Below are 72,089 nucleotides of genomic sequence, written 5' to 3'. Positions count from 1 at the left end.
CTAGCCAGTTTGGAGTTCCGCTTGCGCCTGCAAAAACCGAGGGCCCCAGGTCAGTGATGGTGTTCCTGGGAATTACCATTGACTCGGAACGCATGGAATGTCCCACGGAAAAATTTTAAGATTTGAAGTTGCTAGTTGGCAGAACGCGGCACATGCGGAAAATCACGTTGCGGGATTTGCAATTTCTCCTGGGGAAGCATAATTTTGCATGCCGAATTATGCCGATGGGTCGGATTTTTTGTAGACGGTTGGCGGTTGGCCCCTTATCATTTTGTCAGTTTGGTTCGAGAACATCATGATGACTTAGAGATGTGGTTAGAATTCCTGAACCAGTACAATGGCGATCAATTATCATGGCGCCGGTCATTATTCGTTTTGACTGGAACCTATTCACCTATGTATCTGGTAGTGTGGGTTTTGGGGCCTACTGCGGAGGGCAGTGGTGTGTGGGTCAGTGGCCCGACACCTGGGTCGAGGAGGGTTGTGTTCGTAACCTGGCTTTCCTGGAATTGTTTCCTGGCTTTCCTAAAGTTGTTTCCCATTGTCGTAGCGGTTACAATATGGGGTGAGCGTTTTTAAAACATGAAGGTGCGGTTTTACTGTGACAACATGGGGGTGGTGATGGCAATTTACAACGTTTCGGCGTCTTCACCCCCTGTTGTCTGTTTGTTGCGACATTTAGTCCTGTTGTGTTTGTCTTTAAATGCATGTGTTACTGCAGTGCATGTCCTGGGGGTCAACAACTCAATTGCTGATTCTCTCTCTCGCTTACAGCGGGATCGGTTCCGTCTTTTGGCCCTGGAGGCGGAGGGTCTTGTTTGTCCTCCGCCCTTGTGGGATATGGTCTGCATGGAGCAAGTCAGCTGGTCCATTTATCGCTGGTTCCATGGACGTGGTTAGCTTATGAGGCAGCTTGAAGAGATTGGGAGGAGTGGTTGAGTGAAATGGATGGGGTTGTAACGGATGACGATTCAATGGTTGCGTTGCTTGCTTTCTTGGGCTATGTGTCGGCTGCGGGTTAGGTGGTCGCTAAGATGAATCGCTTTGTGGCGGCCTTGGCTTTCGGTTGCAAATGGCGGGGACGGCGTGATGTCACCAAGGATTTTCTGGTCAGCAAGGCCCTGAGGGGGTTTAGACGTGGGCGGGTGGTGTCGGATAGACGTCGCCCGGTGTCGTTTGCATTGCTGGAATGATTGGGGTCTGCAGTGGATGGGGTGTGCACCTCCATGTATGAAGCAGATTTGTTTAGACTGGCTTTTTCGTGGGCATTTTTCGGGGCGCTGTGCGTGGGGGAACTGGTGTCTCATAGTGGCTCACGACCGGGGGGTTTGTTATTAGAGGATGTTACACAGTTAGAAGGGCGGGTGGAGTTCTGCATTCGCCACTCCAAAACGGATAAGTCAGGAAGTTGCAAACGGGTGTTGTTTGGTACAGAGCCGGGTGCGATCATGTGTCCTGTTCGCTCCTTGAGGGTTTACTTACGGGGTCCTGATGTAGTATCCCGTCCATTGCTGCGTCATGCGGGCGGGGGTTTTTTGTCTTGGTTTCAGTTCACGGCTGTTTTCCGTAAGAGCTTGATGTCCATTGGCCTGGAGGCTAGATCTTTTGTGCCAAATTCTTTTTGGATTGGAGCGGCTACGGAGATGTCCAGCTGGGGGTTTGAACCTGATGTGGTGCGCCGTATCGGGAGGTGGGAATCTCGGCGCCTTCAGTGATACGTTCGCCCCCACTTGCTTGCATACGGGCAGGGGGTTGGGGTAAATATTACGATGGTTCGCGCTGCTGGTTTAACAGTTTCTTGATTTTCTTTCAGATCATTCCCCGTGCCTGGTGTGGATCTTTGGGCAACCATATGTCCATTGGGGGACGGTTCGGGCGGAGGTTCGGCCGGACGGGCGCCAGCCTGGTTTTGCGAGATTGTTGGCCACGTTGCGGTGGCTTAGATTCCGGGGCATGTCATGGGCAAGGGTGTTACCGGAGTTCCATCATTCGGCAGGGCTGGATAGGGTGCCGGATGTCCTGGTGCTTCACGTTGGGGGGAATGACCTGGGTGTCCCTCCGTTTCGGGAACTGATTTGTGACATACGCTTTGATCTGCTGCGACTATGGGCCTTTTTCCCCCGAGTTGTTGTGGTATGGTTGGAGATCGTACCTCATAGATCGTGGAGGGCCGTCAGGTCAGGGTCGGCAATTAATAAGGCACAGGTGAAGGTGAATCGCGCTGTGTCTGCATTTGTGGTGATAAATGGCGGGGTGTTTGTGCGTCACTATGATTTTGAGGATGGTGTGCGCAATTTCTGGTTGGCGGATGGTGTGCATTTGAATGTGGTGGGTGTGGATCTGTGGGCGTTGAAGATTCAGGAAGGAATCGAACGGGCTATGTTATTGTGGGGGAACTCGAATATTTGAGGGGTTCAAGATATGCTCACTGTGGCGGGGTTCAGGGTCCTTGGAGTTGGTCAAAATTTGGTGGGGGAGGGATTTATAGTAGGGATGGTCCCTCCCAAATTATGTTATGGGAGAAATGGTGTATTTGGGCTCCTGCTGCGTGGGGTCCCGAGGAATAAAAACATGTTACGTTTTATCCGTCTGCAGTTGGTCACGGTGACCCTGAGCCGGTGTTCTGGATGGCTGGGGGTAAAATTGCAGTTTTATGGGCAGAGTGGCGCCAGATCCTTCTCTGAGCTTCAAGGACCTCCTTCCGCAACCTTATGTCAATTGTGGTGATTTATTTCTTGTATATTTATTTGTTGAATTGTTTTGTTGTTTGTTAATTAAATGGCTGCTGTGGCCAATTCATTTCAAGCTAATTCTCTGTGTTTTATTGGTTTAGTTAGAGTTATTGTAAGTGGGAAGTATAAAGGATAAGGGGCTGTGAATTGGTACATGTCACGTAGGGTTCGTGCACCCACTGGACCGTACTGCCTTGGCGGTATGGCAGCTGGCCAACAGGGCGCAGGTCACAGTCTATAGTTCGTATAGGGTACCTGTGGCAGCTCGGACAGTAGCAAGGCAGGCTCAGCTGGGACTAGGCAGCAGGTAGACGTCAGGCGTGGAGTAGCAGGAAAGGCGTGGAATACAGCACAGCACGACTACAGCACAGCACGGTCCTTGACCAGGATAGCACGGGATACAGGATACAGGGAACACTGGGAACTGGAAAACACTAGGAGACCATTTGCTTAGACAAACTAGGCAACATAAACCTATTGGTACATGCAGGAAGAAGGTCTAGTTGATATACATATGTGAATATATACTATATTAATGCCTATGTCTAAGGCTAGACCTCAGTAGAGCCAAGTAAACCTTGGTGTGTTGCCCTAAACAGCTAATATAGAGCCTATAGAATGTAGGGCACAATTAACACAAAATAGTTTAGAGAAAATTTTTATTGAATATCACAACATTAAAAACTAAGTCATACTGAGCATGAAAAGAGACGTTTAACAATTACAGAGGACATACAGAAAATGGTAAATGACGGTGCCAATGGTAATATATCAGTATACTTCTAGGTTGATATGCCTGATCAAAAGGATGATGATTATAGCCTCTGTATATCTATTAACATATAAAATGCAGAGTGCAAATGTATACAGAGAAACAGAGAAACTGCATAGAAAACGACTGCACAGTGCAGATATAGCAACAAGCACAAAGCCTGATGCTGAGAACCACTGTGTGGTAAATACAATACAGTCGGTAAAAGCAGTTTAAATGGAGTGGCACCTAGAAGATAAGATATATGACATACCCATAGTAGCCCTCTGCAAGGAGAGAACGTCAGTCCCGTGTTAGACAAACTAGGATACGACAAACAATGCTCAGGCATCGAAGTAAGGGCCTGGGCCCCTCTTATAGTCCAGGGAACTCATGGGCTAATTACACATTAAAGTCCGGTGCGCGTTATGGGACCCGGCCAAGGTGAGTAGAAGTGAGCGCTGGCGTCTCCTGAGAAGGAGACTGGGGCCAGCGCTCGCAGACCCATGGCTGCGGCCGTCAGGAGGAGAGTGAACCTGATGGCCCGCAGCCACGGACATGACAGTACAATAGCAAGGTGTAAGGTAAGACGGTCCTATCTCTCTATTATCCCTTGTCATGACATTCAGACCCCAGGCTCAGACAGTAGACAGACATCCATCCCTTACAGTACTTGGTGTTACAAGAGGACATGGCCATGAGACGGTAGGGTCGTCTTTAGTCTGTGCTCGGCCCAGGTGTGCGGCTTAGCAGCTCTCAAGTGGGAGGCAGGGAGACGTTGTTGGTCGTGGGTGCACAGAGACTGAGAAACATACTGAGATGAGAGGAGACAGGGAGAAGTAACGTTGGACTGGGAAACATTGGGTCCACCACAGAAAATCATTTTGAGGCCCATCCTATATCTATACAGATTCACGTAAGACGCATTGTTATCACACAGGACGTATCATCAATAAGGTCTAAGGTTATTTGTGGATCATCCCATAAGAAATAAACCCCATTCGCAAGTGATTGGTTCGAAAGTCACCTCCAAATGAGGTTGTCTTCAGCTGGACCTTTAAGGTCAGAGCCTGGGCCTATCGTAGGACCCACTACCGTCTTGCTCTGAGGAATGGTTCAATATCTTCCTGGAGAAACACAATATTCAAGGTTACTGGTCTTAGCAGCGCAGTGTAGTTGATTCAGGGATTTGCCCGTAGGTGATCAGTAAGGGATTTTCCACTCGATCGGTTGTTTCACGTGACATTTTTGCTGCTGGTTTCATTTACCACAATGACCACATGTTCTAATGTAGTAAATACAATTTATAAAAATCCTATTCATATATTGTGGGTACAACGTACGTGATTTTCAGGACTGGCTGCGTTTTTTTCCCTCTATCTGTTGCGGTTTGGTAACACATTTGCTGATGTCATGCGTTATTGGCTTCAGTGGGAGCGGCAGCAGCAAAAGTGAAGCAAAGTGTAGATGACCTTTGGTAAATTGGCTTTTTGTTTTCCTCTGGATCATCTGGGACTTTTAAGTATAAAAAGTTGAAGTCCATGGACTTCTTTCTCTTTCCAATCCACTCTATATAACTACATGTATTACAATACAAGGTATATACATTATTATTATTATTATTATTATTATTATTATTATTATAATAATATATTACTAAATGTGTTTCTGGACTGTAGTCGGGTCATTGTCAGCAACAGGCAAACCTAGACAAAGGCCAGTGCCCACTTTTTACAGCTTTTTACACAGGAGGTCCACTGTGAATCTGTTGCCAAAGGGCCTCTTCCTACTCAGTCCGGTGTGTATCGCCTGTCCATAATGACATGACAATTGGCGCTTCCCAATAAAGCCACTCTAATGGGGGGGGGGGGGTGGGCTTAAACCATACAGTTTCAGACACCCGCTGCCTGAGTGTCTTTGTGCCAGTTTCTGACATTTCCGGTTGTTTCTAGCTTCGACCATCACTCTATCCCCGGTTCCTGTTCCAGCGCTTCTCCCTGGTTGCGAAGCCTTCGTTTCTGATTTCAACATTTGGCTATGTTTATGTTTATGACACTGGTCACTTTTCTGCTCCGTGGTACCTCTGCCAATCTGACCTTCGGCTCTGTCCTCAGGCTTCGCATCCACCGCGCCTATGCCTGCTTGTACCTGTAGTGCAGTTACCACCAATCGGAGACTGTGCTGTGGGCCACAACCTGGGGAATACCCTGCAGCAAAGACCATACCTACTTATTAGAAAGGTTCCCTAATGATAAGACGATGACAAAGTGACTGTGGGGAAATCTGTGTGGAAACCTGGCAGTAAGGCCCCATGCATACGACTGTGCCAGTAATCACGGTCCTTGGTTATGGGCACGGCCCGCCGCGGACAGTCACCCACATTTGCGGGTCATGCTCCCATTATAAGTATGGGAGCACGGTCCGCAAAATATTTTTTACACATGATTTCTACGACCCAGACACCTTCCCATAAATATACAGGAAGGTGTCCGTGGGCAATAGAAATGAATGGGTCTGTACTTTGATCCGCAATTACGGTCCGGAATTGCGGACCAAAACTACGGTCGTGTGCATGGGTCTCTAGTGCGCAATTTCCCTGCAGTGCCACCACAAGAAAAATAAAACGTTACACAGTGACAGTGTCCATTTATATCAATGTATTGTTCATGTAATACAGGACAGGACAGGACAGGTCCTCCAGAGGGAGAGACGCTCTATATAACTGCTCTCCACTCTGCCCAAGAGATGAGGACCCTGAACAGAGGACCTCCTATGTTAACTAAGAACTCACTAAAAGGGTGTATGGAAATAAGAATTGTAAACTGGACAATCCCTTTAACCCCTTAAGGACACAGACAATTTTTTAAAATCTGACAAGTGTCACTTCATGTGCTAATAACTTCGGATTGCTTTTATGTATCCAAGCGATTCTGAGATTGTTTCTCGTGACACATTGGAGTTTATGTTACTGGCAAAATTTGCTCGATACATTCAGTATTTAATTGTGAAAAACACCAAAATATAGCAAAAAATAAAAAAAAATAGCATTTTTCTAAATTTAAATGTATCTGCTTGTAAGACAGATAGTAATATCACAAAAAATTGTTGTAAATTAACATCCCCCATATGTCTACTTTCGATTGACATCATTTTTTGAATATCCTTTTTTTTTCTAGGACGTTACAAGGCTTAGAACTTTAGCAGCAATTTCTCACATTTTCAAGAAAATTTCAAAAGGCGATTTTTACAGGGGCCAGTTCAGTTGTGAAGTGACTTTTAGAGCCTTATATATTAGAAACCCCCAAAAAGTCACCCCATTTTAAAAACTTCATCCCTCAAAGTATTCAAAACAGCATTTAGAAAGTTTCTTAACCCTTCAGACGTTTCACAGGAATTAAAGCAATGTAGAGGTGAAATTTACAAATTTCATATTTTTTTGCAGAAATTCATTTTTTATCTATTTTTATTGTAACACAGAAGATTTTACCAGAGAAATGCAACTCAATATCTATTGCCCAGATTCTGCAGTTTTTAGAAATATCTCTATATGTGGCCCTAGCGTGCTTATTGACTGAAGCACCGGCCTCAGAAGCAAAGGAGCACCTAGAGGATTTTGGGGCTTCCTTTTTATTAGAAAATATTTTAGGCACCATGTCAGGTTTGAAGGGCTCTTGAGGTGCCAAAACAGTGGAAATCCCCCAAAAGTGACCCCATTTTGGAAACTACACCCCTTGATGAAATTATATAGGGGTATAGTGAACATTTTGACCCAGCAGGTTTTTTGAAGAAATGGTTGGAAGTAGGCCGTGAAAATGAAAATCTAAATTCTTTCAAAGAAAATCTAGGTTTAGCTAATTTTTCGAATTTCCACAATGACTAAAGGAGAAAAAGCCGCAACATTTGTAAAGCAATTTCTCCCGAGTAAAACAATACCCCACATGTGGTCATAAACGGCTGTTTGGACACACGGCAGGGCTCAGAAGGGAAAGAGCTCCAGTTGGCTTTTGGAGCTCAAATTTCAAAGGAATGTTTTGCTGAGGCCATGTCGCATTTGCAAAGCCCCTGAGGGACCAAAACAGTGAAAACACCAAAAAAGTGACTCCATTTAGGAAACTACACCCCTTGAAGAATCCATTTAGGGGTGTAGTGAGCATTTTGACCCCACAGGTGTTTCATAGATTTTATTGGAATTGGGCAATGAAGATTAAAAAAAAAATTAAAAAAAATTCCAATAAGACGTAGCTTTAGCTCAAAATTTTGCATTTTCTCAACAAATAAAGGAATTAAAGAACCCCAACATTTGTAAAGCAACTTCTCTGTAGTACGGCAATACCCCATATGTGGTCATAAACTGATGTTTGGGCACACGGCAAGGATCAGAAGGGAAGGATCGCCATTTGGCTTTTGGAGCACAGATTTTGCTGGATTGGTTTCTTGACACCATGTCACTTTTGCAAAGCCCCTAAGGAACCAGTACAGTGGAAACTCCTCAAAAGTGACTCCATTCACAAAACTACACCGCTTGATGAATTCTAGGGGTGTAGTGAGCATTTTGACCCCACAGGTGTTTCATAGATTTTATTAGAATTGGGCAGTTAAAATAAAAAAAATCCTTTTTCTTCAATAAAAGAACCCCAACATTTGTAAAGCAATTTCTCCCGAGTACAGCAATACCCCATATGTGGTCATTAACTGCTGTTTGGGCACAGAGTAGGGCTCAGAAGGGAAGGAGCGCCATTTGCTTTTGGAGTACAGATTTTGCTGGATTGGTTTCTGGGCGCTATGTCACATTTGCAAAATCCCTGTGGGACCAAAACAGTGGATCCCCCCCAGAAGTGACACCATTTTAGAAACAACACCCCTCAAGGTATTCACCTAGGGGAGTAGTGAGCATGTTAACCCCGCAGGTGATTGGCAGAAATTGGTGTGAACTCGATGTTGCAGAGTGAAAATTGGATTTTTTTCCATAGATGTGCCAATATGTGGTGCCCAATATGTTGTGCCACCATAACAAGACAGCTTTCTTATTATTATGCTGTGTTTCCCAGTTTTAGAAACACCCTATGTGTGGCCCTAATCTTTTTCCTGGACATTCGACCAGGCTCAGGAGTGAAAGAGTACCATGCGAAATTGAGGCCTAATTTGGCAATTTACAAAGTATTGGTTCACAATTGCAGAGGCTCTGATGTGAAGTAATAAAAGAAACCCCTGAGAAGTGACCCCATTTTGGAAACTGCACCCCTCAAGGCATTTATTAAGAGGTGTAGTGAGCATCTTCACCCCACAGGTCTTTTCCATGAATGATTGCGCTTGTAGGTGCAAAGTAAAAATATATTTTTTTCCCTAGATATGCTATTTCAGTGGCAAATATGTCGTGCCCAGCTTATGCCACTGGAGACACACACCCCAAAAATTGTTAAAAGGGTTCTCCCGGGTATGGCGACGCCATGTATGTGGAAGTAAACTGCTGTTTGGGCACACTGTAGGGCTCAAAAGGGAGGGAGCGCCATTTTGCTTGGTAGTAGTTTTGTTTGAGTATTGCTGGTGTTTCCGTTTATAATGTGGGGGTACATGTAAGCCGGGCAGAGTACATCAGGGGCATAGTCAGGTGGTATAATAATAGGGTAAAAAATATAATAAAATCATCCATAGATGTGTGTTACGCTGAGGAGCAATCCTTTCTGAAAAGGCCGGAGTCGCGCTGATAAATGTCCTTCCTTATCCACCTTTTGGTCCACGCTCCGCACCTTTGCAGTTTGGGGAATTTTGCTGGGAAAGTGTTGTCCTGGAATTATATGGGCACCCTCGCTTCGAGCAGATATGTTTGGGCCCTCCCCTTCCTGGTTCCCTAATTTTAGGGGCCTTGATAGTTCACCACTTGAAACAGAAGAAATGTTCCCCTTGGTCCTGCACAGTTGCATATTTTTTCTTTCCTGAGTTATTGGAGCCTTAGGCTGGGTTCACACGTGGCGGAATTTCACTTAAATTCCGCTGCGGACACTCCGCAGCGTTAATCCGCAGCGGGGCCGTTTCTCCATTGCCTTCCACTTCTATTTAGAAGTGTTCGTTTAGACGAGGCGTAAAATTCCGCTGCGGAGCATAGGCTGCGGAGCGGAATTTGGTGTCCGCAGCATGCTCTGTCTGTTGCGGAGCAGTGGCGGACTGGTTGCGGACTCATTGCGGAAGTTCTCCATTGACTTCAATGGAGATTCTAATTTCCGCAATGAAGTCCGCAGCTGTTATGCACATGTTATGTGTGCTGCGGATGCGTTTTGCTTTTTTAACTTGACATTTCTTCATTCTGGCTGGACCTATGTATTTCTAGGTCTACAGCCAGACTGAGGAAGTCAATGGGGCTCCCGTAATGACGAGAGCGTTGCTACGAGACGTCAGTAAATAGTCACTGTCCAGGGTGCTGAAAGAGTTAAGCGATCGGCAGTAACTGTTTCTGCACCCGGGACAGTGACTACCGATCCCAATATACAGCAACCTGTCAAAAAATAGAAGTTCATACTTACCGAGAACTCCCTGCTTCTGTCTCCAGTCCGGCTTCTCAGGATGACGTTTCAGTGTAAGTGACGGCTGCAGCCAATCACAGGCTGCAGCGGTCACATGGACTGCCGCGTCATCCAGGGAGGTCGGGCTGGATGCCGAAGGAGGGACGCGTCACCAAGACAACGGCCGGTAAGTATGAAAGTCGTTTACTTTCACTAGGGAAAGTGCTGTCCCTTCTCTCTATCCTGCACTGATAGAGAGAAGGGAAGCACTTTTCCCGCAGTCCGCAGCAGCTAGTCCGCATCAATTTACTGCACATTTGGGCAGATCCGCAGCCGTAATCCGCAACCCGGATTAGGTGCGGCATTGATGCGGACAGTTGCGGAGGAATTCCGCCACGTGGGGCCATGCCCTTAACTAAATTTTTTTTTTCATAGACTCAGTGGTATGAGGGCGGACGTAAAAAACACTGCGAAAAACGCAACGAAAATAGCGAGTAGCTTAAAAAAAGTCTGAAAATCAGGAGCGTTTCCCTTGAATACAGCTCCGTATATTCAGACGTTTTTGACTCAGCGTGTGAACATACCCTTATAGAGGAGTAGGATATTGTGACCCTCACATTCATTATTACCTGTCCTGATAATGTCCTGCTCACACAGGTGCACGTCACATTCATCCCTCTTTTAACAAACTCTGCAGATGTGTAAGAACTGCACGGTCAGGAGAAGTTTCCTTCTACTGAATGTAAAAGATGTAAGCGGTCATTCGCTAAGCAAAGATATTAAAAATGGACATTAATTGATACACAATGTATAAGTAAATTAGAAAGTTGCATAAATTATCATTATATAATGAATAATAAAGTGTAAGGGCTTATTCACACGACTATAAGAAAAAAATGTCTGTATTGCATTCAGAAATAGCGAACATATGGAGTTCCGTAATTATGTCTGTATTACGGTTGTTTGATCGGATTAGATCCGTGTTGTATCTGTTTTTTATGTCCATGCATATTCTTAGAAATCATTAAAAATTCAATCCTATATTGTCCCCATCGTATTACGGATCTAAATTAGACTTTTTTTCAGATCCGCATAATGGATGCGATTATTAGGGTCTCTATTGACTCCTGTGGGGAATTCCCGGCCACAAATCAGCAGCCGATGATGCATGCTGCCCTTTTATTTCTATGGCAGCCGACTCTGCACGTGTCTGTGCACAAAATGTTCTTGTAAATTGAACCTTATTTACAAGTAAATTTAAACCCCATAGAGGTGACCCCATGGTTCCCTGCAGCGTCGATCTGTGGTCCCTTGGGTCCAACAGAGGGAATGATTCTGGCGGGCCACCCACCATCTCTACAGAATATGTCACATCCACTTGTTGTTATCATTGTACGCACAGGTCGTCAATAATGTCTAATAGGTTATTTGTGAATCACCCAGCGTACACGTTTCTCCATTGCTTTTCACAGCTTTTTAGTGAGATTCGTTTACACATTGCGGAAAACTCAGCTGCGGACCATAGGCTGCGGTGCGGAATTTGGTGTCCGCAGCATACACTGGTGTGTTGCGTAGCGGATTTGTTTTACGAACATGACATTTCTTCATTCTGGCTGGACCTATGTATTTCTAGGCCCCATGCACACTAACGTAAAAACGCCCATAATCACGGGCCGTTATTACGGCACGGGCAGGCCCATAGAAGTCAATGGGGCTCCCGTAATTACGGGAGCGTTGCTAGGCGACATCAGTAAATAGTCACTGTCCAGGGTGCTGAAAGAGTTAAGCGATCGGCAGTAACTGTTTCAGCACCCTGGACAGTGACTACCGATCCCAATATACAGCAACCTGTAAAAAAATAGAAGTTCATACTTACCGAGAACTCCCTGCTTCTTCCTCCAGTCCGGCCTCCTGGGATGACGTTTCAGTCCAAGTGACGGCTGCAGCCAATCACAGGCCAATCACAGGCTGCAGCCAATCACAGGCCAATCACAGGCTGCAGCGGTCACATGGACTGACACGTCATCCAGGGAGGTCGGGCTGGATGTCAAGAGAGGGACGCGTCACCAAGACAACGGCCAGGTAAGTATGAATTTCTTTTACTCTTACTAGGGAAAGGGCTGTCCCTTATCTCTATCCTGCACTGATAGAGAGAAGGGAAGTACTTTCACCTCAATACGTAGCGGCGAGTGCGCATCAATTTAATGCCCATTTTAGGCAGAGCCGCAACAGAATCTGCAACGCAGATTATGTGCGGCATTGATGCGGACAGTGGCGGAAGAAATACGCCACATCTGGTCATGCCCTAAGAAATAGACCCTAGTGACAAGTGCCGGGCTCCCAAGTCATCTCCAAATGGGGTTATTTTCTGCTGGACCTTTTAGGATCCATTATTGACTCAGTCTGGGCCAACCGGAGGATCCCCTGGGACAGTCCGACCCTTCCACCATATGAAATTGGAGGTATACAGAGATACAGTAGAGGCCTCATGCTCCTCCGCAGCATCTACCTACAAATAGGAGTCATAATACAGTCGTGTATGAGCCCTCTTCTGGCCGACCCCTTCAAAATGGAGCGGGAGGACGTACGTTAGTGAGTAACGTCACCAACCGTGCCCACTGCTCCATTCACTAGAGGAGCCATCAACCTGCTACACTACAGCTGATGTGAAACTACAATTCCCAACATGCTATGACAGCCTTTGGCTGGAATAATAAAGCCTTTGGCTGTGAGGGCATGCTGGGTGTTGTAGTTTCACTACAGCTGAAGTGCCGGTGGTCGCTGACCCCAGCGCTGACGTCTAATTACAGACGTCAGTACAGTCTCAGTCTTTGGCTTCCCCACATTTTGCCACCAGGGAGAAACAGTAGTCTGAGTCAAGACAACATCGTCGCCATGACTACTGTTGGGATCGCTTACAAGAGAAATGCTGTCAGTGCCTAATATAGCTATTCTGCCTTGACTTCTCATCCAACGGGGCTGCCCGACTGGCCGGTTGCTTTAAGGCTAGGGCTACATGCTGGTTGCACTACGAGTCCGGATGTTGGTATCCAGCGGCATTACATTCCATCTTGGTCCAATGCCAGTGCCGTAGGGATATTATTACCATTCGTCAGCAGTCCATGGTTAGGACCGATCATGTTGGCACCATACACATAATAATTATCATTAATGATCGTCACATATGGTCAGATCGTGAATAATTCAAGATACATTTACAGTCACCATATTTAGTGATGTCACTAATTCCCATAGACATCTCCCCCAATATGGGCTCCGCCTATAAAATGGCCGCCTCCTCTGCTTTAAGCCACCAGGACACTGTAATATTAGAATGAATAAATGAGCAGGCCCCTCGCACCAGGCAGCGGGTGACAGGACTTTACTTTTTATAGTCATTTTTGTGTCATTCTTAGGATCTGTGGAAACATCCATGCAATTAATATGACTGCTCTGTAAATTCTCGGAGGACGGCTCTCGCTATGGCTGTTCAGGCGCGGTAATTATGCATCTTCTCTTCAAAGTTTTAGCGGCTGCTGAGAGACTGTTAACAGCAATTAACTTGTCAGCTGTAAAGATCTTAGCAGGAGGAGGGAATAATTTTTCATTTTCCGTGTTCATTTTTGCACTCAACCTCGCTGATAAATGAAGATGACATTTTCTGGTGAGACAGGAAAACACGGCTGTGCTCTTCACCGTCTATTTTATATCATAATGTGAGACTATTTTTTTAAAGATCTTCCCCCTTAAGTTCAAAATAATCCGTAAATAAAAGGTCTTAAAGGGGTTGTCCAGGCAGGGGATGGGTTTTCATACTGATGACCTATCCACAGGATAGGTAATCAGTATATGATCTGTGGGGCTCCAACACCCATCAGCTGATCCAGCTGCCTCTGGGCGCCGGAAGCTACGCAGTGGTCGGTGCTGGAAGCAGAAGGCTCCGTACACTGTATAGCGGCCGTGCTGGGTTACTGCAGCTCTGCACCTATTTACTTCAATAGGAGCAGAGCTGCAGTACCGCAACACAACCGATATACTGTGACTTGGAGCCATCTGTTTCTGGCACCAGTGGTGTGACTATAAGGGCATGCCCCCACGTGGCGGATTTCCTCCGCAACTGTCCGCATCAATGCCGCACAGAATCTGCGTTGCAGATTCTGCGGCGGATCTGCCCAAAATGTGCAGTAAATTGATGCGGACTAGCTGCTGCGGACTGCGGGAAAAGTGCTTCCCTTCTCTCTATCAGTGCAGGATAGAGAGAAGGGCCAGCACTTTCCCTAGTGAAAGTAAACAAATTTCATACTTACCGGCCGTTGTCTTGGTGACGCGTCCCTCTTTCGGCATCCAGCCCGACCTCCCTGGATGACGCGGCAGTCCATGTGACCGCTGCAGCCTGTGATTGGCTGCAGCCGTCACTTAGACTGAAACGTCATCCTGGGAAGCCGGACTGGAGACAGAAGCAGGGAGTTCTCGGTAAGTATGAACTTCTATTTTTTTGACAGGTTGCTGTATATTGGGATCGGTAGTCACTGTCCAGGGTGCAGAAACAGTTACTGCCGATCGCTTAACTCTTTCAGCACCCTGGACAGTGACTATTTACTGACGTCTCCTAGCAACGCTCCCGTAATTACGGGAGCCCCATTGACTTCCTCAGTCTGGCTGTAGACCTAGAAATACATAGGTCCAGCCAGAATGAAGAAATGTCATGTCAAAAAAGCAAGACGCATCCGCAGCACACATAACATGTGCATGACAGCTGCGGACTTCATTGCGGAATTTAGAATCTCCATTGAAGTCAATGGAGAAATTCCGCCATGAGTCCGCAACCAGTCCGCCACTGGTCCGCAACAGACAGAGCATGCTGCGGACACCAAATTCCGCTCCGCAGCCTATGCTCCGCAGCGGAATTTTACGCATTGTCTAAACGAACACTTCTAAATAGAAGTGGAAGTCAATGGAGAAACGGCTCCGCTGCGGATTAACGCTGCGGAGTGTCCGCAGCGGAATTCAAGTGAAATTCCGCCACGTGTGAACCCAGCCTAAGGGTCGCAGTGGTCACAATTGTGTCCGGGCCCCGAAGACAGGGAGGACTGCGGCCCCCCGCAACACGTCTATAAAAAGTTACTCTAGTAACTGGGGCCTATGTAATAAATTACATGGGCCCCTGTTACTATAGTGACCGACAGTATACTTACCCTCCTGTTCCAGAGCGCAGCAAAGGTTCTGACGACTCTTCACATCATGATGTCACAACGCTGTGCACCGCGCATGACGTCACGATGCTGGATAGAGTCAGGAGACATCCGCTGCGGCCGGAGTCGAAGAGGAGGGTAAGTAGTCTGCTGGGGCCCGGGTTGTCCAGTCCCTAAAAATTGATGGCCTATCCTAAGGATAGGCCATCAATAGCCGATGGGTCATTATCTGACTGCTGGGACCCCGCCATTCAGCTGTTTTGATGGGGGTGCAGCGCTTGTACGAGTGCTGCTTCCCCTTCATTCCGGTGTGTCGGCGATTCACAGTGTGAGCAAGTGACCGGAATGAAGGGGAAGTAGCACTCGTATGAGCGCTGCACCCCCTTCAAAACAGCTGACTGTCGGGGGTCCCGACATTCGGACCCTGACCCATCAGCTATTGATGGCCTATCCTGAGAATAGGCCATCAATTATTAGGGACTGGACAAATACTTTTAAGCCTACCATGTGGTAGGCTTAGATAAAAGGCCCATCAGACAGGATCACACATTGTGGGCTTAGATACATGGCCCATGTGTGATCCTGTCTGACGGGCTCTGTATCTAAGCCTACCTTGTGTTAGGCTTAGATACAGGGTCCAACAGACAGTATTACACATGGGCCCTGTATCTAAGCTTACCACACCTAACTAATGTTTTTTTTTTGTGTTTTGAGTTGGACTACTGTTCGGCCGTTGGACTACTTCGGATACGAGGACTACTTTGTTGGCGGCTTTTTTTATTCTCAATAAAATGGTTAAGGAGGGTTGTGTGTTTTTTTATTTTATTTCCATGAAATATTTTTTCTGTGCATTTTTTTAAAAACTTTATTACTACTGTCTTAGTAACGTCCGCTGGCTGATTGACAACGTCCATTACTAAGGCGAGCTTAATGTTAGCTGGTAAAACCCTAACACTAACTCCCATTATTACCCCGGTACCCACCGCCACGAGGGGTGCCAGGAAGAGCTGGATACAATCCAGTACCCGACCATGTGTAGTGATAGTTGGACACTGGGGCAGCTGCAGGCTGGTATTAATAGGCTGGGAAAGCTCAAAAACAATGGCCCTTCCCACCCTGGTAATGCTGCCTGTTGCTGCTGTGTTGTATGTGGCTGGTTATGAAAACTGGGGGAACCCCACTTTGTTTTAAAAAAAATAAAAAAATAATAATAATAATTGGAATAATTTTTCATAACCAGCCAGATACAACACAGCAGGTGCAGGCCAGCATTACAAGGGTGGGAAGGGCCATTGTTTTTGGGCTTTCCCAGCCTAGTAATACCAGCCTTTAGCCATGCCCGACCATCACTACAGATGGTCTGGTACTGGATCACACCCGGCTTTTGCCGGTACCCCTTGTGGCGGTGGATACCGGGGTAATAATGGGGGTTAGTGCTAGCCTCTGCACCGTTTAACCCTAAGCTCCGCCTTAGTAATGGATGTCGTCAATCAGCCAGTGGCTATTACTAAGGGGGTAGTAATAAAGTTTAAAAAAAATACAAGGACATAGAATTTTTTTTTAATTAAAATTAAATAAAAAACACAACCCACAATAACCATTTTATTGAGAATAAAAGAAAACCGTAGTCATCGAAGTAGCCGAACATCCGAAGTAGTCCAACATCCGAACCTGTAAAAAAACACCAACACAAAAATTTTTTGTAACACATCAAAAATCAAAGCAATTATTATACTTACCTTTCCTGGGTCCAGCGCTGGAGCCGCAATGTCAGAGAGCTGGGCCCTATATCTAATCCTATCATGTGTCATACTGTCTGCTGAGCCACTGTATCTAATGCTATCCATCGCTATAGGGTCGGGGTGCTATAGATATGCTGTCTCCTCTATATGTGTGTGTATATACAGAGGGAGGATATATGTATTGGGTCTATTGCCCCTGACATTTTAAGACCTTAGCGACGCCCTTGGCTGCTAGTGCTGCATCGTTGAGTCACTTAGGAAACCCAGCGATGCAGCTGAAAATCTGCGGGTCGTCGGCCATGTGAAGAAGTTTGGCGGGGGCCCAAGAAGAACTTTTGCACCGGGGCCCATGAGCCTTTAGCTACGCTCCTGTCTGGCACCGACCATTGCATAGCATCTGGCGCCTGAAAAAAAGGCATGCGTTTTTGCCGCCTTCGCTGTAAAATTGCATTTTTTGGCCGCGCGGCTAAACCGCACCGTGTGCTTACACCCTAATGGGACAAGGCTTAGTTTAGAGACATCTGATTGGCTGGATGTACTTCAGCTCTTGATTGGTGCTTCGTTTCATGCTGGAATTTCCTTATGTGAAGAGGCAGAGAAAGTTGCACCATTTAGTGTCAGGAGAGACAGTTGTGCAGCAGCAGATCCCGTAATTTACATGCATGATAGGTTCCTGTTTCCAAAACTCCAAGATCAAACTTAATACTACTACTCCCAATTGTAAATAGCAACCCATGGAGCAAAGAACTGGATCATTACAGTTTATTTGTATTTTTTTTTTATAACTCTGAGATTGTTGAGACACAAAAATATAACATATATCTTAACATCTTTGTGGAGGGCACATATACAAAATCAGTTTTACAATTTATACATTGTGATCTATTCAACTACCAGTTTAGGGTAGAATATACCACAGGATCCAATCAGATGAGTTGCTGTAAGCTCATATCAGTATATGATCGGTGTGGGTCCGACACCCGGATCCTGCACCGATCAGCTGAATGCGGGCACCGGATATTATTGCACAGTATGCAATGTACGGAGTCGGAAGCAGTTGGCTCCGTACACTGCATAGCGGCCGTGCTGCAGAACTGCAGCTTTTCTCCTATTCACTTGAATAGGAGCAGAGTCTGCTATATTGTGACCGGAGCCATCTGCTTCCGCCATGGACATCCGGTGCCCGGAGGCAGCCAGAGCAGCTGATCGGTGCGGAGTCCCGATGTCGGACCCGCACTGATCATACACTGATGACCTATCCTGTGGATAGGTCATCAGTTGTCCGGTAGTGGACAAACCCTTTAAAACCTAAATGCAACTCATCACATGAGAACCTTAAAAAGATTATACAATAGAGATGTTATGGAGGCAGCCATGTAACTGGTTGGTGCAGTTTCTTTGAAACTTTGGTTTACATAAGCACCTTAGAATTCGTGTTGTTGGAAAACTTTTAAGGGGTTGTCCCATCAGGATAACTCTTGTCCATATACCTCATTAAGGAGGACCTGTTCAGGGCTCTCCGGATATGTAATTCCTCTATTATTCCTCCTGTCAATGGGTAGTGTCCCTACTAAAAGTGTCAGAGTGTGTAGGGGCACACTCTATTGACAAGGCGAAAGGTAGTGCCCAGTTTCAATTTAGTCATACAGTTTCAGGAAGAATAATAGAGGAATGACACATGCTTAGTTATAAGAAAAGATGCTACAGAATTTATATTTTATGGGGTATAGAAATGTTTACTAAAACAGACATGTTAGGAGACAGGTCCTCTTTATTACACCACGCAGGAGAGCTGACAGCTACTCTTTCAGCAATATGAACATCATAAAGGGGGTCTCCTGCTCAAGACCCCCCTCTATGAGCTAGAGCCGAGAGTCAAGGCAGAGCATGGCTCCCACACTGGTGAACACCACACGACCATGTATTACGTTTTTTCTGGCAGAATTTGCTGCGGGTTCTAGGTTGGATATGCTGCGTACTTTTACGCAGCGCATCCGACTCGTGGGAACCCGGGCTAATACTACATTACCCGGAAGCGGTTACCTTCAGCTGCCCCTGGTGATATCCAGTGAATGCCGGGGATTAGAGAAGCCAGACTTGGGCTAGATGGGACAAAAAGTTGAAATTCTCCCTTTCCTACACAGTGGGGGAGATTTACTAAGCTGAATGCGCCAGTATTCTGGCTCAGCTTGAACCAAAAAAGTGACCTACTTGCCCATGTGCCGGATTTATTATGTATTTTAGACATGTTTTGCACCTCACTAGACAGTTTTGAAAAGTGTTTAGAAAGGGGGCATGGTTTAAAATATTGTTCTAACGTAAGCCAACCAAGAGGTGGTGTGAGGAAGAAAAAAGTGTCTAATATGTCTAACAAGATGAACCAAATTTATCATACAGCGTGCACCACTTTGCTAAATTTGGCGCATCTTCTGCCTGCCTGGTCTAGCTTTAAGCTGTGTAAGGGACAGTTCACACAGTTTTTTTGGCTCTGATATTGATGCGGAAACTGTGTCGGAATCAGCGCCAAATAACGTCTGAAATCGCTCCCCAATGATTTCAATGGGAGGTAGTGGCGTTTTTTTTCCTGGGCGGCTTTTGTCTGCGTATGTTGCTATATTATCATTGTCTAGCCATTTCTTCCATTAATTTTTTTTATATAGTTGCCCCATTTTTCTGGCATGTGATAATAAGCACATGAGCCCCATTGTACATTTATGTGATACTTGTTCCTACTACATAAACAGGAATAGTTGCCTTAATATCTTAAAGGGGTTTTCTCATAATGATAATTTTTCACCTATCCACAAGATAGGTGATAAATGTCTGATCGGTGGGGGTCCGACCACTGGGACCTTCAATGATCCTGAGAACGGGGGTCCCGGAGTGCCCTATGTGAATGGAGCGGGAACAGCACATGCTCTGCCCCCCTCTCTAGCCACATTCTATGGGGCTTCCGGAGATAACGCTCGGCTTATTCCTGGTGAATATAATGCACAGAACATGCAATTTATTCCATGTAGAATCTGCTCTTCATAACAATAATCACACTGATTTAAAACAATGCAACAAATGTCTCATACTGGCTGCAGGTGGACCCTCAGACTAGGGTTAGTGATGTCATAACTTAGATGCAGTGACATCACATTCAGCCAATTGACCAACTGAGGGTCAAGAGCTGTGAGTGGAGCATGTAGTAATCTGCTCCAACGGTTTAAGGCAGGGATCAACCACTAGGTCCACTCACATGACTGGACCACAAGGGAAGATCAATGGGCCTAGGCCATTCCCATGCTTTCAGGTCCTACCCAACCACTCAATCCACCCAAGTTAAAATGGTCATCTTTTCACATTCTTGTATGACTATGTGCAATGCATGATAATTCTGCATAGACAATGTATCACGTACACAAATCAAACACCACTGTGTCATCTGGAGACTGGATCTGAAACTGTGGCATGTACGGGCGTAACGTTCTCTTCAGAAAACTTGGGTGTCCATAGTCATTTTCTATTAGCTTGACAGACTTATCTTTCCCGAAATCCAGGTCTTGATATGAGATATTTTCATGGATGTGGTAGTTCACCAAAGGATTCTTTGAGAAAAAATTGGCTTGTACATTTTGGTTAGAATCTAGCCCCAAGTAGTAGAGATCTCTTTCGGGGCTGTCTCCTTCAAAACTTTCCTCCTGGTCAGTAGGCTCGGAAAATCCTTCAGATGATACTGTAGAGTTTGAAGACGTCATCTTGGGTTCCTTTGTATGCAAACCGGTCATGATAAGAAACACCTGTGTAGTGTCTTCTACATTCCCGATAACAATAGAATTATTTCTCAAAAAACATCCATCACCGGAGCCGACGCTTATTTTCCTCTCGTTGCTGCATTTCTTGCTTTGTTGAGGGTTGCCTATTATGGTTGCATATTTAACACTGGATTGGCATGAGGTATCTCTGTACATGGAAGCCTCGGGTTCGTCTGCGTACGTGCAAATACTGCTAAGTTGGCTCGTGGCGCACGCAGAATCATGGTCGTCTGTCAACCGGTCAACTATCGAGACGTTGTCTACATCTTCTTTCTCCCATCCTTTATCAATATTCAGGTTTTCAAAAATAGCTTCGGGTTCTAAGATGAATGGAAAATTGTGCGCCAGGTGTCCACGATGCTTCTTGAAAAGGTTTTCTAATGTATCTGGCTGGACAAAAACGCAATTACTTATTCTTAGTAAATCTTGTTCATGCTGGGAAACAAATAAATGCTCTGCGGTAACTAGATTAGAGAAACCTGACGGAACGTCAATGATGGATGATTTAGGTTGATGGGTTTTATATCCTGATATGATTTTTCGGAAGACTTTCTACTGAACAAACAAGGACTCTCGTCAACGCTCAGACAAAAACATCTCTACTGATGTGGACAAACTAACCTTTTGAAAATTGACTCCTTGAGCCCAAGAACAGTATTTGGGGTTGGGCACTTCTTTCCAGAACAATCGCTTCATTCTGAAATATATTGCATTGAAAAGAACATATTTAGTCTATAAACTGTACATCATACATCCAAAATGATTCATTAGAGCTCGTAATATCTTTTTTGGATGCGGACAATTTTAACGGTGAGGACTTTTTGCCAAACTTTTTTATTTTTTCATTTAGATACATATATGAGGGCTTGTTTTTTTGCGGAGCGAGTTGTAACATTTAATAAAACCATTTTTAATCTGCTACTGTTTTTGTTTTTTTAACACTCTGTCAGTGAAAAAATTGACAGTCACATACTAGGCAATGCTTAAGGCACGACCTAATAGGCATCTACATATGTTAGGGCCTTTCTTGGGCCACTGCCATATTTAACTGTCGACACCCGCAATTGTGTTGCTGGGGTCGGTGATGAGAGGACAAAGTAACCATTAACAAACCAGTTCAAAGTAAAAAACAAAACAAAAAAAAAAACATGAGAGAAATGCTAGTATGAATAATGCCTTAGCTTTTAATAAGCCTACAGGGAGATATGGCGTATTGATCCTATAAAGTTAAGGTCATTAAAGTTAACTTGAATTCCGGAAAAAAACAAAAAACTTATATTTTGAAAAAAAATGTAGTCCAAAGAGTAAATGTAATTTACACTGATTTTGTTTCTATAATACTTTGTAAACTATTCAACTAAAAAAATAATGTATCTAGCATTTGTTATGTTATACTGGGATGCAAGGGGTTATCTTACAAAAAATCTGATAATGCCGAGGAAAGTTTCATCCAGACACACCTCTCTATAACATCCATAATATAGATTCTCAGTTTTGGACAGTCCCTACTTGTTAGAAGGGTCCCTTGACAATAAGCAGATCACAAAGTGTCCCACTGCTGGGACCCTCAGCGATCAGCTGTAATCTGTGGGGAAAGCTGGTAGTAAGTGTTCAGTTTCTCTGCAGCGCCACCACAGGAGAAATGAAGCATTACACAGTGACCATTCATATCAATGGGTTGTCTGTGTAATGCAGGACAGAGAGACGCTCTATGTAACCACTCTCCACTCTGACCAAGAGATAAGGATCCTGAACAGGGGACCCCCCTCTATTAACTCTGAAATCCCTAATACCGTGTATGACAAGGGGTTTTCTAAACTGGACACCCCCTTTAACATTGCCCATTTAACCCGTTAGTGACCGCCCCATAGTGTTTTCACGGCGGCCACTAATGGGCTTTATTCGGATGCAATAGCCTTTTTACGGCGCTGCATCGAAATAAGTAAACAGAGCAGGGAGCTGTCAAATATCCCTGCTCTCTGCTACCAGAGGTAGCTGAGGGCTGGGGGCGTCCCTACTCTAACGGGTGAGATCGATATTAGTATCGATCTCACCCGTTTAACCACTCAGATGCGGCGCTTAGTAGCGAGCTCCGCATCTGAGTGGTTTTTGGAGAGAGGGAGGGAGCTCTCTCTCATCCCACTGGCACCCGGCGATAAGATCGCCGAGTGTCTGTGTCTCTGATGGCAGCCGGGGGCCTAATAAAGGCCCCCAGGTCTGCCTGTAGTAAATGCCTGCTAGGTCATGCCTCCGGCATGACCTAGCAGATGCCTGTCCGTTTTACACGGACAGGCATAATACACTGCAATACAAAAGTATTGCAGTGTATTATAAATGCGATTGGATAACCGCATAGTGAAGTCCCCTAGTGAGACTAGTAAAAAAAGTTAAAAAAAATGAAAAAACCCACTTTTCCCCCTTTAAATAGATAAATAATAAATGTTTGATAAATTACATTAAAAATCAGCAAATTTGCGACCACTGTCTTAGTGGCAAGTGCCATGCCAATTTGTAATTAAAATGTAGCATATGCCGTATTCCCCCTATTTGTAGGTTAGCAAGAAGAAAGGAAAGATGAAAGAGAGAAAGTGTAAACAGGGTTTGTTTGTAGTCTGTTGCCATGGAAACACATGGGTCTTTGAAGACTATTTGAAAAGTGGCTTAATTTTTGTTATTTGATTGTATCAATATTATTTGATAATACCTAAGAAATTACCTTTGATGTGATATGGCGAGAGTTATCACCAGGAGAAAAGACGTTGCGGTAATCACAGGTAAAATAATGTATAGGCCTGTTTTATTCTGCATTTCATCCGTGTCTACTGGAATGGATACAAAGATGATAAATATCGGTAACAATCTATATAGTCATTCGTAATCAGCACAAATAATATCATTTATTTGCTCATACATTAGGACAAATCATAGGGTGCAATACCAAGGCTTTGTTCACACGGAGGAAACTTTACATGAGCTCCGCTTGTCAAATGCCTCTTATTGTTTTCAATGGGAAACAGCCCCGTTGTTCATACAGGGCGGAATTTTCAGAGCATGGAATTAAAATAAGTGACATGTTACTTCTTGACACGGTTTCCACGGCCACAAACAGATTAGCTCCATTGCAAAACTGCAGCAGAATCTCAACCAAATCTATATCAGATTTTTTCACATGAAAAATCCTTAGTGTGAACATGGCCTAGTAATGGACACAAAATACACCTGTAAGGTTGGGTTCACACAGAATTTTTTGCAGGAGGAAAATCTGCCGAAAAATTCAGTTTGGAATTTTGAGGCAGATTTTCCTCTGCCTGCACGCCGATTTTCGCGGCGTTTTTCGCCCGCGGCCATTGAGTACCGGGGGCATAAAACGCAGCGAAATACACTTTCTCTGCCTCCAATTGATGTAAAAAAACTCTATGTAAACTGGCCCTAGATCTCTTTTATGACCCTCTGTCATAAGTAAATTTCTGGATAAAATACTGCCCCCATATCCATAATATTGTAGTTACAGTATAGACCTGTACATAGGGGGGAGTATTATAGTAGTTATATTCTTGTACATTGGGGGCAGTATTATAGTAGTTATATTCTTGTATATAGGAGGCAGTATTATATCAGTTATATTCTTGTATATAGCGAGCAGTATTATAGTAGTTATATTCTTGTATATAGGAGCAGTATTATAGTAGTTATATTCTTGTATATAGGGGCAGTATTATAATAGTTATATTCTTGTATATAGGGGGCAGTATTATAGTGGTTATATTCTTGTATATAGGAGCAGTATTATAGTAGTTATATTCTTGTATATAGGAGCAGTATTATAGTAGTTATATTCTTGTATATAGGGGGCAGTATTATAGTAGTTATATTCTTGTATATAGGGGCAGTATTATAGTAGTTATATTCTTGTATATAGGAGGCAGTATTATAGTAGTTATATTCTTGTATATAGGAGCAGTATTATAGTAGTTATATTCTTGTACATAGGAGGCAGTATTATAGTAGTTATATTCTTGTATATAGGAGCAGTATTATAGTAGTTATATTCTTGTACATTGGGGGCAGTATTATAGTAGTTATATCCTTGTATATAGGAGGCAGTATTATAGTAGTTATATTCTTGTACATAGGAGGCAGTATTATAGTAGTTATATTCTTGTATATAGGGGCAGTATTATAGTAGTTATATTCTTGTATATAGGGACAGTATTATAGTAGTTATATTCTTGTATATAGGAGCAGTATTATAGTAGTTATATTCTTGTACATTGGGGCAGTATTATAGTAGTTATATCCTTGTATATAGGAGGCAGTATTATAGTAGTTATATTCTTGTACATAGGAGGCAGTATTATAGTAGTTATCTTCTTGTATATAGGAGCAGTATTATAGTAGTTATATTCTTGTATATAGGGGCAGTATTATAGTAGTTATATCCTTGTATATAGGAGGCAGTATTATAGTAGTTGTATTCTTGTATATAGGAGGCAGTATTATAGTAGTTATATTCTTGTATATAGGAGCAGTATTATAGTAGTTGTATTCTTGTATATAGGAGCCAGTATTATAGTAGTTATATTCTTGTATATAGGGAGCAGTATTATAGTAGTTATATTCTTGTATATAGGGACAGTATTATAGTAGTTGTATTCTTGTATGTAGGGGCAGTATTATGGTAGTTATATTCTTGTATATAGGGGCAGTATTATAGTAGTTATATTCTTGTACATTGGGGCAGTATTATAGTAGTTATATTCTTGTATATAGGGACAGTATTATAGTAGTTATATTCTTGTATATAGGGGGGCAGTATTATAGTAGTTATATTCTTGTATATAGAGGCAGTATTATAGTAGTTATATTCTTGTACATAGGAGCAGTATTATAGTAGTTATATTCTTGTACATAGGGGGCAGTATAAGGGCATGACCAGACATGGCAGAAGTGCTCTGGAATTCCGCTGCGGACAGTCCGCAATGGAAATCCGCAGCATACACGTTTCTCCATTGCTTTCCACAGTTTTTTAGTTGGGTTCGTTTACACATTGCGGACAATTCCGCTGCGGAGCATAGGCTGCGGTGCGGAATTTGGTGTCCGCAGCATACACTGACTGTTGCGGACGTGTAGCGGACTTGTAGCGGACTCATTGCGGAATTTCTCCATTGACTTCAATGGACAGTCAAAATTCCGCAATGAAGTCCGCAGATGTTATGTGTGTTGCGTATTGCTTTCGCGAACAGGATATTTCTTTATTCTGGCTGTGTTTCGAGATCTATAGCCAGACTGAGATGGAATGTTTTAAAAGACAGCAGGAAGCCCTCTTCACCTGAATCCGCAACGACTAATCCGCAGCAATTTACTGCACATTTTAGGCAGAGGCGCAACGGAATCTGCAACGCAGATTATGTGCGGCATTGATGCGGATAGTGTCTGCAGAAATACGCCACGTCTGGCCATGTCCTTATGGTAGTTATATCTGCACAGTCTCTATGTTTGCTTCTTTTGTAATTCCGGAGTATTTTGCAGATATGTGGTAGAAACAAGTGCTGAACTATCAGAAAGTAACGTTACTAAGCTTTGTGGCTCAGATGAAAACATGCATTAGTTTATATCAAGCATTGTACCTTTAGAGAATTCATAAGTGATGTGAGGACTGCCAACACCTTCCAAAAACACGGGGGTCAGGCTAAACTGGTATTTCTCAATAGCAAAAAATTGGTCTGTAAAATACAGATAACAGCATAAATGGATTTGACAAAACGATGGCATAAATAACTGTGAATTTGTATACAAAGTATTTTAGTTTATTGATAGGGTTATCTACAACAACCTGCACTGGCTGACCTTGCCCTGCTTACACAGCTGATGTGTTTGCTAGAATAGGTCATCCCCTATGAGTAATACAAAGCAGCAGCACAAATGTCTGGCCTGTACTCCAGAGGCTGTCACCACATTATAAGTGCCCTATCTCATACATAATGTGAGCGGCGCTGTAATGTAGATAACAGTGGTTTTTATTTTGAAAAACGATCATTTTTGAGCAAGTTATGAGCAATTTTAGATTTATGCTAATTCGTATCTTAATAGACAACTGGGCGTGTTTTTACTTTTTACCAACTGGGTGTTGTACAGTGGAGTGTATGACGCTGACCAAACCTAATGTGTATTATAAAGCATACTGACACCTTTACATGTATTACCTAAGAATCACAACAGTTCGGACAGCACATTTCAGCAAAATGAAACAAAACCTGTATACAGGTGCAAGAACGCCTGTGACTGCAAATTTATACAGAACACAAGAAAATGGCGACAGCACACTGTGAACACTAATGCCACCTAAACCACTAAATAGAAATAAATATGTATTACTGTTAAATCTACTTACAATAGGGAGGTTCTTAGTGCACATTTTGATCAAATTGTGTGAGCCCACCTGCCACGACAAGGCGCCCTCTATAAGTTGGGTCCCTAACGCTGCTCATACACGCAGAACTGGGACTAAGCCTACATATATCTGGGGATGGTAGGAACCAGCATTAAATTAATTAAAATCACCCAGGGCAGAATGGGAGGAGTGCAAGATCAAGAAATGGAGCCAGTCACTAACCCCACATATGAGCATATGTGTATGAGCAGCGTAGGGGACTCACCTTATAGTGGTCGCCTTGTTGTGGCAGGTGGACTCCCACAATTTGATCAAAATGTGTGCTAAGAACCTCCCTATTGTAAGTAGATTCAGAAGCAATGCATATTTATTTATATTTAGTGGTTTAGGTCGCATTGGTGTTCGCAGTGTGCTGTTGCTATTTTCTTGTATGCTGTATACCTTTACATGTATGTCACTCTATTAGGAGGTGATGATTTTGTATTCTGCATTGCGCGGAGCCATACGGTGGTGCTTGGAGAGCATGATGGGTCTGCAATACAGAGGTGGAGTGTGGGGGCTCTGAGAGCCATGAGATAAAACCTTTGTGTGTCTCTGTGAAAAAATCTAAGGCAAATGGAAGTATAATATGGGCCCATAGAATTGTGATTAGACCCTGTGCATAAGGCCTTGGTGAGTCCTTTTGTGTGTGCCCTGTTGGTGCATATGGATGTAGGGGGGGGGGGAGTTAGACACTGGAGGGCCATCTGATCTATACATTACAAAGATGGACCATTGATTTCATGGGCGCTATGAAATCATGCATTCTGCAGCAGCCGCTTCCTCCGGTGAGACCATCTGGTCGCAGGGGACTATTCATACGAATTGGGGCTGTCCAAACCTTTATAATTCCACGTACCTTCAATGTAATATCTGCTGACATTAGAAGGAATATAAGTCCAGCGCATTTGCGACCTTCCCCTGAGGTTACTCCATGCCAAAACAAACCCCAGAAGATCGTACGGTACAGGAGACATTTTCCACACTGCAAGAACGGTGCTGTTTTGGGCGTACACGTTCAATGACTGCACTGCTTTTACTTAAAGGGGAAAAACAAATCTGATTAAATAACACCCCAATAATATAAATATAATAACACCCCAATAATATAAATATAATAACACCCCAATAATATAAATATAATAACACCCCAATAATATAAATATAATAACACCCCAATAATATAAATATAATAACACCCCAATAATATAAATATAATAACACACCAATAATATACATATAATAACACACCAATAATATACATATAAGAACACACCAATAATATACATAACACACCAATAATATACATATAATAACACACCAATAATATACATATAATAACATACCAATAATATAAATATAATAACACACCAATAATATACAGTGAAGGAAATAAGTATTTGATCCCTTGCTGATTTTGTAAGTTTGCCCACTGTCAAAGTCATGAACAGTCTAGAATTTTTAGGCTAGGTTAATTTTACCAGTGAGACATAGATTATATTAAAAAAAAATCAAAAAATCACATAGTCAAAATTATATATATTTATTTGCATTGTGCACAGAGAAATAAGTATTTGATCCCTTTGGCAAACAAGACTTAATACTTGGTGGCAAAACCCTTGTTGGCAAGCACAGCAGTCAGACGTTTTTAGTAGTTGATGATGAGGTTTGCACACATGTTAGATGGAATTTTGGCCCACTCCTCTTTGCAGATCATCTGTAAATCATTAAGATTTCGAGGCTGTCGCTTGGCAACTCGGATCTTCAGCTCCCTCCATAAGTTTTCGATGGGATTAAGGTCTGGAGACTGGCTAGGCCACTCCATGACCTTAATGTGCTTCTTTTTGAGCCACTCCTTTGTTGCCTTGGCTGTATGTTTCGAGTCATTGTCGTGCTGGAAGACCCAGCCACAAGCCATTTTTAATGTCCTGGTGGAGGGAAGGAGGTTGTCACTCAGGATTTGACGGTACATGGCTCCATCCATTCTCCCATTGATGCGGTGAAGTAGTCCTGTGCCCTTAGCAGAGAAACACCCCCAAAACATAATGTTTCCACCTCCATGCTTGACAGTGGGGACGGTGTTCTTTGGGTCATAGGCAGCATTTCTCTTCCTCCAAACACGGCGAGTTGAGTTAATGCCAAAGAGCTCAATTTTAGTCTCATCTGACCACAGCACCTTCTCCCAATCACTCTCTGAATCATCCAGATGTTAATTTGCAAACTTCAGACGGGCCTGTACATGTGCCTTCTTGAGCAGGGGGACCTTGCGGGCACTGCAGGATTTTAATCCATTACGGCGTAATGTGTTACCAATGGTTTTCTTGGTGACTGTGGTCCCAGCTGATTTGAGATCATTAACAAGCTCCCCCCGTGTAGTTTTCGGCTGAGCTCTCACCTTCCTCAGGATCAAGGATACCCCATGAGGTGAGATTTTGCATGGAGCCCCAGATCGATGTCGATTGACAGTCATTTTGTATGTCTTCCATTTTCTTACTATTGCACCAACAGTTGTCTCCTTCTCACCCAGCGTCTTACTTATGGTTTTGTAGCCCATTCCAGCCTTGTGCAGGTCTATGATATTGTCCCTGACACCCTTAGAAAGCTCTTTGGTCTTGCCCATGTTGTAGAGGTTAGAGTCAGACTGATTCATTGAGTCTGTGGACAGGAGTCTTTTATACAGGTGACCATGTAAGAGCTGTCTATAATGCAGGCACCAAGGTGATTTGAAGCGTGTAACTGGTCAGGAGGAGGCTGAACTCTTAATGGTTGGTAGGGGGTCACATACTTATTTCTCTGTGCACAATGCAAATAAATATATATCATTCTGACAATGGGATTTTCTTTTTTTTTTTTTATATAATCTATCTCTCACTGGTAAAATTAACCTAGCCTAAAAATTCTAGACTGTTCATGTCTTTGACAGTGGGCAAACTTACAAAATCAGCAAGGGATCAAATACTTATTTCCTTCACTGTACATATAAGAACACACCAATAATATACATATAAGAACACACCAATAATATACATATAATAATACACAAATAATATACAGTTAGGTCCAGAATTATTTGGACAGTGACACAATCTTCATGATTTGGGCTCCGCTGCCACCACATTGGATTTGAAATGAAACAACTGAGATGCAATTGAAGTTTAGACTTTCAGGTTTAATTCAAGGGGTTGAACAAAAATATCCTGCGAAACATTTAGGAATTGCCGCCATTTTTCTGCACAGCCGCCTCATTTCAGGGGCTCAAAAGTAATTGGACAAAATAACATTATCATAAATAAAATGTTTTTTTTAATACTTTGTAGAGAATCTATTGCAGCAATGACGGCCTGAAGTCTGGAACCCATGGACATCACCACACACCGGGTTTCCTCCTTTGTGATGCTTTGCCCGGCCTTTACTGCAGCGTCTTCACTTGTTGCTTGTTTGTGGCTCTTTCTGCCTTAAAGAATCTCTGTCACCACATTATAAGTGCCCTATCTTGTACATGATGTGATCGGCGCTGTAATGTAGATTACAGCAGTGTTTTTTTATTTAGAAAAACCACCATTTTTTACGGAGTTACGACCTATTTTAGCTTTATGCTAATTACTTACTTAATGGACAACTGGACGTGTTTTAATTTTTGACCAAGTGGGCATTGTGGAGAGAAGTGTATGACGCTGACCAATCAGTAACCAATCAGCGTCATACACTTCTCCCCAATCATTTACGCAGCACATAGTGATCTAGCTAGATCACTATGTGCAGCCACATACACATTAACGTTATTCAAGTGTCCTGACAGTGAATAGACATCACTACCAGCCAGGACGGGATGTCTATTCAGAATCCTGATACTTCGGTAACGTTTGTGTGAGATTTACAGCAAGGCAAGCGTAATCTCGGGAGTTAACGCTGTAAACTGTCATTTAAAACGAGATTACGCTTGCTGTGCTGTAGTGTCGGGATTGTGTTAGCGAAGTGTCAGGATTCTGAATGGACATCCCGTCCTGGCTGGAGGTGATGCCTATTCATTCTCAGGACACTTCAGTAACGTTAATGTGTGTGTATGTGGCTGCACATAGTGCTCTAGAAAGATTACTATGTGCTGTGTAAATTAATGGGGAGAAGTGTATGACGCTGATTGGTCACTGATTGGTCAGAGTCATACACTTCTCTCCACAACGCCCACTAGGTCAAAAAGTAAAACACGCCCAGTTGTCCATTAAGAAAGTAATTAGCATAAAGCTAATATAGGTCATAACGCCATAAAAAATGATCGTTTTTCTAAATAAAAACCACTGCTGTAATCTACATTACAGCGCCGATCACATTATGTACAAGATAAGCCACTTACAATGTGGTGACAGAGCCTCTAAGTTTTGTGTTAAGCAAGTGAAATGCTCGATCAGTTTGAGATCTGGTGACTCGGCCATTGCAGAATATTCCACTTCTTTGCCTTATAAACTCCTGGGTTGCTTTCGCAGTATGTTTTAGGTCATTGTCCATCTGTGCTGTGAAGCGACGTCCAATCAACCTGTGGCATTTGGTTGAATCTGAGCAGAAAGTAAATCCCTGAACACTTCAGAATTCATCTGGCTGCTTCTGTCTTCAGTCACATCATGAATAAACACTAGTGACCCAGTGCCAGGCAGCCATGCATGCCCATGCCACCACACTGCCTCCACCATGCCATCGCACTGCCCCCACCATGCCATCACATTGCCCCCAGCATGCCATCACACAGCCCCCACCATGCCATCACACTGCCCCTCCATGCCATCACATGGCCTCCACCATGTTTTACAGAGGATGTGGTGTGCTTTGGATCATGAGCCGTTCCAAGCCTTCTCCATACTTTCTTCCTCCCATCATTCTGGTACAGGTTGATCTTAGTTTCCTGCTGTTCCAGAACTGGGCGGCTTCTTCACATGTTGTTTGGCAAAGTCTAATCTGGCCTTTCTATTTTTGAGGCTGATTAATGGTTTGCACCTTGTGGTGACCCCTCTATATTTGCTCTCATGAAGTCATCTCTTTATGGTAGACTTAGATACTAATCCACCTACTTCCAGGAGAGTGCTCTTCATTTGGGTAGATGTTGTGAAGGGGTATTTATTCACCATGGAAAGGATTCTGCGATCATCCACCACTGTTGTCTTCCGTGGACGTCAAGGCCTTTTGGCGTTCAGGAGATCATCAGTGCACCCTTTTTTTCAAGAATGTACCAAACTGTTGATTTGGCCACTCCTAACATTTGTGCTTCTCTCTGATTGATTTCTTCATTTTTTTTCAGCCTAACGATGGTCAGTTTCGCTTGCATTGAGAGCTCCTTTTACCTCATGTTGTGGGTTCACAGCAACAGCTTCCAAATGCAAATGCCACACCTGGAATCAACTCCAGACCTTTTAATTGATGATGGATTAACGAGGGAATAGCCCATGCAGCCCATTAAATAGATTTTGAGATAATTGTCCAATTACCTTTGGTCCTTTGAAAAAGAGGCAGCTACATATTAAAGAGCTGTAATTCCTAAACCCTTCCTCAAATTAGGATGTGAATACCCTCTAAATTAAAGGGGTTTTCCATGTTCTGACAACTGATGACCTATCCACCGGATAGCTAATCAGTATATGATCGGTGCGTGTCCGACACACGGACCCCGCACCGATCCGCCACTCTGGCTTCCCCCGTGCACTGGACAATATTGCCAGAAGCAGATGGCTCCAGTCAAAAAATAGGAGCAGAGCTGCAGTTCTGCCGAATGGCCGCTATGCAGTGGTTGAAGCCATCTGCTTCTGGCTCCAACTACTGCATACCGTCCCAAACATCCGGTGCACGGAAGCAGCCGGACTGGCGGATCAGTGTGGGGTCCGGGTGTCGGACACGCACCGATCATATACTGATGACCTATCCGATGAATAGGTCATCAGTTGTCAGAAAGTGGAAACCCCCTTTAAAGCTGAGAGAGAGAGACACGCTCTATGTAACCGCTCTACACTCTGCCCAAGAGATGAGGGTCCTGAACAGAGGACCCCCCTCTATTATCCCAGAGTTCTCTTATAGGGTGTATGAAAATGAGATTTGTTAACTGGTCAACCCCTTAACTATGATGTTACCTGTGCTCATGTCCTCTGACAGCGTTAAATTGTGGTTTATCTTCGACTGCCCGAGAGAGTTGACTGCTCGCATGGTGAGAGTGACTGCGCTGTGCTGCAAAGTCAGCGTGCAGTTTGTCACATTGCCGACATACGTGGACAAGCTGATGATATTAGAAACCTGTTGTATAAGTTCATACCCCCTGACGCTGCACAGCGACTCCTCCTTTTTTAATGGCTGCGAAGAAAAAAAGAAAAAGCGGTAACCTTTCGTGTATGAAGCAATGCAAATCGACCTATAATTTATAACTCCACATTTAAAGGAACACCCCTGGTAAAACTGAGCTACAAATTCTCTCTTTGGTGTTCTTTAATTCCTGGTGTCATGCTCCGCCCCCTCAGGCCAAAGGTGTATTTCAGACTACCCCAGACTCCAATAGATAATGCAGCAGAGCTGGAGTCATTGATCAAACTTGTGTATAAATGTAGCGGTGCTAAAATTGACCACCAAGGGCATGATCTATTTGAGTTGCACATGTCACCAGTTCTGTAGTTTAAAGTTGATTGGTTGGAACTACGGTCCCATACATACTGTGGTGACCAGAAAACCGCCCATGAGAAGTGATTATTCCCTTTCTCTCCATCAGCAAAAACTCAATACTTCCCTCTTACAGGTAGAAAAGTGGATTCTGATAGACCCTCTTGTGATATCTCAACAAGTTGTGCAAATGACAAACTCAAATCTGCTACATCTGTATTAAAAAAGCATTTTTAGACATGTGTCATTCCTTTGTTATTTACCTTCCAAACCAATGTAATTTTGTCTCCTTTCTCGATGCTATTTTTCGTAATAATTCTCCAAAATTCTGGTCCTTTTAAGGGTTCTGGAAAATATATAAAAATAAGACATGACATTACTATTCAAATTTTTTTGGCGACTCAGCTTGCATTTAGGGAATTCTCCAACCTTTGATGTCTTTGACGACTGTTTCAATAGGATTGGTCCAATCGCTCCAGATGACAGACAAGTTAACCAGTTGGCTGCGGACCTGAATGGTGTAAGCTTGACAGGCATCTACATTGAGTATGTTGGCAGACTCCCTTCTGTAAATTTCTTTAGTCTGGGGGAAGGGGAGTAAAGTAGGACTTATTATGTAGCGCCTCAAAAATGCATGCTTTCCATTGACATCAATGGGAAAGCTCATTGTACTACATACAACACATTTTTTTTATGTGCGCGTGTTTAAAAAATGCATTGTGTAAGGGTATGTTCACACGCAGAGTTTTCAGGCGTATTTTGAGGCATAAACGCCTCGAAATACGCCCGAAGAAACTGTAGCTAAACACCTACAAACATCTGCCCATTGAAATCAAGTTATGATCAGATGGGGCGTTTTTCTTACGCCGCTGTTTTTTAAAAAAACGGCACGTAACAAAACGCCACGTAAAAAAGAAGAAGCATATCACTTCTTGAGAAGATTTTGGAGCTGTTTTTCATAGTGTCAGGGTATGTTCACACGGCCTATTTACGGACGTAATTCGGGCATTTTTTACGAAAATAGCGCCTCAATAGCGCTGACAAACATCTGCCCATTGAAAGCAATGGGCAGACGTTTGTCTGTTCACACGCGGCGTAATTTACGCGCCGCTGTTAAATGACGGCGCGTAAATAGACGCCCGCGTCAAAGAAGTGACCTGTCACTTCTTTGGCCGTATTTGGAGCCGTTATTCATTGACTTCAATGAATAGCAGCGCCAATTACGTCCGTAATGGACGCGGCGCTCAAGCGCCTGCGCATGCCGTTACGGCTGAAATTACGGGGATGTTTTCAGGCTGAAACATCCCCGTAATTTCAGCCGTTACGGACGCCCTCGTGTGAACATACCCTCAATAGAAAAACAGCTCCAAAAAGTCTAGAAAAAAACGCCTCAAAAAATGTTTTCAGCTTAAAAAATGGCTGAAAATCAGAGGCTGCTTTCTCTGAAAACTGCTCCATCATTTTCAGCCATTTTTGACTTTGTGTGTGAATATACCCTTAAAAAAGAAGCGTCAGTTCAATTCTTGGAGTGTAAAATGCGCCTAATTTCCATAGTCAATGGGAGTTATTACACGCCAAAAAGACGAGCCAAAATGTGCACAAAATGCGTAAAAAAACGATACAAAAATTAGTCAAAAACACCGGTATTATAAAAAGCGCTTTACAAAAACGCTAGTGGTTTTTACACGTCGTTTTTTTTTTAGTGCCGTGTCAACAAGGCCTTAAATGATAAACTACGTCTACCTGCAGCCGCCACTAGAGGGAGCTGAGGAGCTAAATGCATACAGCCCCTATTGAACTCAATAATAAAACAGTATGCAGTAAGTTCCTAAGCTCCCCCTAGTGGTGACTGCAGGCATACATAATTTTATCATTAAACATTATATAAAGGTTTTGGAGCTCTGTATCAGAAAATTGAGTTAAAAACCGGTAAAGATATATTATGAAGTTACTCAGCGCAGAATTTTGGACCTAAAAACAAATGGTGTTCATTCAATTTTGATTAAAGGAACACTCCAGGCAAATCAAGGCTTTTTGATTGCCGAATTGAAGGAATTCTCATGTACTTTTTCTAAGTGCGTGTCTCTCATGAAGATGTAAGGGATTGAGTACCTGCCATTCTGCCTCCTGTCCTTGTACCCGATATCGGAGCTGGTAAAAGATGTTGTCCACAACCATTCTTGGTCGTGCCCAGGTTACATTTAAACGTATCACGTCCTGTTTAGTGTCCACCATCATCTCAGCATGGACCTTCGGTGGAGCGTACGGCTTTACTATATACAGAAGAGATGAGAACATATATACACCCCTTACATCTGATCGTGAACAGGACTGGAACATTCATTGTAACATAGTAAGATTGAAGTCTAGTTGTATTATGAGGTTCTGCAGCAGCTGAGGTGTGTATTATGATGTTCTGCAGCGGCTGAGATGTGTGGTATGAGGTTCTGCAGCAGCTGAGAGGTGTGTTATGAGGTTCTGCAGCAGCTAAAGTGTGTATTATGAGGCTCTGCAGCAGCTGAGGTGTGTATTAAGATGTTCTGCAGCAGCTGAGTTGTGTCTTGGGAAGTTTTGCAGCAGCTGTGGTGACTATCATGATGTTCTGCAGCAGCTAAGGTGTGTATTATGATGTTCTGCAGCAGCTGAGGTGTGTATTATGAGGCTCTGCAGCAGCTGAGGTGTGTATTAAGATGTTCTGCAGCAGCTAAGGTGTGTATTATGATGTTCTGCAGCAGCTGAGGTGTGTATTATGAGGCTCTGCAGCAGCTGAGGTGTGTATTAAGATGTTCTGCAGCAGCTAAGGTGTGTATTATGATGTTCTGCAGCAGCTGAGGTGTGTATTATGAGGCTCTGCAGCAGCTGAGGTGTGCATTAAGATGTTCTGCAGCAGCTGAGGTGTGTATTATGATGTTCTGCAGCAGCTGAGGTGTGTATTATGAGGCTCTGCAGCAGCTGAGGTGTGTATTAAGATGTTCTGCAGCAGCTGAGGTGTGTATTAAGATGTTCTGCAGCAGCTAAGATGTGTGTTATGAGGTTCTGCAGCAGCTGAGGTGTACATTATAAGGACCTCGAAAGCAAAGGATGTTTCATGTCAATCAATCAGTGGTCAAGATGAAGCTTCCCCTTCAGGGAGGTTCTGCAGTTGCTGGGGTGTGTAAAAAAAAATCATGTGATGAAAGACTCCACTTAGAACATGGAAAACATGATTTATTTTTAAAAACGCCACTAAAACGGTATAAAAATATGCCACACACATTGACATACGTTTTTTTCGAGAGGCCAATAAAACCTATAGAGGTCTATGGGAAAGAAAACACCATTAAATGCAGGTAAAAACGCCAAACCCACCCGGTCCTAGAGCCCACAAAAAGCAAGACAAAAAAAAAAGCTAAAACTTTTTGTGGCATTTTCCCTAAAAACGCTGCGCTTGAAGCCAGAAACTGTAAAGAGTCTCTGTCACCACATTATAAGTCATTATATGAGTTATGACCTGTTTTAGCTATATGCTAATGAGTTTCTTAATGAACAACTGGGCGTGTTTTACTATATGACCAAGTGGGCGTTGTACAGAGGAGTGTATGACGCTGACCAATCAGCGTCATACACTTCTCCCCATTCATGTAGTCCGCACATAGTAATCTTACTAGAACACTATGTGCAGCCACATACTCACACATTAATGTTACTGAAGTGTCTTGACAATGAATAGACATCACCTCCAGCCAGGACGCAATGTCTATTCACAATCCCGACACTTCGGTAACGTTTGTGTGGGATTTAATGACAGCACAGCGTGATCTCGATGTGCTGTGCTGTAAGTCCCACACAAACGTTACCGAAGTGTAAAGTTAATGTGTGAGTAAGTGACAGCAAATCGTGATCTAGCAAGATCACTATGTGCTGAGTACATGAATGGAGAGAAGTGTATGACGCTGATTGGTCACTGATTGGTCAGCGTCATACACTCCTCTGTACAACGCCCACTTGATCAAAAGCTAAAAAACGCCCAGTTGGGCATTAAGCTAAAATAGGTCATAACTCCCTCAAAATTGATTGTTTTTCAAAATAAAAAACACTGCTGTAATCTACATTACAGCGTAGATCAGATTACGTAGGAGATAGGGCGCTTATAATCTGGTGACAGAGCCTCTTTAATGTGTATCTACTTGGCTATAGATGTGGAAATTCCACCATAGACCTGCAGGTGGCGACAAATAGATACGATTTCATGATTTATTTGATCACTGCACAGATCATTATTGGGGTTCTTCATTATGGTCACTTAGGATATGAGACAGTAAACATTCTGTTTGTCTGGGATATGTCCTTTTTGTAGGGAATATGCTGCTCTTCCACATCACCTTTGTATTTCCTAAGTATGGAGACCGGATCTGTTACTTCAGGTACATGGCCTTAAGCCGCAATTCTGAAAACCCCCTTTAAATACCACCCATAGTTTAGAGGGTCTTAAAATGTGAGTAAAATGACTGTCTCCTCGTCATACAAGTGAAGGTACCTATGTAATTTAGCATGCTACTTACCAACGTCAATGGGCTTCAGAGACACAGGGGGAGATCGCAGCGTGCCGGTTGGGTGTTGTATTTCAATCCACATGTAGTAACTGGACATAGTCTTAATTTGATTGAAAATACATTGAAAGGAGCCATCTTGCTGCAACTCACATTTCTTCACAATAGAAGCGTTGTATTTTATTTCTGTCTCAAACGAATAGTTTATTTCCCTTTAAAAAGGAACATAACATAATGTAATAACCAACTTATTACAAGTAGTAGTATCAGCTGTAGTAATAATATTAGGAGTGGTAGTTATATCACTGTTAGGCCGCATGCACATTTCCGTATTATGGTTTTGCACAACCTTATGAATATACCAGAGAAAAAAAAATGGTGGCATGTACCGTCGGACACCGTATTACAGAGGTATTATCCCCTAGGAGAGAGTAGGTCTATAATATAGTGCCATAAGGCAGCGCACAGGGTCCTTAGTACAGACTTCATGTGAATCCGCACTTCCTCCTGCATGAAGCCTGCGATATATTATTAGCATATGTAATATTACATGGAGCAGTAGAAGTGGTGTCGGTGTTAGGAATAATAATGGGAGTAGTGGTAGTATCAGTGGTAGTAATAGTATTAGGAGTAGTTGTAGTATCAGTGGTAGTAATAGTATAAGGAGTAGTGGTAGTATCAGTGGTAGTAATAGTATAAGGAGTAGTGGTAGTATCAGTGGTAGTAATAGTATTAGGAGTAGTGGTAGTATCAGTGGTAGTAATAGTATAAGGAGTAGTGGTAGTATCAGTGGTAGTAATAGTATAAGGAGTAGTGGTAGTATCAGTGGTAGTAATAGTATTAGGAGTAGTTGTAGTATCAGTGGTAGTAATAGTATTAGGAGTAATGGTAGTATCAGTGGTAGTAATAGTATAAGGAGTAGTGGTAGTATCAGTGGTAGTAATAGTATTAGGAGTAGTGGTAGTATCAGTGGTAGTAATAGTATTAGGAGTAGTGGTAGTGGTAGTATCAGTGGTAGTAATAGTATTAGGAGTAGTGGTAGTGGTAGTATCAGTGGTAGTAATAGTATTAGGAGTAGTGGTAGTATCAGTGGTAGTAATAGCATTAATAGTGGTAGTATCAGTGGTAGTAATAGTATTAGGATTAGTGGTAGTATAAGTGGTAGTAATAGTATTAGGAGTAGGGGTAGTATCAGTGGTAGTAATAGTATTAGGAGTAGTGGTAGTATCAGTGGTAGTAATAGAATTAATAGTGGTAGTATCAGTGGTAGTAATAGCATTAGGAGTAGTGGTAGTATAAGTGGTAGTAATAGTATTAGGAGTAGTTGTAGTATCAGTGGTAGTAATAGTATTAGGAGTAATGGTAGTATCAGTGGTAGTAATAGTATTAGGAGTAATGGTAGTATCAGTGGTAGTAAAAGTATTAGGAGTAGTGGTAGTATCAGTGGTAGTAAAAGTATTAGGAGTAGTTGTAGTATCAGTGGTAGTAATAGTATTAGGAGTAGTGGTCGTATCAATGGTAGTAATAGTATTAGGAGTAGTGGTAGTATCAGTGGTAGTAACAGTATTAGGAGTAGTGGTAGTATCAGTGGTAGTAATAGTATTAGGAGTAGTTGTAGTATCAGTGGTAGTAATAGCATTAATAGTGGTAGTATCAGTGGTAGTAATAGTATTAGGAGTAGTGGTAGTATCAGTGGTAGTAATAGTATTAGGAGTAGTGGTAGTATCAGTGGTAGTAATAGTATTAGGAGTAGTTGTAGTATCAGTGGTAGTAATAGTATTAGGAGTAGTGGTAGTATAAGTGGTAGTAATAGTATTAGGAGTAGTTGTAGTATCAGTGGTAGTAATAGTATTAGGAGTAATGGTAGTATCAGTGGTAGTAATAGTATTAGGAGTAATGGTAGTATCAGTGGTAGTAAAAGTATTAGGAGTAGTGGTAGTATCAGTGGTAGTAAAAGTATTAGGAGTAGTTGTAGTATCAGTGGTAGTAAAAGTATTAGGAGTAGTTGTAGTATCAGTGGTAGTAATAGTATTAGGAGTAGTTGTAGTATCAGTGGTAGTAATAGCATTAATAGTGGTAGTATCAGTGGTAGTAATAGTATTAGGAGTAGTGGTAGTATCAGTGGTAGTAATAGTATTAGGATTAGTGGTAGTATCAGTGGTAGTAATAGTATTAGGAGTAGTTGTAGTATCAGTGGTAGTAATAGCATTAATAGTGGTAGTATCAGTGGTAGTAATAGTATTAGGAGTAGTGGTAGTATCAGTGGTAGTAATAGTATTAGGAGTAATGGTAGTATCAGTGGTAGTAATAGTATTAGGAGTAATGGTAGTATCAGTGGTAGTAATAGTATTAGGAGTAGTGGTAGTATCAGTGGTAGTAAAAGTATTAGGAGTAGTGGTAGTATCAGTGGTAGTAATAGTATTAGGAGTAATGGTAGTATCAGTGGTAGTAATAGTATTAGTAGTGGTAGTATCAGTGGTAGTAATAGTATTAGGAGTAGTGGTAGTATCAGTGGTAGTAATAGTATTAGGAGTAGTGGTAGTATCAGTGGTAGTAAAAGTATTAGGAGTAGTGGTAGTATCAGTGGTAGTAATAGTATTAGGAGTAATGGTAGTATCAGTGGTAGTAATAGTATTAGTAGTGGTAGTATCAATGGTAGTATTAGTAGTGGTAGTATCATTTGTATTAATAGTATTTGGAATAGTGATAGTAGTAGCAGTAGAAATAATAGTATTAGTAGCGGAAGTAGTAGTGGTTGTGTCAGTGGTACTAATAGTATTAGGAATAGTGGTAGTATTAGTAGAAGTGCCGGAAGAATTCGTCTAAATTTGTTGTGGTGGAGGGAGCATATTTGAAATGTTACTTGGAATTCTTGTGTAATTTTTATTTATTTTATTGTTGGTGTCCAGTAAGTGGTGTCTAGTGGGTTAATATTGTTATCTCTGGATTCTCCCTGGAGTATAAAGAGTTACTATATTTTTCACTGGAGTCCAGCAGGTTAATGCCCCATTCACACGAACTTGTTTTTGCGGCCGCAATTCCCCCGAAAATCCACGGGAGAATTGCGGCCCCATTCATTTCTATGGAGTCATGCACACAACCGTAGTTTTTGCGGTCTTTGCACGGCCCGGGAGCCCGCACCGCAGAAAGAACGGGCATGTTTTATTACGGCCATCTTCTGCGGTCCGGGCTCATTGAAAACAATGGCGGCGGCCATGTGCATGTCCCACGATTTGTGGGCGGCCTGCGGCTGACAGTCCGCAGCCGGCCGACCCGAAAATCCCGGCCGATCACACGGCTACGGTCGTGTGCATGAGGCCTTATACTTTTATCCCTGGAGTCTGGTGGGTTGATATCCTTATTCCTGGTGGTCTAGCGGTCACTCCTGGTGATCAGACTCCCCAGCTTCCAGTACCAGTCGCTGCTATTACATGGGGCCAGTGCAGCAGAGAATTAATGGAAAATAAAATTTTTTGCTCAAGATTTTCTCATCTGTTCCCATCCTTAACCACAGGAGGGCAGCAGACTCCCACTTCTTTGTATCCATGGAATACTTGCTCGTACTCACTGATAATAGCGGAATGTTAGGGCGATGTCTTTAAGGGGGATGATTTGTTTAGGGCTCCACCTGCAGGTCATAACTTTAAGTTCTCCATTGGTTTCGCAGGTAATGCGGATATTCGTGTCTGTAGGTGAAATAAATAAAATCACATTAGAAGGTATAAGGATGGTACAAAAACCAGCGACCTGACCCAAAAATATGAATAAATATTATAAAAGTAATACAGAAAAGGAGATGGGTCAGCAATTATTATACTGCGAAAATATGTGAGTTTTATGGGGGGTTTTACCATCCCTATAATAAATGAATCCCTGTCAATATAAAAAGCAAATCTGGTCCCCTTAAAGGGAAACTGCCACTGGGACGGGCTCTCGTACATTAGGATATCCTCTAGTTGCATCGAGATAGCCCTCCAACATGTAAGTCAACAGACTGGAACAGGAGCAGATTGAGGGCGGTCTGGGCCCCTGGGGCAATAATGGCCATGGGCCACTTACCACCCATCATAGCTATGATACCCTTTAGCTGGGTAAATTTGTCACTGTACCAATAAACAACCAACCAAACCTTGACCCAAGGCCAGGGAGCAAGTCAAGCACTTTTTACAGATGTCCGGCTCCACATGTATTTGGGCCCTTGGGCTCTAGTCAGAGTCTGCCCCTGTCCACCCCACCCTCGGCTCGACAAGCATAGAGCATGCTGCTCCACATTAACATGGGTTTTACCAAGCCCAGCGGGCCCTGGCATCTCTGCCCAGGCTTACCGTGTGCCCCAACCCCACACCTCTGTGCAGCCTGAGCGAGAAATTGCTCACCCCAAGGTAAATGGGGCTAACATGGATGCCCTTTGTTTGCATTTCAGACAGGTTGTGCTTTAAAGTATAAGATACACCCAGACCCTTATGAAAGGGACATTTTAAGCTTTGACAGAATATTGTAAAGTTGCCATAATCTAAAGAAAACTGGAGCAAAGGCAAAGTGGAGCAGTTGCCCATAGCAACCAATCAGATAGCTTCTTTCATTTTCAAAAAGGCCTTTGAAAAATGTAAACTGGAACCTAATTGGTTGTTACGGGGCAACTGCTTCCGTTTTCCTTGGCACCATTTAATACAAGTCCCTTCTTACCAAATGAGGGGAACAATACCAACAAATTATTATCCTACTGGCTGAAAATCCACTTGGCGAATATGATTTCCCTTAAATAATACCATCCACATGCATCTGGGTTATGGACAGAGGAGTAACGTGAAGCTCCTGGGCCCCAATCCAAACTCTGTTAGGCCTTGTTCACGCGGCGTGTATTTGGCGTTTTACGCATCGTGTATAAAAGGAAGCGTCTGGTCAATTCTTGGCGCATAAAGCAAGCCGAAGACGCGTCTAATTCCCAGAGTCAATAGGAGTCAAAACACGCGCCCAAAAATGCGACAATAGTGCCTGTATTTTAAAAAGCGCTTTACAAAAACGTCGGTTTGTTTACGTGAACAAGGCCTAACGGGAGCCCCCACCCATTATGTGCCATGTATAAAACAGTATCTTGTTATGTGGCAGAGGGGCTTTTGGGCCCCCTTAGACACCAGGGCCCGGGTACGACTGCACCCCCTATAGCCACTCGTCATAGAGTATTCAAAAGCAGCAACCGATATTCTTACCTATGACGTAGATTTCTGCATATCGGGGCAGGCACTCAATGCCCTGGATGCAGCAGTACAAAGCGTCAAACTGGAACTTTCCCTTTGGTGTCGTTGTATTTAATTTGTCAATTGTGACTTTGCCTACATAGTCGCTCACTGCTGTATACTGATTAGAGGGGATCTGCTCAGCCAGGTTGAGACCCCAGGTTATGGCCTTGGATGGAATTTTCTTGTTTTTAACACAGAACATGCAAAAAACTGAAGTGCTGGATCCACTGCTGACCACAACCCTCTTGGGAAAATAATAATCGTCTGTAGAGAGGAGGGAAAAATAACAGTATATCAGGGCGATGGTATATAGTCAGAGAGGGTACTATTATAATGCCACTGAGACATAATGATAAATATTAACAACATGACTGTAAATTATAATCTAAATTATAATAATTATATTCTTGTACATAGGGGGCAGTATTATAGTAGTTATATTCTTGTATATAGGAGGCAGTATTATAGTAGTTATATTCTTGTATATAGGGGAAGTATTATAGTAGTTATATTCTTGTATATAGGGGAAGTATTATAGTAGTTATATTCTTGTATATAGGGGCAGTATTATAGTAGTTATATCCTTGTATATAGGAGGCAGTATTATAGTAGTTATATTCTTGTATATAGGGGGCAGTATTATAGTAGTTATATTCTTGTATATAGGGGCAGTATTATAGTAATTATATTCTTCTATATAGGGGGCAGTATTATAGTAGTTATATTCTTGTATATAGGGGCAGTATTATAGTAGTTATATTCTTGTATATAGGAGGCAGTATTATAGTAGTTATATTCTTGTATATACGGAGCAGTATTATAGTAGTTATATTCTTGTATATAGGGGCAGTATTATAGTAGTTATTTTCGTGTATATAGGGGGCAGTATTATAGTAGTTATATTCTTGTATATAGGGGGCAGTATTATAGTAGGTATATTCTTGTATATAGGGAGCAGTATTATAGTAATAATCTTGTACATAGGAGCAGTATTATAGTAGTTATATTCTTGTATATACGGAGCAGTATTATAGTAGTTATATTCTTGTATATAGGGGCAGTATTATAGTAGTTATATTCTTGTATATAGGAGGCAGTATTATAGTAGTTATATTCTTGTATATAGTGGCAGTATTATAGTAGTTATATTCTTGTATATAGGGGCAGTATTATAGTAGTTATTTTCGTGTATATAGGGGGCAGTATTATAGTAGTTATATTCTTGTATATAGTGGCCAGTATTATAGTAGTTATATTCTTGTATATAGGGGGCAGTATTATAGTAGTTATATTCTTGTATATAGGGAGCAGTATTATAGTAGTTATATTCTTGTATATACGGAGCAGTATTATAGTAGTTATATTCTTGTATATACGGAGCAGTATTATAGTAGTTATATTCTTGTATATAGTGGCCAGTATTATAGTAGTTATATTCTTGTATATAGGGGGCAGTATTATAGTAGTTATATTCTTGTATATAGGGAGCAGTATTATAGTAGTTATATTCTTGTATATACGGAGCAGTATTATAGTAGTTATATTCTTGTATATACGGAGCAGTATTATAGTAGTTATATTCTTGTATATAGTGGCCAGTATTATAGTAGTTATATTCTTGTATATAGGGGGCAGTATTATAGTAGTTATATTCTTGTATATAGGGAGCAGTATTATAGTAGTTATATTCTTGTATATACGGAGCAGTATTATAGTAGTTATATTCTTGTATATAGGGGCAGTATTATAGTAGTTATTTTCGTGTATATAGGGGGCAGTATTATAGTAGTTATATTCTTGTACATAGGGGGCAGTATTATAGTAGTTATATTCTTGTATATAGGGAGCAGTATTATAGTAGTTATATTCTTGTATATAGGGGCAGTATTATAGTAGTTATATTCTTGTATATAGGGGGCAGTATTATAGTAGTTATATTCTTGTACATAGGGGGCAGTATTATAGTAGTTATATTCTTGTATATAGGGAGCAGTATTATAGTAGTTATATTCTTGTATATACGGAGCAGTATTATAGTAGTTATATTCTTGTATATAGGGGCAGTATTATAGTAGTTATATTCTTGTATATAGGAGCAGTATTATAGTAGTTATATTCTTGTATATAGGGGGCAGTATTATAGTAGTTATATTCTTGTATATACGGAGCAGTATTATAGTAGTTATATTCTTGTATATAGGGGGCAGTATTATAGTAGTTATATTCTTGTATATAGGGGGCAGTATTATAGTAGTTATATTCTTGTATATAGGGGCAGTATTATAGTAGTTCTATTCTTGTATATAGAGGGCAGTATTATAGTAGATATATTCTTGTATATAGGGGGCGGTATTATAGTAGTTATATTCTTGTATATAGGGGGCAGTATTATAGTAGTTATATTCTTGTATATAGGAGCAATATTATAGTAGTTATATTCTTGTATATAGGGGCAGTATTGTAGTACTTATATTCTTGTATATTGGGGGCAGTATTATAGTAGTTATATTCTTGTATATAGGGAGCAGTATTATAGTAGTTATATTCTTGTATATAGGGGGCAGTATTATAGTAGCTATATTCGTGTGTATATAGGGGCAGTATTATAGTACTTATATTCTTGTGTATAGGGGCAGTATTATAGTAGCTATATTCTTGTATATAGGGGTAGTATTATATCAGTTATATTCTTGTATATAGGGGCAGTATTATAGTAGTTATATTCTTGTATATAGGGGCAGTATTATAGTAGTTATATTCTTGTATATAGGAGCAGTATTATAGTAGTTATATTCTTGTATATAGGAGCAGTATTATAGTAGTTATAGTCTTGTATATAGGGAGCAGTATTATAGTAGTTATATTCTTGTATATAGGAGGCAGTATTATAGTAGTTATATTCTTGTATATAGAGGCAGTATTATAGTAGTTATATTCTTGTATATAGAGGCAGTATTATAGTAGTTATATACTTGTATATAGGGGCAGTATTATAGTAGTTATATTCTTGTATATAGGGGCAGTATTATAGTAGTTATATTCTTGTATATAGGGAGCAGTATTATAGTAGTTATATTCTTGTATATAGGGGCAGTATTATAGTAGTTATATTCTTGTATATAGGAACAGTATTATAGTAGTTATATTCTTGTATATAGGGGCAGTATTATAGTAGTTATATTCTTGTATACAGGGGCAGTATTAGGCTGGGTTCACACAACCTATTTTCAGGCGTAAACGAGGCGTATTATGCCTCGTTTTACGCCTGAAAATTGGGCTACAATACGTCGGCAAACATCTGCCCATTCATTTGAATGGGTTTGCCGACGTATTGTGCAGACGACCTGTAATTTACGCGTCGTCGTTTGACAGCTGTCAAACGACGACGCGTAAATTGACTGCCTCGGCAAAGAAGTGCAGGGCACTTCTTTGCAACGTAATTTGAGCCGTTCTTCATTGAACTCAATGAAGAGCAGCTCAAGATATACGAGCGTCACAGACGCCTCGTATATTACGAGGAGGAGCATTTACGGCTGAAACGAGGCAGCTGTTTTCTCCTGAAAACAGTCTGTCATTTCAGCCGTAAAAGCCTCTCAGCGTGTGAACATACCCTCATAGTAGTTATATTCTTGTATATAGGGCAGTATTATAGTAGTTATATTCTTGTATATAGGGGGCAGTATTATAGAAGTTATATTCTTGTATATAAGTGGCAGTTTTATAGAAGTTATATTCTTGTATATATACGGGGCAGTATTATAGTAGTTATATCCTTGTATATGTATATAGGGGGCAGTATTATAGTAGTTATATACTTGTATATAGGAGCCAGTATTATAGTAGTTATATTCTTGTATATAGGGGCAGTATTATAGTAGTTATATTCTTGTATATAGGAGCAGTATTATAGTAGTTATATTCTTGTATATAGGTGGCAGTATTATAGTAGTTATATTCTTGTATATAGGAGCAGTATTATAGTAGTTATATTCTTGTATATAGGGGGCAGTATTATAGAAGTTATATTCTTGTATATAAGAGGCAGTTTTATAGAAGTTATATTCTTGTATATACGGGGCAGTATTATAGTAGTTATATCCTTGTATATGTATATAGGGGGCAGTATTATAGTAGTTATATACTTGTATATAGGAGCCAGTATTATAGTAGTTATATTCTTGTATATAGGGGCAGTATTATAGTAGTTATATTCTTGTATATAGGAGCAGTATTATAGTAGTTATATTCTTGTATATAGGTGGCAGTATTATAGTAGTTATATTCTTGTATATAGGAGCAGTATTATAGTAGTTATATTCTTGTATATAGGAGCAGTATTGTAGTAGTTATATTCTTGTATATAGGGGGCAGTGTTATAGTAGTTATATTCTTGTATATAGGGGCAGTATTATATTAGTTATATTCTTGTATATAGGGGGCAGTATTATAGTAGTTATATTCTTGTATATAGAGGGCAGTATTGTAGTAGTTATATTCTTGTATATAGGAGGCAGTATTATAGTAGTTATATTCTTGTATATATGGGGCAGTATTATAGTAGTTATATTCTTGTATATAGGAGCAGTATTATAGTAGTTATATTCTTGTATATAGGGGCAGTATTATAGTAGTTATATTCTTGTATATAGGTGGCAATATTATAGTAGTTATATTCTTGTATATAGTGGCAGTATTATAGTAGTTATATTCTTGTATATAGGGGACAGTATTATAGTTGTTATATTCTTGTATATAGGGAGCAGTATTATAGTAGTTATATTCTTGTATATAGGGGCAGTATTATAGTAGTTATATTCTTGTATATAGGAGCAGTATTATAGTAGTTATATTCTTGTATATAGGGGCAGTATTATAGTAGTTATATTCTTGTATATAGGGGGCAGTATTATAGTAGTTATATTCTTGTATATAGGGGCAGTATTATAGTAGTTATATTCTTGTATATAGGTGCAGGATTATAGTAGTTATATTCTTGTATATAGGGGCAGTATTATAGTATTTATATTCTTGTACATAAGGGGCAGTATTATAGTAGTTATATTCTTGTATATAGGGGGCAGTATTATAGTAGTTATATTCTTGTATATAAGGGGCAGTATTATAGTAGTTATATTCTTGTACATAAGGGGCAGTATTATAGTAGTTATATTCTTGGTTATAGGGGGCAGTATTATAGTAGTTATATTCTTGTACATGAGGGCAGTAATATAGTAAGTATATTCTTGTCCATAGTAACATTAACTTTAATGTATACAAACCTTGAGACTTAAGTACCATGGGAATACTCCAATTACTCCAAATGCCAAGTGTAGGGACTCGTCTGCATCGCACCTCAAATACCAGTGGTGAGCAGGACTCTGGGACATCGAGAATGACATAGTTCTTCTCTACAACCACATAACACTGTATAGAAATGGAAAGTTAGTTTCTGATAATGACAAAAGCTGAGATTCAATCAGTTTCATCTAAGAGAATTAGGGATGTCCACAGTCTTTCACCTAGAAATTAAACTATACATTTCTATAGTGGGTCGGATAATCGTTTATTTTATAGAAAGTTTCAAATCCCCTTCTTCATTCTTGCGCTTCCAGCCCCCACTAGAGGGAGCTCACTGTATACAGATTTATATAGCTAGTAGTGCTGTCAAGGGAGCTTTATAATTTAATGTGTAGTCAGCTCCCCCTGGTGGCAGCTGCAAGTAGTCAGAATTTGATAATTTTTTATGTGAGCAATATGATTACCGCAAAAACTTATTTGATGGTCCATTACGCTGTACTGCAACAATAGGCCGCTGTGACAACAGGTTAGGGTGACCTTCACCACTGATTGCTCTGTGGTCCAAAACAATTTTTGTATTTACATTTCTCTTAATTAGTAAAAGTTTCCATTATAAGGTTTACACTTTGATGAACACATTATAAACCCCACACGATGCTCTTTACAGACTCTCTCCACCATGACAGGCTTATAATAATGAGGCCACTGATGACCTGCTGAGTTAAGTGACGGTGTCACAATCTCAATAACATATTAATGGAGCCTCGTTGGAGCGTGAAATGCAGGTTTTTACCGGTGTTGAGACGTTCTCTGTTGTGTTCAGATAATGTTTCACTTGACACAGAAATCCGCCGGATGTGGACGCAGAACCGGACCAGAGAACTTTTAATCTTCCATCATTGGTTATCTCTGCCCGCAGGTCACTTGGAGGATACGGCCTAACTATGAACAATAGGAATATTATCAATAAGTTGCTGCAATATAAATAGGAGAGGTCTTTTCGGAGGCACGAGGTACCTATTCTACAATATATGAGGAGCTCTTCTCCCACGGGTTTTCGAGTTTTAGGCTTGGATTACACAGAAATACCTGGTCCCCTACAAGTTGCAGTAAAATCGTGGCATTACCATAATCTAAATGTTTCCCTATATGAAACAAGGAAAATTACCGCAATAAATCCAGCCAGGTAGGATCAATGATCGCAAGTTTGCCTGAGAATGTGTCCCTTAAGGGCATGACCACACATGGCGGAATTCCTCCGCAACTGTCCGCATCAATGCCGCACCTAATCCGGGTTGCGGATTACGGCTGCGGATCTGCACAAAATGTGCAGAAAATTGATGCGGACTAGCTGCTGCGGACTGCGGGAAAAGTGCTTCCCTTCTCCCTATCAGTGCAGGATAGAGAGAAGGGACAGCACTTTCCCTAGTGAAAGTAAAAGAAATTCATACTTACCGCCCGTTGTCTTTATGACGCGTCCCTCCTTCGGCATCCAGCCCGACCTCCCTGGATGACGCTCCAGTCCATGTGACCGCTGCAGCCTGTGCTTGGCCTGTGATTGGCTGCAGCCGTCACTTACTCTGAAACGTCATCCTGGGAGGCCGGACTGGAGACAGAAACAGGGAGTTCTCGGTAAGTACGAACTTCATTTTTTTTTACAGATACATGTATATTGAGATCGGTAGTCACTGTCCCGGGTGCAGAAACAGTTACTGCCGATCGCTTAACTCTTTCAGCACCCTGGACAGTGACTATTTACAGACGTCTCCTAGCAACGCTCCCGTCATTACGGGAGCCCCATTGACTTCCTCAGTCTGGCTGTAGACCTAGAAATACATAGGTCCAGCCAGAATGAAGAAATGTCAAGTAAAAAAAGCAAGACGCATCCGCAGCACACATGACATGTGCATGACAGCTGCGGACTTCATTGCGGAACTTTGAATCTCCATTGAAGTCAATGGAGAAATTCCGCCATGAGTCCGCCACTGCTCCGCAACAGACAGAGCATGCTGCGGACACCAAATTCCGCTCCGCAGCCTATGCTCCGCAGCGGAATTGTACGCATCGTGTAAACGAACACTGCGAAATTAAAGTGAAAGTCAATGTAGAAACGGCTCCGCTGCGGATTAACGCTGCGGAGTGTCCGCAGCGGAATTTAAGTGCAATTCCGCCATGTGTGAACCCGCCCTTAGGGTCAGTTCACATTGATTTTTTTTGCTACTGATTTTGACTTGGAAACCGCGTCGGAATCAGTGCCAAAAAAACAGGCCAAATCAACCCGCATTGATTTTAATGGGAGGCAGAGGCGTTTTTTTTTCGCAGATGTCCTTTCTTGCTTTGGTTTACGCCTCTGACCTCCCATTTAAATCAATGAAAGGCAGGAAAAACCGGCAGCGCTAGTTTCTGAGCATTTTTCACAGCGTTTTTTTGCCCGCGGTCCTTGCATTAGCGTCAATGGCTGCAGACGAAAAACGCCCTGAAAAAATGCAGAAAATATGTGCAGGCAGTTCAAAATCTGCCTCGAGATTCCTGAAGAAATTCTGAGGCAGATTTTTCCTGCCTACGAAAAAAACTCAGTGTGAACAGGGCCTTAGGGAAAAAAATGAGGTTCTATTGCTGTAATCCCATGATTTTATTGCGACCCACAGGCAGTTGGATTAAGGCCGTAACCCTATGGAAATAATGAAAAGACCTACAACTTTCTAATATACTTTGTGTTTTAATTCCTCACTATTTTCAAGCTCTATGCTTGCTGTCATTGAATGAAACATGATTGTTTACATCCAGAGGCTGAAAATCTATATAGACCAAACACTTCTCACAGCTGAACGTTTGCTACAGTTTCATGCAGTCTAGACAATCCTCTGAATTCAAAACATCTGTAGCACAAATCCCTCTCTAGTCCTGATCTGGCGAAGATGAGGGGTGTCGATATAGAAGGTGCAGATGTAAGGCTGGGTTCACACTACCTATTTTCAGGCGTATGCCTCGTTTTACGCCTGAAAATAGGGCTACAATACGTCGGCAAACATCTGCCCATTCATTTGAATGGGTTTGCCGACGTACTGTGCAGACGACCTGTCATTTACGCGTCGTCGTTTGACAGCTGTCAAACGACGATGCGTAAATGGACTGCCTCGGCAAAGAAGTGCAGGGCACTTCTTTGCCACGTAATTTGAGCTGTTCTTCATTGAACTCAATGAAGCACAGCTCAAGATTTACGAGCGTCTCAGACGGCTCGCAGAATGCAAGGAGGAGCATTTACGTGTGAAACGAGGCAGCTGTTAACAGTCTGTCTTTTCACACGTAAATGCCTCTCATCGTGTGAACATACCCTAAGGGTATGTTCACACGCTGAGAGGCAGTTACGTGTGAAAAGACAGACTGTTAACAGCTGCCTCGTTTCACACGTAAAAGCTCCTCCTCGTAATTTACGAGGCGTCTGAGACGCTCGTAAACCTTGAGCCGTGCTTCATTGATTTCAATGAAGAACGGCTCAAATTACGTGGCAAAGAAGTGCCCTGCACTTCTTTGCCGAGGCAGTAAATTTACGGGTCGTCGTTTGACAGCTGTCAAACGACGACTCGTAAATAACAGGTCGTCTGCACAGTACGTCGGCAAACCCATTCAAATGAATGGGCAGATGTTTGCCGACGTATTGCAGCCCTATTTTCAGACGTAAAACGAGGCATAATACGCCTCGTATACGTCTGAAATTTGGCCGTGTGAACATACCCTAAGGGTATGTTCACACGTAGTCAACCAAAACGTCTGAAAATCCAGAGCTGTTTTCAAGGGAAAACAGACCCTGCTTTTCAGACGTTTTTTACCAACTCGCATTTTTACCAACTCATTTTTTTACCAACTCGTTTTTGGAGCTGTTTTCATTGGAGTCTATGAGAAAACAGCTCCAAAAACGTCTGAAAGAAGTGTCCTGCACTTCTTTTGACGAGGCTGTATTTTTACGAGTCGTCGTTTGACAGCTGTCAAACGACGACGCGTAAATAACAGGTCGTCTGCACAGTACGTCGGCAAACCCATTCAAATGAATGGGCAGATGTTTGCCGACGTATTGTAGCCATATTTTCAGACGTAAAACGAGGCATAATACGCCTCGTATACGTCTGAAATTTGGCCGTGTGAACATACCCTAAGGGTATGTTCACACGTAGTCAACCAAAACGTCTGAAAATCCAGAGCTGTTTTCAAGGGAAAACAGACCCTGCTTTTCAGACGTTTTTTACCAACTCGCATTTTTACCAACTCATTTTTTTACCAACTCGTTTTTGGAGCTGTTTTCATTGGAGTCTATGAGAAAACAGCTCCAAAAACGTCTGAAAGAAGTGTCCTGCACTTCTTTTGACGAGGCTGTATTTTTACGAGTCGTCGTTTGACAGCTGTCAAACGACGACGCGTAAATAACAGGTCGTCTGCACAGTACGTCGGCAAACCCATTCAAATGAATGGGCAGATGTTTGCCGACGTATTGTAGCCCTATTTTCAGACGTAAAACGAGGCATAATACGCCTCGTATACGTCTGAAATTTGGCCGTGTGAACATACCCTTACAGTCACACCCAGGCCCAAAGACCCCTCTACCAGATCAGAAGACACAAGTATTTTACATGGCTCATGGTAGGGCCTGTTACAGATTTTGCATTGGGCCCAAAAGGCTTCAAGTCTGGCTACAATGTATTGGTGCAGTTAAATATGTATATGTCTGGAGTGCATAGTATTTAGCTCATAGAGGATTGCCTAAACTGGAAACAATTGTAACAGACTCTAAGCTGTGAGTAGTAGGTCTGTACAGGTTTATAGCTTCCGGTTGTAAAAAATAATTTTACCAGCAAGCAGAGATTTTGAAAATGGCGAGGAATGGAAACACATTGTATATAAACAGTTGCAGAATTTTTCATTATACACGGAATAAACTTTATCTATATAAAATCGTTATTTATATTAAACAGAAAAACGTTTTTCCATAATATTCATGGTAGTCGTATTTGGAGGACCAATGCAATATCGTCCTTTAGCTCTGCAATTCAATACCCAATGACGATATAACTTCAGTCGGTGATGGATGGTAAGACTGGTGCAAAATATTGGGTCACTTATGCCATTCCGTTCCGCTAAATATGTGAACAGAGCTTTATATGGAGCATTGACATGTTATTGACCTGAGTCCGGTGGGCGAGATGTGAGAGATTCGCTCCTCCAAGTGTTACGCATTACATCCAGACCATTATCCAGAGATGTGTCTGTCCAAGAGGCTGGAGACACCGGGCAATTAACACTAATGATAATATTCATCAAAGTCTTCAGGGGCGCTCTTCATGAACGCCATAAACTGAAGACAACAACACAATTACTGGGAATGCGATTTCAGCACCACCAAGGGGGCATTTATGTATCGCTTAAGGTCGTGTTCACATGTAGTTAATATTTTTTCATTAATAGGAACTTAACGGAATGCTTGACTAAAGATGTCTTCAAAGATTGATAAATGCCTTCACTAGTAGATGCGAAAGATAGATAGATAGATAGATAGATAGATAGATAGATAGATAGATAGATAGATAGATAGATAGATAGATAGATAGATAGATAGATAGATAGATAGATAGATAGATAGATAGATAGATAGATAGATAGATCATAATAATCATTGCCTGACTAATGGAAATCTGTTCAATTGGTTGGACCAATGTTTCCCGTTTAAAGAGTGAAAATCTCTAGTAATCCATTATTAATGACATGTAAATGATTTCTTGGTGAATTGACCAGTATAACATGCCCGGCGATTATCACGAGACTGTCACTCTATGGAGCACTCAGGATTCTGTACATTTTATCCTTTTCTGTATAGATTATGCATTAAGAAGTGTCACTTACTAATAGCAGCGGTTCGCAGCAGCATGGGAGGGGAGCGCAGAGATGTGACAGGGATGAGGATTTCCATCCACAGGATATAAGACTCATTGCATGTGGCAGGAGAGATGGAGCACTCACACCGCTCATGTCTGGGGCATCTGCAATCAGCTCCCATTTTATGCTGATCCTTGTCATCCCTATATAAATGTAAAGGAAATCTCTGAATATTTTATACATCCAGGACACAATCCATCACAATGATGTGTGATTAGTGAGACGTCACCGCTATCCTACCAATCTATAGGCACATACCGTATATATGAGCACCACTAATGTGAGAGACGGCTTCATGAATCACCCCCATGCTGAACAGTAGAAAGCCTGTGCAACTATTAAGAATTGCCTCAAGGAATGGACTACAGATAATCAAACCATATCTTATACTCCATTCACATCCAGAGCTGCATTTAAAATTCTGCTGAGTTATTGTTAGCACTCAGGTTGCAGGGCTTTTCTGCTATCATTTCAGTTTAATGCCATTGTGAATTCCAAGTAGGAAAGATGAAGAGATGAGCGAATCATGTCTCATACTCTAATCACAACCCAAGCTTCATTTGGAATTCTATGAGTTTTCTGTCAGATCTCAGGTTGCAGGAAATGTCTTCTAGAATTTAAATTCAACACTATATACATGTATAGGAGTCAGATCAGCTTTAATAACGGGAGAGACTTGAATGTACCTCTTCATTAGTCCTGCAGCACATTGGCTCTAGGAAAGAGTAGGATGAAAAAAAAAAATGTGTGTTATACTCCATTCACATCCAAAGCTGCAGTCAGAATTCTGCTGGATTACAGTTAGTTCTTCAGGACATGGAAAGATTCGTTATCCAACTCCCATTACGCATACAGAGGGCTAATTATTTAGCAAAATATGGGATTCATGTCTAGCTGATTTGTCCAGTGTATTTTTTCTGGCTGACGCATTAGTATAAAGGGCAAATTGACTCAATGAATTTATTTATAGAAGGGAAAATGATGGCTTAGGCTACAGCTAGAAAGTGACTTGTACCGTAAAGTTTCTGTCACCTGGTATATCAATGCAGCTTTGGATGTGAATGGAGTATAAGACATGATGTATTTCAGGAAGTGGCATACCCCCACAAATTACCATTATAGAGACTTTCCCACTACAATTCACCTACAAATACCAGTCTCACCTCTATTATCAACTTGTTATTTCTATCCAGCTGCTCCAGAAAACTGGCCACTCGGCTTTCCTAAACTCCTGAACGGTAAGTTTATAGTTATCCAATCAAAACTTCCTCACTTGCTGTTCAAGAGTTGAGGAAAGTTGGATAAAAACCGCAGTAGAGGCTGTAATGTTATTGCTGTACTCTTGTCAGAAAGATTTGAATATCTTACCATTTTGAAGATCTCTGTTTGCGGTCAGTGAATGGGAACATTTTTGCTTACATCTAAAGGCTGAAAACCTGTACAGACCTAAAGGGGTATTCCCAACTCAGACATTTATAGCATATCCATGGGATATCTACCTGCATCTATCAGGCATCTATGGCATGTCCTGTGAATATACCATAAATGTAGGAGAAAGGAATACCCCTTTAATACTTCTCACAGCTGAGAGTTTGTTACACTTGTATACAATCTAGACAATGCAATGTGAGCTAAATACATCACACATCAGCACACATTGATAGTTTGTTACAGTGTATCAGTGCAAGTAACACAAATCAGTCAGCAAGCAGATGTTCCATTTTAAAGCCCTGTTCCCACAGTTTTTTTTTACACTTTTTTTTCTGTCTAAACCGCGGCAAAAAAACGTCCGAAATTGCCTCCCATTGTTTTCAATAGGAGGTGGGGGCATTTTTTTCCCGCAAGCAGAAAAAAATGCTCCCAGGAAAAAGAAGCGACATGCCCTATCGTCGTTTTCCGCCTCAAAAACCCATTGAAATCAATGGGAGACGGAAAAAATGCTGCGAACAGCCAACACGTTTTTTGACACGTTGTTTCACGCATTTTATGTCAAAACCCGCTCACGGTTTTTCCCTTTGCCATTGGTAAAAAACGCGTCAAAGACGCGCCAAAAATCGTGGCAAAAACTTGTCAAAAACCGCGATAAAAAACTCCTCTGGTGCAAAACCACTTTAAAAAAAACTGAGCTGATTTTTCCAGGCAGAATTTTCTGCCTGCAAAAAACCCTGTCTGAACATAGCCCAACTCTTCATTGTACAATGATTGAATATAAAAGGTTGAAGTTGCTCCAGATCTTTCGACACACTACGTAAATAAAGGATATGTAAACGTTTGCAAATAATTTTTGACCATTAAAACAGTTTATAAAAAATAAATAAAAAAAGACCGGACAATATGTAATGTCGTGACCTCAATAGTGCGCAGTCCGGAGCTCTCAGGGAGAGATTTCCTTCTGCTGCACATATGGAACAGTACATTGCATTTCTACTCCGGTTTTCTTGGAAAAGCACAGATTCTGGAATCTTGGCATGTTAAATATGAATCGTTCACAGACGAGTGCGTAAAACGGACAACGCTCTGGTTTGAATCTTTATTAATCCCCTGCAAGGATACACGCTGTTCCTTTTGGCTAACCTCTAATGTTCTGTGTTCATGTGGCCGACAGATTGAAAGATTGAAATAATTCTACTCGTAGCTCAAATGTTGTGTGCGCTCAAAAAAATGAAAAAAATAACAAAAACAAAAAATTTAAGAATCCGACCACCATGAACTAAATTGTGGCGATAAAGAGCAAAAAGCCATAAAAATCTATAATTGATGTAAACATAATGCAAATGATTCAGATTCCCAATTTCGTCTTTTCATCGTGGGTCCTCATCCCTTCAACCTCAAAAGAATCAGTTTAAAAAAATACCCCTAAGGCCCTAACTTGTGTATACAATGGCATGATAGAAAAAACCTTTCACGCCTCTTGCACACGACCGCGTGTGCTGTCCGAGTCCCGTCAGCGATCCGAGGAAAGAGAGGACATGTTTTATCTTTCCTCGGATTGGAGACTCGGACCATTTTTCACGGACCCGATTCACCCGCTCAAGTGAATGGGTCCATGGGGACTATCGGGTGCCACTCATATGCCGTCAAAAATTGAGTGGCATAACGGTCGTGTGCAAGAGACCTTAGGTCTTGTTCACACAATGCAAATTTGATGCAGATTTTGCCCTGGGGGTCTAGAGACTGATCTATGATCTGTAAATGGAATCCAGTCTACAGAATGTTCTAAATTAGAGGGACGACCGCTCGACCGCTGCTCCACTCAAAGTTCCCCTCGCTGCGGTCATGCAGTAAGGAGGAGAGGGGGGTTTGGGACCCCTGTTCTCGCAATAGGTGAGTGTCATAGCAATCAGATACCTATCTTGTGGATCGGTGATATATGCCTATTCTGGAAATACCGGAAATTCATGGCAAAAAAAAAAACGTTTATTAGGAAGGCCTTTTCGTCAGACAAATAAATTACTGTTCTCCATTGCTGCTTTTTTTTTTCTTTTGTTTTAAAGAATATTTGCAGATGTGGGGGTCATTCTCGTTTTACTAGTTGGTGTTGGTCCATTGATATACAGCATGAGCACTTCCAGACACTGGCGGGCCAGAGGGGAAAATGCCCATCAGTCCCGGAGCTGGAGGGAAGATATCTAGATAGGTATAGTTCTGTTTTAATTAAAAATAGGCCTAATTTATTAAAACTGACCTTGTTGCCCATAGCAACCAATCAGAACTCAGCTTTAATTTCTTAAACTGCTGTGGAAAAATGAAAGCTGTTCTGTGATTGGTTGCTATGGGCAACAGGGTTCATATGTCAGTCAGGCCATTTTGATAAATGAGGCCCAATTGCATTTCCTATTTATTAATTGGGTGATTATAATCTAATATTATAATTTTATATATTGTACGTTTCAGCACATACATACTCACCTTGCATAATATAGATGAGGCATAAACTCGATGTTCATGAACGTCTCCTGTGGGATATATTGTATCTCGCAGGTAATCCGGGAAGTATTTTCTCCCATAAAGCACTGCAGCTGCCACGTGTGATCTGTCATGTGAAGAAATACACGTCTTATAAGTACAAGCCAATTGGTTTGGGAAATATAGACTTTGATATACTCCAGAGATTTAAGGGACCCCCACCTACTGTGTGTGATTTATAATAGTGGTGTCTTCTTATATGGCTGGGGGGCTTTTGGGCCCGCTCAGGCACCAGGGCCTGGGTGCGACTGCTATCTCTGCACCCCCTCTAGTTACATCTTGGTCTGGTTTAGAAAACCCATTTTCAAATACTGTATTATGAATTTCTAAATTAATAGAAGACGATCCCCCGTAGCCAGAGTGACAGAGCAGCTACAAAGAGCATCTTTCGCTCTGGAGGAAACATCATGTCCTGCATTACACAGACAGCCATTGATTTACATTGGAGTAGTGTAATTCTACATTTCCCCTGTGGTGGCACTGCAGGGTATTTGAATACTTGCTGCCAGGTTCCCCCGGCAGATTACAGCTGATCGCTGTGGGTCTCAGCAGCAAGACGTTGGTGGAACCTTCTAAGATTTTTTTTTTTTACATAAGCCTCCCCATTCTTTAACATTACTAAAGGGATTCTTGTTATATATCAAGTTTAATGCAAATGTCCACCGCTGAGAACCATTTTATAATTCACATATAAAATTATTCTATGTAAAAAGGTAAGTGATTTTATAAATACATTAAATTACTCATGTTGTACTGATCCTTATTTATACCCTGTGTTATACTCCAGAGCTGCACTCACTATTCTGCTGGTGGAGTCACTGTGTACATATATTACATTACTTATCCTGTACTGATCCTGAGTTACATCCTGTATTATACTCCAGAGCTGCACTCACTATTCTGCTGGTGGAGTCCCTGTGTACATACATTACATTATTATCCTGTACTGATCCTGAGTTATATCCTGTATTATACACCAGTGCTGCACTCACTATTCTGCTGGTGGAGTCACTGTGTACATATATTACATTACTTATCCTGTACTGATCCTGAGTTACATCCTGTATTATACTCCAGAGCTGCACTCACTATTCTGCTGGTGGAGTCACTGTGTACATACACTACATTACTTATCCTGTACTGATCCGGAGTTACATATCTGTATTATACTCCAGAGCTGCACTCACTATTCTGCTGGTGGAGTCACTGTGTACATACATTACATTACTTATCCTGTACTGATCATGAGTTACATCCTGTATTATACTCCAGAGCTGCACTCACTATTCTGCTGGTGGAGTCACTGTGTACATACACTACATTACTTATCCTGTACTGATCCGGAGTTACATATCTGTATTATACTCCAGAGCTGCACTCACTATTCTGCTGGTGGAGTCACTGTGTACATACATTACATTACTTATCCTGTACTGATCATGAGTTACATCCTGTATTATACTCCAGAGCTGCACTCACTATTCTGCTGGTGGAGTCACTGTGTACATACCTTACATTACTTATCTTGTACTGATCCTGAGTTACATCCTGTATTATACTCCAGAGCTGCACTCACTATTCTGCTGGTGGAGTCACTGTGTACATATATTACATTACTTATCCTGTACTGATCCTGAGTTACATCCTGTATTATACTCCAGAGCTGCACTCACTATTCTGCTGGTGGAGTCACTCTGCACATACGTTATATATATTACTTATCCTGTACTGATCCTGAGTTACATCCTGTATTATACTCCAGAGCTGCACTCACTATTCTGCTGGTGGAGTCACTCTGCACATACGTTATATATATTACCTATCCTGTACTGATCCTGAGTTACATCCTGTATTATACTCCAGAGCTGCACTCACTATTCTGCTGGTGGAGTCACTGTGTACATACACTACATTACTTATCCTGTACTGATCCGGAGTTACATATCTGTATTATACTCCAGAGCTGCACTCACTATTCTGCTGGTGGAGTCACTGTGTACATACATTACATTACTTATCCTGTACTGATCATGAGTTACATCCTGTATTATACTCCAGAGCTGCACTCACTATTCTGCTGGTGGAGTCACTGTGTACATACACTACATTACTTATCTTGTACTGATCCTGAGTTACATCCTGTATTATACTCCAGAGCTGCACTCACTATTCTGCTGGTGGAGTCACTGTGTACATATATTACATTACTTATCCTGTACTGATCCTGAGTTACATCCTGTATTATACTCCAGAGCTGCACTCACTATTCTGCTGGTGGAGTCACTCTGCACATACGTTATATATATTACTTATCCTGTACTGATCCTGAGTTACATCCTGTATTATACTCCAGAGCTGCACTCACTATTCTGCTGGTGGAGTCACTCTGCACATACGTTATATATATTACCTATCCTGTACTGATCCTGAGTTACATCCTGTATTATACTCCAGAGCTGCACTCACTATTCTGCTGGTGGAGTCACTGTGTACATACACTACATTACTTATCCTGTACTGATCCGGAGTTACATATCTGTATTATACTCCAGAGCTGCACTCACTATTCTGCTGGTGGAGTCACTGTGTACATACATTACATTACTTATCCTGTACTGATCATGAGTTACATCCTGTATTATACTCCAGAGCTGCACTCACTATTCTGCTGGTGGAGTCACTGTGTACATACACTACATTACTTATCTTGTACTGATCCTGAGTTACATCCTGTATTATACTCCAGAGCTGCACTCACTATTCTGCTGGTGGAGTCACTGTGTACATATATTACATTACTTATCCTGTACTGATCCTGAGTTACATCCTGTATTATACTCCAGAGCTGCACTCACTATTCTGCTGGTGGAGTCACTCTGCACATACGTTATATATATTACTTATCCTGTATAGGATAAGTAATATAATATAATGAACTTTCAAATAGTGCTCAAGGGGAGGACATAGACTTTATCTGCATTGCTTTCCTGTGCATTACCCACACACCTACAAGATGTGGATCTGAAGGAAACATAATCTTCTTTAACTCCACATAATCCTCATGAATTGTGTTAGAATTGTGTCCTGTCCCATTCCAGAGGCAAAAGAAGCCATTTTCTGCGGTTTTGCTGTGTTCTACGTTGATGCAGGAGAAATCCCTCTGCTTTACAGCTCCATGCTGCTCAGCAGCCACTTCTGGTGTCTGACCTTCCAGTGGTGGGGAATATAAAGATGCATTGGTCAACAAGTACGAGAGATAGATTCCTGAGGGAGGAAGTGTGATCGCCTCAGATGAGACCAAAGATATTGTGAGACATTCTACAAAAAAAGAATTAAAAAAAAGTATTATTATTAGCAGTCATACTAGGAAATTACTATTTCTTTACAGATTCATAGCAGTAGTTTCCAACCTGCATCCCTCCAGCTGTTGCAGAACTACACTTCCCAGCATACCCTGACAGCTCGTGCCTGTCAGGGCATGCTGGGAGATGTAGTTTTGCAAGAGCTGGAGAACCACAGGTTAGAGGGACAAGTCTGTAGGATCTCTATGTCAAGTCTTCTGATCTTTAAAATGTGAAAGGTCTTAGCAACTCCCCCCCTTTCATACGTTAGTTAAATTATTTAACCCCTTCCACTGTTATTGCAGAAGTTTCCCACAGAAATAACTTTAGACACTACCTTAGTTATCGCAAAAAAATGTTATACGTTTATTTAAAGGATATGAAAAACATGTTTTTAATTGCTCCAATGCATCTAAAATAAAATACAATATAACTTTACAAATAGTCTTGACTTAAAAAAATCTTCAACCGTTTTGAGTATACAGCTCTCTTGCCGACCTATGTGTTTTCAGGGTATGTTCACACGATTAACAAAATACGTCTGAAAATACGGAGCTGTTTTCAAGGTAAAACAGCTCCTGATTTTCAGATGTTTTTTGAGCAACTCGAGTTTTTCGCGGCATTTTTTAGCAGCGTTTTTCGCAGACGTTTTTGGAGCTGTTTTCATTGGAGTCTATGAGAAAATGGCTCCAAAAAACGTCCCAAGAAGTGTCCTGCACTTTTAGGCGCCGTATTTTGACAGCGACGCGTAAAATGACAGCTCGTCTGCACAGAACATCGTAAGACCCATTGCAAGCAATGGGCAGATGTTTGCCGACGTTTTGGAGCAGTCTATTCAGGCGTAATTCGAGGCGTAAAACGCCTCCATTACGCCTGAAAAATGGTCATGTGCACATACCCTTAGGCTGGGTTCACACGTGGCGGAATTTCACTTAAATTCCGCTGCGGACACTCCGCAGCGTTAATCCGCAGCGGTGCCGTTTGTCTATTGACTTACACTTTAATTTAGCAGTGTTCGTTTAGACGAGGCGTAAAATTCCGCTGCGGAGCATAGGCTGCAGAGCGGAATTTGGTGTCCGCAGCATGCTCTGTCTGTTGCGGAGCAGTGGCGGACTCATGGCGGAATTTCTCCATTGACTTCAATGGAGAGTCAAAATTCCGCAATGAAGTCCGCAGATCTTATGTGTGCTGCGGAGCGTATTGTTTTTACTACCATGACATTTCTTCATTCTGGCTGGACCTATGTATTTCTAGGTCTACAGCCAGACTGAGGAAGTCAATGGGGCTCCCGTAATGACGGGAGCGTTGCTAGGAGACGTCTGTAAATAGTCACTGTCCAGGGTGCTGAAAGAGTTAAGCGATCGGCAGTAACTGTTTCTGCACCCGGGACAGTGACTACCGATCTCAATATACATGTATCTGTAAAAAAACATATAAGTTCATACTTACCGAGAACTCCCTGCGTCTGTCTCCAGTCCGGCCTCCCAGGATGACGTTTCAGTGTAAGTGACGGCTGCAGCCAATCACAGGCCAAGCACAGGCTGCAGCGGTCACATGGACTGGCGCGTCATCCAGGGAGGTTGGGCTGGATGCCGAAAGAGGGACGCGTCACCAAGACAACGGCCGGTAAGTATGAAATTCTTTTACTTTCACTAGGGAAAGTGCTGTCCCTTCTCTCTATCCTGCACTGATAGGGAGAAGGGAAGCACTTTTCCCGCAGTCCGCAGCAGCTAGTCCGCATCAATTTTCTGCACATTTTGTGCAGATCCGCAGCAGAATCTGCGACGCAGATTCTGTGCGGCATTGATGCGGACAGTTGCGGAGGAAATCCGCCACGTGTGGTCATGCCCTTATTGTTCCAGATTGCAAAGAAACCCTCTGTGGCGTTTGAAACTGCAGTCATGTAGGTGTTTGTTTTTAGTCTATGATCATGGAAACATATAGGTGAGCTTAGGAGCCGAATCATGTTCATGTCTGAGGGTATGTTCACACGCAATGGCTTCAGACGTAATTCGGGCATTTTACGCCTCGAATTACGTCTGAAAAAACGCCTCTAAAACGCCTACAAACATCTGCCCATTGCTTTCAATGGGAATTACGATGTTCTGTTCCCACGAGCCTTTATTTTACGCGTCGCTGTCAAAATACGGCACGTAAAATGACGGCTCGTCAAAAGAAGTGCCTGTCACTTCTTGGGACGTATTTGGAGGCGTTTTTCATTGACTCCATTGAAAAACAGCTCCAAAAACGGCCGTAAAAAACGCAGCGAAAAACGCGAGTTGTTCAAAAACGTCTGAAAATCAGGAGCTGTTTTCAGGCGAAAAAAGCTCCGTAATTTCAGACGTATTTGGCGTTTGCGTGTGAACTCCATTCACATTCAAAGCTGCATTCAGAATTCTGCTGGTTGCGAAATCTAACTGCGGAACTGTCATCTGAGCTCTCACAATGCAAAGTACTTTGGTAACAGGAAGCCAGCAAAACTCTAAATTTATCTTTGGATGGGATCAGAGTGCAAAATAGACTAAAATAAACTACAAGCCCCCACACCTTCTTCCAGAGAAGTCATTATGGTATATTGCATATGGAGTGGGCCCGTCCACATAGGTTATTATAAAGCCTAATTACACTTATAATAATCACTATGCATTAGAACTGAGCCACGTACATGTATTGATTCATTCTTCAGCGTCAGGCATTTCATGGGGATAGTAGAATACAGATGGATTGAGCCTCGGAGAATGTAAAACATATCACTAATCCCTGGGAAGTAGTTCTGTCAGAGCATAATAAGAAATCACACACGGTATTCTACTCTGCATCCTGACACACTGCGACGGTCGCCCAGGGATATCACCGGACAATCAATCCATCAAATATAAACAGTTATAAGTGCGATGTCCTGTGTGACTCTATATTGTTCGTCACATTATTATCATATAATAGCTCTGCTAATGACCCATCTGACACCTAGCGATGGCAGCGATTCTGTGGGCCGAGCCAATATTCTGCCTATTCATTAGGAACTGGTCATATCACAATAGTGTAATCACCCGCTGTAGATAGATAGATAGATAGATAGATAGATAGATAGATAGATAGATAGATAGATAGATAGATAGATAGATAGATAGATAGATAGATAGATAGATAGATAGATGATAGATAATAGATAGATAGATAGATAGATAGATAGATAGATAGATAGATAGATAGATAGATAGATAGATAGATAGATAGATAGATAGATAGATAGATAGATAGATAGATAGATAGATAGATAATGAGATAGATATGAGATAGATAGATAGATAGATATGAGATAGATAGATAGATAGATAGATAGATAGATAGATAGATAGATAGATAGATAGATAGATAGATAGATAGATAGATAGATAGATAGATGATAGATAGATAGATAGATAGATAGATAGATAGATAGATAGATAGATAGATAGATAGATAGATAGATAGATAGATAGATAGATAGATAGATAGATATTAGATAGATAGATAGATAGATAGATAGATAGATAGATAGATAGATAGATAGATAGATAGATAGATAGATAGATATGAGATAGATAGATAGATAGATAGATAGATAGATAGATAGATAGATAGATAGATAGATAGATAGATAGATAGATATGAGATAGATAGATAGATAGATATGAGATAGATAGATAGATAGATAGATAGATAGATATGAGATAGATAGATAGATAGATAGATAGATAGATAGATAGATAGATAGATAGATAGATAGATAGATAGATAGATAGATAGATAGATAGATAGATAGATAGATATGAGATAGATAGATATGAGATAGATAGATAGATAGATAGATAGATAGATAGATAGATAGATAGATAGATATGAGATAGATAGATATGAGATAGACAGATAGATAGATAGATAGATAGATACAGTGGCGTAACTACCGCGGTAGCAGCAGTAGCGGCTGCTACGGGGCCCGGGGCTTGAGGGGGCCCGGTGGCGCCGCTAGCAGCCGTTATGGCTACTACAGCGGTAGCGTCGCTACTGTGGGGCCCGCGACGCCGAGCCTTACACAGGCCCTCTCATGCCTGTAGGTGTCGCTAGCACAGGAGGGGGCCCCAGTGCTAGCGGCAGCCAAATACATGTATTCGCACTGAATGGCCGGGCATGTTCCGTGCCTGACCATCCAGTGCCTTACAATGACACTGATTGGCTAGCGGCGCGATGACATCATCGCGCCGCTTCCATGCTTAGAAGGTGCTGATTGGCGGGGCAAGTCATTCTGCCCCGCCAATCAGCGTCATTGGAGGACGCTCGTTCAGCTCCTGCAGACATGCTCAGAAGAGAGCATGTCTGCATCGCCAGTGAACAGCGTGGGAACCGGAGAATGTGAGTATGTCAAGTTTTTGTTTTTTTCCCCTCATAAAAATGTGAATGGCATTATCTATAGTGGGGGGGGGGGGGTCATCTTTATGTGGGCTATTATATATAGGGTTCTATATGTGGGGCAGTAGCTACAGGGGGGTCTATATGTGGGGCAGTAGCTACAGGGGGGGTCTATATGTGGGGGTGTGGGCCACTATATACAGGGGGCTCTATATGTGGGCCATTATATACAGGGGGCTCTATATGTGGGCCACTATATACAGGGGGGGTCTATATGTTGGCCACTATATACAGGGGGCTCTATATGTGAGCCATTATATACAGGGGGCTCTATATGTGGGCCACTATATACAGGGGGGGGTCTATATGTGGGCCACTATATACAGGGGGGTCTATATGTGGGCCACTATATACAGGGGTGGGTTACCTGTGGGGCACTAGCAACAGGGTGGCTATATGTAGTGCACAGTCTACAGGGGTGGGCTATATGTGGGACACTATATACAGGGGGAGCTATATGTGAGACACTATGTACAGAGGTGGGCTATACGTGGAGCAAGAACTATAGGGGAAGCTATATGTAGGGCAGCACCGTGGCTCAGTGGTTAGCACTATTGCCTTGCAGCTCTGGAGTCCATATGTGGGCACTATCTATAGGGGCTTCTATGTAGGTCACTATCTACAGGGGCCACGTTGTGTGTTTGTGACAGTTATATTTAGATGTGTTGAGAATTTTAACTTTGTTTACAGGTGCAGAAATGTTTTAAAAGTGAGAAGCTGAAGACATCTGAACGGAAAACTGCAGAAATGGGTCATGCCCGGGAGAAATCCATCATAGATGTCTGAACCGGAGGGAGAAGAAAAGAACTAGAATCTGAGACGTCACCGGTGAGTCACTTAATGTAAATGTTTATTCTGCCTCTAATCAGTAATGTAGTCACTGTATGATCTGCAGCGAGATGATGGTGATAGGATTTTTTTTGTGAAACCGCATCTCCCAGCATATCCTTATCATTGTTCAGGCCATGCTGGGAGCTGTAGTTTTACGCCGTACAAACCTATACGCAGTGGCGTAACTACCGCTATAGCAGCCGTAGCGACTTCTACAGGGCCTGCAGCATGAGGGGGCCCGTGCCACCCGCCGGCACGGCCCCCTCCCATGGCAGCAGGCTCCGCTAGCAGCCGCTATGGCTGCTACAGCACGACGCCACTGAAGGGGTTGTTCCTACATAAGACATGTATCCCCTAATCACAGGATAGGGGATACATGTGTGATCGCTGGCAGCGATAAGGAGAACGGGGGACCGAAAGTCCCCCCTAAGTTCTCCATGACAAACCTCGGACTTCCGGGGTCTGTGTCGGCAGCTCCGTAGAAATGAATGGAGCGCCGGTCGCGCTTGTGCGCATGCGTGACCAGCGCTCCTTTCATTTTTATTGAACTGCGCAGACGCCGGAAGTCCGAGGTTAGTCATGGAGAACTTCGGGGGACTTTCGGTCCCCCATTCTCCTTATCGCTGCCAGCGATCACACATGTATCCCCTATCCTGTGGATAGGGGATGCATGTCTTTTGTAGGACAAACTATAGGCCGTTTTTTTTTGGGGGGGGGGGGTACATTGCGTTATCTACAGAGGGGTTCTGTATGGCATTTTCTAAAGGGGGGGCTGTATGGCATTCTCTATAGGGGGGACTGTATGGCGTTATCTACAGGGGGGCTGTATGGCGTTATCTACAGAGGGGGTCTGTATGGCGTTATCTACAGGGGGGCTGTATGGCGTTATCTGCAGGGGGCTGTGTATGGTGCTATCTATAGGGGGGCGCTGTGTGGTGGAATCTATAGGGAGGCACTATCTACAAAGGGGGGGGGTTGCGTGATACCCAGCAGAGGGGGGGCCCTAGTCAAAAGTTTGCTATGGGGCCCAGTCTTTCCTAGTTACGCCCCTGGATAGATAGATAGATAGATAGATAGATAGATAGATAGATAGATAGATAGATAGATAGATAGATAGATAGATAGATAGATAGATAGATAGATAGATAGATAGATAGATAGATATGAGATAGATAGATATGAGATAGATAGATAGATAGATAGATAGATAGATAGATAGATAGATAGATAGATAGATAGATAGATAGATAGATAGATAGATAGATAGATAGATAGATAGATAGATAGATAGATAGATAGATAGATAGATATGGGATAGATAGATAGATAGATATGAGATAGATAGATAGATAGATAGATAGATAGATAGATAGATAGATAGATATGAGATAGATAGATAGATAGATAGATAGATAGATAGATAGATAGATAGATAGATAGATAGATAGATAGATAGATAGATAGATAGATAGATAGATAGATAGATAAATGTTTTTTCTTACCGTGAAGCAGGGCTGCCAATATCCATTGCAGGACCATATCTTCTTGTTAAGGACAAGCCTGAAATACATTATGTGATTTCTATTAAACAGGACAGCAGTAAACTTCCTCCATGACCGGCGCCGCGCATCAACATTCCTCCAGCATACACCAGGGTTTTATTGATGAATCCATTCCCTCTCACAAAGATCCAAATTAACCCCCGTGTGAATGACTTCTGCGCCCCCAACCCAGTCATCCTCTGGCCCTATCTAATTATCATATTAATTCAGGTGATTTATGTTTCCTGCAGATTGTCACTTATAGGGGGGGGGGGGGTAATTTTGTATGCATTGGTAAAGACCTGTGTGAATGAGTTATATGAAAGATCAAATACACTGGGCACAATGAGAGACGGGAACCTATTTATATATATATAATTAGAGTCTCACAACACAGAACACGGAAGATGTAACCACATACAGACCAAGAAATATATAACTAATTGAAATTATATGTAACATACACCACACAGGAGAGCTGACAGCTCCTCTATACTACACCACACAGGAGAGCTGACAGCTCCTCTATACTACACCACACAGGAGAGCTGACAGCTCCTCTATACTACACCACACAGGAGAGCTGACAGATCCTCTATACTACACCACACATGACCTGCCTAGGTAGAGTCGTGTGTTACCCTTAGACCATACTATCCCCCACCCCCATTTAGTAAAGACACATGACACCGAGGTTGGATGTGAAATGGCCACAGCAGCCGTTTATTAATTTCACAGTTTTATAAAAACAATTTAAATCCGAAACATTCGGATAACTAGTTAGGAATCCACCAGAGAATTCCTCCTAATAATTCACATGACCCAACATGGGTCAGAATCATAAATAACAATTAAACGTTAACATTAACCCGAGCAGAGGAAGTCCTTGAAGCCCCTTCAGATGTTCCTTTCAAGAACACACCGAATTAGCCATCTGCAAACCACCAATTACCTCCAGCCGTAAACCAGCTCGGAAGCACCGTTCACCTCTGCAGATGGCTCCAACCACTAGAAGTCCACTTCAAGGGGATAACACCCGATGAAGCCCTCAAGTGATATACCGACCACTAGAAGTCCACTTCAAAGGGATAACACCCGATGAAGCCTTCAAGTGATATACCTTCTACCAGAAGACCACTTCAAAGGGATAACACCCGATGAAGTCTTCAACCATGTACCTTTTTTGGGGGACGCATACCCCCGATGCGACCCCCCCACCATTTTGTACTGACTGGCCTCAAGGACTCCCCCCGCCAGCTGCCATGACAACAGAACCTACTCCGGAAAAAAGAAAAACAAGTTAAATAAGCACACAAAATAACACACAACACTCATAGACGGACGTACATAAGACCTAAGGAGTAACAAACCAAGGGTGGGAGGGTGGGAGCTTGCTTACTCTGTGTTACTCCTCCCGCTGCTTCCGGCTCAATGCCGAGAAACAGCGGGAAGCGCAGTAACAGCCCCCCCCGTCCCCCTTAACTCCTCCCCGTCCCTCCTTCAGCTCCTTCCAACCCAACTTTCCCTCACCTCATTAACCCTTTCCCTACCAGGACGGTCATGCCGGCTTCCCTTAACCCTGCGGCTGCGTCCAGCCTCTTCTTGACCTGCCTAGGTAGAGTCGTGTGTTAACCTTAGACCATACTATCCCCCCACCCCCATTTAGTAAAGACACATGACACCGAGGTTGGATGTGAAATGGCCACAGCAGCCGTTTATTAATTTCACAGTTTTATAAAAACAATTTAAATCCGAAACATTCGGATAACTAGTTAGGAATCCACCAGAGAATTCCTCCTAATAATTCACATGACCCAACATGGGTCAGAATCATAAATAACAATTAAACGTTAACATTAACCCGAGCAGAGGAAGTCCTTGAAGCCCCTTCAGATGTTCCTTTCAAGAACACACCGAATTAGCCATCTGCAAACCACCAATTACCTCCAGCCGTAAACCAGCTCGGAAGCACCGTTCACCTCTGCAGATGGCTCCAACCACTAGAAGTCCACTTCAAGGGGATAACACCCGATGAAGCCCTCAAGTGATATACCGACCACTAGAAGTCCACTTCAAAGGGATAACACCCGATGAAGCCTTCAAGTGATATACCTTCTACCAGAAGACCACTTCAAAGGGATAACACCCGATGAAGTCTTCAACCATGTACCTTTTTTGGGGGACGCATACCCCCGATGCGACCCCCCCACCATTTTGTACTGACTGGCCTCAAGGACTCCCCCGCCACCGCGAAACAGGCCTTGACCACCTTAAGCCTGTGAGTTCCTCCACACCACCACCGCCCTTTCTATGCCTTCTGCTATCGCCAAGCTCCAAAGATCAATGCCAACCTCGGTCAGATGAACCCCGTCACTTCTCCAGAAATTCCCCACTCCTGACTCCAAATCCCTATGCCTCACGCAAATGCCCCCGTTCTTTGCCACAAAACGAGACACCGCCCGGTTAACTTTTATGCGAGGCTTATTGACTCTCTCCACCGATCTAGCTAACCGCCAATGCTTTCTTGGGACTATGTCCGACCACACTACCACCAACTTGGGATAAGATACCCACAAACACAACATATCATGTTTGATATCCCGCGCCAACTCACGAAAGGGGCGGACTCCTAAGTCATTCCCACCCACGTGCAATACTAAGACCTCCGGAACCCTATCAAGCCGCACATATGTCTGGAATTCCGCCAACACCCTGTTCCAAGACATACCTCTAAAACCCAGCCAATGCACAACCGCATCCTGTCGCGGAATGCGCAACTGGCGACCATCAGGGCGGACGTCCGCCCTCAAAGCCCCCCAGTGCACGTACGAATGACCCATCAACCACACCAGACAAGGAGGCGAATCTGAAACGGAAAACACAGTTAGGCACCACCATATAACATTTTCAAACATAAACAACAAAATTACAACATATGGGGGCGGACATAGGACTTAAACCTTTTAGACTCCCAACGACCAATACGCCTCACCCCCTCGTCATCCAACCCCCAGCGCCCCGCTTCCGTTGCTGCGCCAATCCGGAAGGAATGAGATGAATATGAGCCTGCCGCAACCCCCACTGCCGTCAAACATTTTTTAAATACAGCTCCAAACTGAAACCTGGACAAAAACGACCCGTCCTCATGACGTAACAAAGGCAAATCTGGAGACCCCCTGTTTCTCGTAAAACCCCGCA

The 72,089-nt window shown here is 42.3% G+C and overlaps 1 protein-coding gene across 2 annotated transcripts; it reads right to left on the bottom strand.

The window, feature by feature from the left end:
* Nucleotides 1-19,221: 19,221 nt before the first annotated feature.
* Nucleotides 19,222-68,889, bottom strand: LEPR (leptin receptor). 2 transcript variants are annotated; one of them, XM_075832779.1, is made up of 18 exons: nucleotides 68,853-68,889; nucleotides 61,736-62,047; nucleotides 58,673-58,796; nucleotides 54,731-54,906; nucleotides 49,632-49,780; nucleotides 48,820-48,964; nucleotides 43,511-43,804; nucleotides 41,869-41,986; nucleotides 38,313-38,512; nucleotides 35,884-36,044; nucleotides 34,201-34,354; nucleotides 34,035-34,117; nucleotides 33,255-33,471; nucleotides 28,004-28,183; nucleotides 26,342-26,437; nucleotides 23,431-23,536; nucleotides 21,336-21,411; nucleotides 19,222-21,104 (listed from the first exon to the last, which is right to left on the bottom strand). In XM_075832779.1, the coding sequence occupies exons 1-18, from the start codon at nucleotides 68,887-68,889 to the stop codon at nucleotides 20,313-20,315; spliced, it is 3,420 nt and encodes a 1,139-aa protein (XP_075688894.1). In that variant the 3' UTR covers nucleotides 19,222-20,312. The 2 variants fall into 2 exon arrangements, with proteins under 2 accessions (XP_075688894.1, XP_075688892.1); XM_075832777.1 differs by lacking the exons at nucleotides 61,736-62,047; nucleotides 68,853-68,889 and having other exon boundaries at nucleotides 23,431-23,533; nucleotides 58,673-58,826.
* Nucleotides 68,890-72,089: the final 3,200 nt, after the last annotated feature.

The sequence above is a fragment of the Rhinoderma darwinii genome, chromosome 7 (genome assembly GCF_050947455.1).
Source record: "Rhinoderma darwinii isolate aRhiDar2 chromosome 7, aRhiDar2.hap1, whole genome shotgun sequence".
Taxonomy (NCBI): Eukaryota; Metazoa; Chordata; class Amphibia; order Anura; family Rhinodermatidae; genus Rhinoderma; species Rhinoderma darwinii.
This window is presented reverse-complemented; position numbering and strand designations above follow the sequence as displayed.

What these genes read in the sequence shown, in the direction of transcription:
- LEPR (XM_075832779.1), bottom strand. Translation starts at nt 68,889, where the DNA reads ATGGTCCTGCAATGGATATTGGCAGCCCTGCTTCACG. An exon ending in TCTGAAGCCCATTGACGTTG is followed by an intron (nt 36,045 to 38,312) that starts GTAAGTAGCATG and finishes TTCTGTATATAG; the next exon opens with TAAAGCCGTACGCTCCACCG. An exon ending in AAGGAGTCAATTTTCAAAAG is followed by an intron (nt 21,105 to 21,335) that starts GTTAGTTTGTCC and finishes GTTTTTGTCCAG; the next exon opens with CCAGATACATTAGAAAACCT.